The 72,089-nt window shown below is 43.1% G+C and overlaps 1 protein-coding gene across 3 annotated transcripts; it reads right to left on the reverse strand.

Annotated features, from left to right (window-relative positions):
* Positions 1–20,432: 20,432 nt before the first annotated feature.
* LOC133491736 (polypeptide N-acetylgalactosaminyltransferase 10-like) lies at positions 20,433–58,881 on the reverse strand. 3 transcript variants are annotated; one of them, XM_061803285.1, is made up of 14 exons: positions 58,601–58,881; positions 46,933–47,035; positions 45,549–45,687; positions 39,653–39,819; positions 30,110–30,295; positions 29,069–29,252; positions 26,771–26,888; positions 24,199–24,306; positions 23,912–24,133; positions 22,195–22,311; positions 21,968–22,117; positions 21,315–21,494; positions 20,973–21,118; positions 20,433–20,634 (listed from the first exon to the last, which is right to left on the reverse strand). In XM_061803285.1, exons 1-12 carry the CDS (start codon positions 58,760–58,762, stop codon positions 21,330–21,332), a joined length of 1,821 nt encoding a protein of 606 aa, XP_061659269.1. In that variant the 5' UTR covers positions 58,763–58,881; the 3' UTR covers positions 20,433–20,634; positions 20,973–21,118; positions 21,315–21,329. The 3 variants fall into 3 exon arrangements, with proteins under 3 accessions (XP_061659269.1, XP_061659270.1, XP_061659271.1); XM_061803286.1 differs by having other exon boundaries at positions 21,310–21,494; XM_061803287.1 differs by lacking the exon at positions 58,601–58,881 and adding an exon at positions 48,076–48,151.
* Positions 58,882–72,089: the final 13,208 nt, after the last annotated feature.

Here is a 72,089-nt window from a genome sequence, read left to right on the forward strand (position 1 = left end):
GGTGCAAAGGACGAGAACTTTGTGGGTTCCAAATGTCAGGTAGGTGTGTATACAGCTAATTAAACGTAATTATTAATTAACGTAATCCCCTCCTCAGAATGTAACAAAAGATCGGTGCACCTAAGTCAGGGGTGCTAAATGTGTACCCGTCGGCGCCGAGCACGGCTTCGTCCGCGGTGGCTCATTCTGGCGCCGAGCCGGAGCAGGGTGGCTCGTCGCGGCGGCGGCGTCGCTCGCGGGCGGGGTTGTTTTATCGCTGCTGCGCGGAGGTGGAACGGGCGGGGAGGTGGTTTGGCCGCGATCCGCACATCATCTAAATAGGGCTCGAAACGATAGGGTAACATTGCCCCGGTCACTTTTATTCTTAAAAAAGAGCGTCTGTGTCAGAAGGGGGGTGTTCGTCTCCCACAGTAGGTGGCGCAGCGTGTTGTCCAGCGTGACGTCACGGGCAGCCAATATGGCGACCACTTGGATGTCGTCGAATGAGACTTCCGCAAGTTTGCGCATGGATGACGCGCTCTCCGCTCATCTTGATTTTTTCATATAGACATTGAAGTGAATAATCTTATGTATTTTTCGTTAAAATATCTACTTTAGAATGTTTATAGGGATGACACTTGACTTTTAAAGTCAACCGACTCGCACGTGTCGATGGTACCGACTGCGGTCCATTCGGGCTAATCCCCTCGTATTTGGGCAAAATGGCCATCCTCTCTAGATTCCTCTTCAATTTTAGACTTGGGTCCTCGTGACTTTTCATGCATCCTGTCCCCAATTTCACGTCAGTCAATAAAACGAGGTTCAAGCGGTAATTTCTTTTTCCACTTGAGTAAACACCTCTAGTAATTCTAAAAAAAAATGTAAAAATTAATGCAAAAGTCAAAGTATTTCAGTGAGAAGAATATAATATCCCCTTCAAAAGGCTAATCATCCATTATTTTCACACGTGTTCCGAAAAGTATGAATATGACATGAGCGGTCCGCCTCGCAAACAGCCCCTGCATATAATCCATAAATTTGACTTCGGGAGTCGGAAAAAGTCCTCATTACCCGCCGCCGTTTTTCAAGGCGTCCGTGTAATGATCACACACGTGTGGCGGCCTTTAATTAAAAGCGCCTGTCGTCTGGAGGAACTCAAGGTTACTTTGACGAGCTTTTCAAAACACTTTGCAGGGGGGGGGGGGGGGGGGAAATCAATAGCGTCATACGTGCTTATGTTTTTTTTTTTTTTTACTTTACTTTAAAGGCTCATTAAAACGACTGGACTGCTCCCGTTTTCTTGCCACGAGCGCGTGCTCGTGTTGCTTGTTAGCTTTTTGTTTGAAAGGAGGAGGGCTAATAGGCAATCCATTCCGTCTCGCGCCACCCTCGGCTGACCGAAAGGCTGCGATAACAAGACTCTGGAGGTGGGGATGGGGAGAGAGAGAGCGAGACGGACCGGACCGACGCAAAGACAGTGGGACGCTTTAGGCCAGATATATATACACGAAAACACACACACACACACGGTGGGAACGCAATTGCTTCTCTGACAAGAAGTTCCAAAACCAAACAAAAGAAAAAGTTTGGGTTGAAATGGTTGAAATGGGAGGTTTTATTCATCTCACAGTGGAACGATGGATTTGTGGCCCAAACTAGGACGATCACCCGTTACGCAGTCCCCGGATCTCGCTTCGGAAACAAATTGGGACTGGCAATTGTTGGTTGTCTCCGATGAGATGAATGAGAAGAGATCTCAGTGGAGTTGCTTATACCGTACATGTCGTTTAATAAGGAAAGTGGTTAAGGTAGACGGGGTTGAAAATCCAATGCGTACACATCTCCTTGTTAGCCAATGGATCACATCTCTGACACCAAATTTGAAGTGATAATTCCTCATCCATCCATTTTCTACCACTTTTCCGGGTCAGATCGCGGGGGATGTAGGTTCAGCAGGGATACCCAGACTTCCCTTTCCCCAGCCACTTCTTCCAGCTCTTCCGGAGGGATCCCGTGGTGTTCCTGAGCCAGCCGAGAGACAGTCTCTCCAGGGTGTCCTGGGTCATCCCCCGGAGTCTCTTCCCAGTGGGACAAGACCGAAACACCTCACCAGGGAGGCGTCTGGGAGGCATCCGAATCAGATGCCCCATCCACCTCATCTGGCTCCTCTCAATCCAAAGGGGCAGCGGCTAGACTCTGAGCCCTTTCTGGGCGACCGAGCTTCTCACCTGTTCTCTAAGGGAGAGTCCGGACACCCTGCGGAGGAAACTCATTTCGGCCGCTTGTATACGGGATCTTGTTCTTTCGGTCATCTGCCACAGCTCGTGCCCGTAGGTGAGGGTGGGAACGTAGACCCACTCGTAAATTTAATAGCTTCGCCTTTGGAATTAGCTCCCGCTTCACCACGACGGACCGATACAAAGTCCGCATCACTGCAGACGCTGCACCGATCCGTCTGTCGATCTCCCGCTCCATTCTTCCGTCACTCGTGAACAAGACACCACGATACTTGAACTCCTCCACTTGGGGCAGGATCTCATCCCAGACCCAGAGAGGGCACGGCCACCCTTTTCCGACTATTCCACGATAAATTTTCTCTTAAGACAAGTGTCTTACTTTGCCCTGTAATTCTCATATTTATTTTAATTAGCATGACCAAAGTCCGGCATAAAATCCTCCCCGCCAATAGAGCTGGGCAGCTACTCCCAGATGTCAATATAGATATATAAACGTGTCGACTCGCAAGTATCTGTTTGGGAGATTGGTCACAGGAGTGCACCGTGGGAGATGAGCAGGGAGCGAGTGTGAAATGGGCTGTTTTCAATCTTTTATGCTCAAACCTTTGCGCTGTTGAGCTATTGAAAAAGCTCAGATCTGAAGTGATATTTACCTGGTCTGTTGAACTGGGCAAAGCCGAGAGGAATAGAAAAAGTAAACGTAGAATGTTATATAATGTGAAGAGAGTTATGTGAAGAAGTTAGTTTAAAAAAGTTCCATTTATCTGTACAACATGAAACATTGATTGCAACACACAAAAAAAAAAAAGGTTGGAATCCTGAACCTTTCTCCCAGTCTTAAAACTCTTCAATCAGGCTTGCAACCGTACTTTGAAATGCTGCCCATGTCTTGAAAATCTGATTTTAAACTCAAAACCTGGTTTCAATCCATAACCCAGGCTTGAAACCATGGTTTGATATCCAAACACAGCCTTAAAATTGAAATCTGATGCCCAAGACCTGGATTGAATCAGAAATTTCATTTAATAGACATATACTAGACTTGAAATGCTAAGTTGAAAGGCAAACCCTACTTTTAAACCCTAATTCAGGATTGAAACCCAAATTCAAAGCCAAGGAGCTTTTGAAATCTTAATCTATGCTTTACTCTAGCAATACCCCCCCGCTAGAAACACGAGACCGAACTCTGCACTTTGTTTTGAAACCAATAACCAGGCCTGCAACTGTAACTTGAAACCTCAACGTTAAATCTTAAAAATCTTAAAATGTACCTTAAATCCCTAACCCCAAATCTGGATCAAACCTAAACAAGGCTTTGAAACTCCATTGGAAACCCAAAAACCTGTCTTTGAACTTGTTGTTTTGACCAGGTGATACCTGTTAGCGGCCGCACAAGCGCGTAACAGAGCTACCGCGCCACCACACCAAAACAAGCGTCCCCCGTTAGCATCAATAGGCTAATTAATGTTATCGGAATAATGTTAATGGCTATTGTAATTCACTTAGCGTGACTGTCACAAGGCGCTACACCACACCGCCTCCCGTTTAATGCCGTGCTGCGGACTTCGCAGGCCCAGGGGGAATCAGAACTCCAGGTGGAGGTCAGTGGATTTATTCCCGGGTCTGATTGTTTTTTACACGCACACATACTAAAGCCTTGCCTTATGATGCCAAATTTCCATCTGGCTTTAAAGTGGATAAAAAAATACAAGGGAGGGGGGGGTGGGAGCCTCCCCTGGAGCTCAGCTTCTCATCTCTTTTGACTTTGTGCTGAGGCATTAACTTTTCTTCTTTTTCTTCCGAGACGATTCCTCGGGCTCTCAGACAATGCAAACATCAGTCTGAGCTGATTAATTATGCCCAGCAGGGGAGAAATGGCTTGTAATACTACGACTACTACAATTTTTTTCTTTAAAAAAGAGGCCAAGATCTAGAAGATATACAATATATCTCCTTGGCCCCAACTCTCACGTTGGTACCTGATGGTCTTTACGAGACGGGAGGAAGATGTATCAATATTTCACGTCCAGTAAAAAAAAAAAAGAGCTGGCATCTTTTATTCATCAAAGCTACAAGATATAAGGGGGATGCATCCTGCGGTCGGAACGGCGCCCACGGGGGTAAATGTACACGTACCCCGCACGTATACGGCGACACGTTTACAAGAATGAGTCATTAGCTAAGTACAAGGTGACGGCAAAGCCGCGATAAAAGGCTCATCGTTTTCATTTGACTGAACTAGCCGCGACGTTTCAATCCTCCGAACGATCGAGTCGGGACGCCACGCTCCGGCCCCATCAGATAAGCAAAGAACGCTTCGGAATTGCGATTTGGGGGTTCATTTGGATGAATTGTCCCTCGTAAGAATTTGTCAAAGCCTTGGAAACTAGCCAAAAACGGTCTCTTCAGACCTAAACGACTGGCATCCAGTTCCATTTCAGCATCGGGCCATTGAGACGATTGCTTGCCCCATTTCACTCAATTTTAAGTCCATCTGGGAAACCAGTATCTGGGGTTAATAAATTGCCAGCTTCCCAGAAGTGATCTTGAGGATGGTCTTTGCTACCCCGAAAAGATATTTTCACCAAGATCCAGTCGGTGAGTTACCAGGCACTTACAGATCCCCCAGAAAAGAGATTCTTTGAGCAGAAGGATAATATCTAGTACATCTTAACATACTTTTCAAGTCCTGTACAGGATCTAAACCCTTCGCTGTTGTTGGAGAAAATTTCCCCACAGCAAAGGCCGCGCCGCGACCTTCCTTATTCGTAGGTGCTGAAAAGTTGACGGGTTAAGGGTTATTCGCGGCGCTGACAGACAGCAGAATTGGATATTGATCCGGCGAGAGAGGCAATGGAGGACTGGGGGGGGGATATGAAATGAAAACTCAATTTCTGGAGAGTCGGAGGAGTCAACAGATGGCCCGAGATAATAGCTGGAGAAGAACGGCGAGACGGCGTAAAGGCCACGGACTCCGTGAACACAGATAACGGATCAGTTGAATGTCAGTCTTTACCTGACACGTGGAGAGAGCCCATCTCGAAGAAATTGTGCGCGCTAACAATATAATAAGAATGATAGCACATTGATTGGATGTTAGACTGTAATCAATCACAGGTGATCAGAAAGTGGAATGTCCCCATCTTGTGACATCACAGTGCGCCTACTTTGGATAGCACCGCCACCACACCTACAAAGTCGTTTCTCAGTTGTTGGTAGTAGTTGGTTAAAGATTTAATTGCAGTAACACCTACGCTAATATCCTTTAGCCCGTCTATGGAGTTCTGCATTACATGTTAGCATTAAGCTAATGGAATTTAATCGGAGGAAAAGATATGGTCGGTTGAACATTTTGGTGCTTAACTATGCAAAGTTCGGTTTTCTTTTGTCTTATGTGTAAATAACACCTCGACCTGTTGCGACTTGTTTGGAGAAATTGTGTCAGCAAGAAAATCCTTTTTGATTTTCATCACATTACATGATATGACGGTCCCGCATTTCTTGACAGGGAAGCGGGAACATGGGAAGCACGAGGGAAGAGTAAATATGTATATAAAGATAAAATATGCTCCATTACATTGTGGATTTTACACCCATCACAGATCGGTCTGGATCGTATCCTCTGCATTAAACGGGGGTTCACCGTTCTGCAATCTGATGCTCGTGACATCAGTTTATCCTCTGCTCTCCTGGTTTATTATTTCTTTTTCTTTCTATAAAAGATACGAAAGTCCTCAAGCGAGGCGGCGTGCGTCACTCTGGGGTTCAGCTGTGTCCGAGAGCACGGCGACCTAGCCTTTTATTACTTTCCGTCTACTGCCTCTGTGCTCCAAATCTCCTGCTTACAGGGAACCTTCTGGAAGCCTCTGAGAAAATGAAGGCGAAATAAAAAATTGCACAATCCCCCAGCCGCCCAAGTGTTGTTTGCAAAGGGGTTGTGGGTAGATACCGTATGTCTACGAAGAGACGAAGAGTGCGTTTCTTTGACGCAGCGCTGGGTACCTCGACACGGTCAGAAAGTCAATTTTTCGTGTCTGTCCCTTTTGAATAAACATAACTGCAAAACTAATTGCACAACCCCAAATGGTTCAATCCACACCAAAGTACCCAACGGAACAAAAAACAAGTGTCAAAGGTACAAAAGCGGAACCTTGCCACGTACCAACAAAACATGGTTTTGAAATCTTTATGAACGAAGAGAAGGCAGAAAATAGGAAGCGTTAATGAAAACTAATGCACGACAAAGCTCTGTTGAGTTTTCCCTCACGTCACAAACAGCTAGCTAGTTAGCAAACACCTGACAAACTTTTACCGCTTCGGAATGTACCGGGTAGTTTTTTGGTCCTGGAAAATGGGCAGTTTTCATTAGATCAACCCTAACCCTAGTACTTTTATTGTCTTCAAAAAAGGTCCATACTGTTGCTTAGCAAAACAATAATTAGTAATTGTCACTCCCTCCTGGCCGGGATTGCTTAATTAGCTAGCTCGAGTTAACCTAACAGCTAACGGATTAGCTTTGTCCCTTCACAGCACAAAACCCACAGATGAAAGCGCCTTCAAATGCGCGTACAAACTTCAAATGTCAGCTGCAAATTGAACGATGAAGTAAACTCGTCTCGTATTGTGTTAGCCGCCCACCCTCTCGGCAGCCTTCGGGCCAAACAAGAACAAACTTGGGTTTTAACCTTTTCCTGAAAACACGATGTGCATTTTTTTTTCCACTCCCCCCCTCCCGCCTCCATCTCCTGCAGCGTCGTCAAGCAGAGGGTGAGAGCGAGGTTAATGCCATCCAAACAAAAAGAGGCTTGTGAATATGTACGGAGGCGGTTCGGCGCAAGCCTGTGAAGCACGTCTCATTAGCAGGAACTGCAACCGACGCGAGCCCCGCCGCCCAGCAGGGGCCGCCATGATATAGTTCGAAAAATAAAAAATAAATAAAAATGCAAAAGGGGAAAGTTTGGGGAAGCTCGACGTGGGCGCCACTGCGACTCGCTTTTTAGTCATCGTCGTCGTCTGTCAGCATTTTTTTTTTTTGGGAGTAAGCGTGGGTTCAATGACTCTTTCAGCAGAGCGGAAAAAAAAATGACAGAAATATCACAGCTTCTCACTCGGGCAAGTTTTTTGTTTGTTTTTCGTGATCTTTTTTTTTTTTTTTTATAAGTTCCTGCAGCTTCCTTTGACTGTCGCCATGGACCACAGAGGCACAGTCTTTCATATATATATATATTTTTTTTGGGAGGGGTACACAGGAAGAAAAAAAATGCTTTATAGGTACGATAACTGGTGACTAAAGTTGCAATATTTTGAGGAGAACGGAGAATATTTTTTAAAAAACAAGTGAAAAAGTCCCATTTCAAAAATTACCCATTTAATTCTTTATTTATTAATTTATTCATTTATTTTTATAATTTAATTCCTATTCCTATTTATTTATTTACCTATTTTTTTCCTATTTTTTCCCAGTGTCATAAGCGACATTTACAAACTACCAAGCCAAGGAAGGGAATGGCTTGTGTTACCATGGCGACTGGGACAGAGCTGTTTGAAGGCATCCATTTTCTTAGCCGCTTATCCTCACAAGGGTCGCGAGGACTGCTGGAGCCTAACTGGGATAGGCTCCAGCACTCCCCTTGTGAGGATAAGTGGCTCAGAAACGTATCACTTTTGGTTGTTTCCCAGTATTCATTACTCCAGTATTTCTGAATCGTTATTTCCCCAAGTCACATAATTTAGATTACAAAATGACAGCAAAGCACTTCTTTTGTTCAAATGAAGCGCCTCAACTCATGCCAACATAGTTTCTTGGCACCAAGATGCCACGAGATGGTGCCAAAGCACTACCTTTCGCCAAATGAAGAGTCCCAAAGTACACCATTGCAACCACCAGATTGCACAAGTTTGGTTGGAATGAAGAAACTCAACTCACTTCAACATGTTCCTTGGCACTGAGATGTCAAGATGGTGGGAAAAACACTTCTTTTGTGTAGATGAAGCACCTCAGATCACTTCAACATAGTTTCTTGTCACCAAGATGTCACAAAATGATTTACTTTTGGGAATAACTGTACAATATGATCGTGATTAATATAGTTATCATGAGCCATCGTCTAAGTGTTACCCAAACAGTCTTTGGTAAACGAAGAGTATAAAAAAATAAATGGAAAAAATAAAAACAGTGCTACCTGCTAACTGACAGCGCTGCGCCGCTGCGACGTCGGCCGGCAAAATATATAAATAAGTCGATAAAATGTTGGCAAACAACAAATACAGCTGACAGCGTCGCTTCGGTGTTTACGTTTGTGTCGGCTGTCAGCTACCAATAGCTGCTGTGCCGTAATAAGAAAACTAAATATGTAAAAAAATGGGGGGGGGGGGGGAATCAACGGTGGTGGTGGTGGTGGTTAAGGGGGGTCCATCACCAGTCATTTGTGCAGCTGTCACTTCCTATGTGGGTGACTGCAGGTTTCTGGTAGCAGAATGGGGGGGGGGGGGGGGGGGTGGAGGATTTGTACGCCGCCGACATCTTTTCCGACGAGCCCGAGACTCGGAACGTCGCGCCAATGTTATCCGAGCAAACAGATGCTCTTCAGCCACGGGGCAGTGGGCTTTGGGTGGAGGAGAAGAAGGACATCGGGGGGCGGGGGGGGGGGGGGGCGCCTTCGACAGCAGGAACTTGCACGCAACAATTGTTTGTGTCGAGAGGTCGGACATCTTAGCACAACACAGCAGATGATAAGGCAAGCTAATGTTGCACTTTTCTAAAATGAATGAAATGCATATTGCTCTAAAATTAACACAAACTCCAGCGATGCCTCGGTTCTCGACCGCAATCCGTTCCAGAAAATGGTTCGAAAAATGAATTGTTTGAAAACCAAATCGATGTTTCCCATTATAATGAATGGAAAAAGAAACAATGCATTCCAAGCCCAACAAATTAGGCTTTTTAAAGCATTTTTAAAGCTTTTCCCGATGATAAACTGCATAGTAGAAATACATGTATAGTTTAAATACTTTATATAATAAAATAATTTAAGAAATATATTTTCTTTTTGCTTAAAATGTATGCTTTAGTAGTAGAGTACGCTAGGCTGGGAGTGCATTGCCGGCCACAAACCTTGTAAACTTTTTTTTTTTTTTTTATTAACAAAAGTGCAGAATAACTTTAAACAAGCAACTTGCCTTCTTTGGAGCCATGATTGATGGTAATCCTCCGTAAGAAGTCTGTGTATAGAGGCTGCGTTATATACAATAACAAAAGTGCGATGGTTGACCCGTGCGCGTGAAGTCATTTCCGTTTTTTTCTTCTTTTTTTTTCGGGCGGCGGCCGTTCGAATAGACAATAACAAAACGCGTCGTGGGTACGTCAGCTGGTCTGGTTGCATGCAATACGTTATTTCCGTTTTTTGTTGGGCGTATTTGAGTACTGATTTTCGTCTGAAAACAGAAGCAAAAAAAAAAAAAAAATCTCGAAATTTCCGTTCAAAAAACGATTTGTTCGAAAACGTGGACGTTCGAAAACAGAGGCTTTACTGTACTTACAATGCTCTTTCCTAAAAATAAGACAAACTATTCATGTTGAACTTTTTTTCAAGAAAAGACACTCAATGTTAGATTTGACCAAAAATGACAATATGACAAAATGAAAACAAACAAATGTTTCCCCTTCCCGAAAATGAGCCCACATGCTTGACATTGCTCTTTACTCAAAACGAGACAAGCCAATCATGTTGCACTGTCCCCAAAAGAAGACAAACTGGTTCACTTCCCTTAAAGTATTACACATTAATGTTCCACCATCACAATAAGATCAATAACGCACGTTCCAAAAAAGAACATTTGTTTTGTTGTCAACATATTTTATTTGAACATCTTTCCAGGTTATACATCATCGCACGAAATGTCACGCCGGAACGTATCCGTATCTGACTCGGGTTATGGATGCTACGGATGTTTTCATTTCAGCCTACTTTGCGAACCTGCGCCGATGTGCAACAAAGCTGAAAAGACAAAGCACGAATGCGGCCCCCCCTCACCCCCCCCCTTGCGGTTTCTCAAGAGTGCGTCTCCACGGAAAAGCAGGAAGAAGGAAGAAGACGTGTGATAAGTTTTGACAGCGAGCACACAGGTACGAATCAAACAAAACACACACACACACACACACACAAAAATGGAATATTTCCTCCCTGGCATGTTCATTTCTTTATATATATATATATATATATATAAAGAAGTGAATCCCTAATGAGTTTGTGGTGTTTGTTCTACACGAGAAGCTCTGCGCCTGCTTTGCATAGAAAATAGGTTCCCTGTAGGTGGAGTTATTATTGAATTGAATGTGTGCAACTTTAGTTGGATTTCATTTTTTTTTAAGTGCGCAACTTTCGATTATTTAGTGGTGATTTCATTTGATCAATATTTGGACTAATTTCATTTGAACTCACCCAACTTTCGGGGACTTTTTGGGGTGGTCTTGTTTTTATTTCCTTTTTTTTTTTTGTGCGTCATAGCTATGGCAATCCAATGATTATTGAGGGAGGGTTTACGAGCCGCTTATCCTCACAGGGGTTGCGGGAAAGCTGGAGCCTATCCCAGCTAGCCTCAGGCCGAAAGGCAGACAACACCCCGAACTGGTCGCCAGTCAGTCCCACGCAAGGCAGGCGTGTGTGCCACCACACCGTCAGTGACTTAATCTATGCAATTTTTCTTTTTTTTTTTTTTTTTACTATTTTTAGTTTTTATTTATTTATTTACTATTATTATACATTCATTTCAACATGCACAATTTCTTGTTTACGGTAAACTTAATTAAACTTGTGAAACTTTCGATAGAATTATCCATCATTATTAATATTATAATTATATATATATATATATATATATATATATATATATATATATTATAATTATCATCTAGCCATCCATTTTCTTTTGCCGCTGATCCTCACGAGGGTCGCGGGGAGTCCTGGAAGCCTATCCCAGCTGTCAATGGGCAGGAGGCGGAGGTACACCCTAGTTTTTTTTGTCCAAAAAAATTTTATTTTTTCTTTCATTATTGATATTTTACGACATAATTTTTGTAAAATCCCCAAATCTCTAGTAATATCACTGAACTGTAGTAAAATTGTCTTTGTGTCATATTTGGATAAAATATTTCTCCATCCATCCATCCATTTTTTAGCCACTTATCCTCACAAGGGTCGCGGGGAGTCCTGGGGCCTATCTCAGCTGTCAACGGGCAGGAGGCAGGGTACACCCTGAACTGGTCGCCAGCCAATCGCAGGGCACATGGAGACAAACAGCCGTGCTCACAATCACACCTAGGGCAATTTAGGATATCCAATTAATGTTGCATGTTTTTGGGATGTGGAAGGAAACCGGGGTGCCCGGAGAAAAGCCACGCAGGCACGGGGGAGAACATTCAAACTCCACACAAGCGGGGCCGGGATCGAACCCGGGTCCTTAGAACTGTGAGGCCCAACGCTTTTACTAGCAGATCCAGAGATTATTTGGGAGTGGCTGGCAATCCGTATACCCACATCTGCTCAGCGTCTCTCACCGTGGGCAACTCAAAACTGGAACAGAGTCCAAGACCTCTCAAGAAGAGCGGTACCAGAGCCCAAGCGATGCATAGAGGCAGAACTTCTCGACGTCACGCACCAACTCGGGCTCCTTCCCTGCCATTCCACGTGACATTCCACGTCGCACTCAACCCTACGGCCCCTCTCACAGGTGGTAAACCCGTGGGAAGGGGCACCCATGTTACCCTTTCGGGATGTGGTCCCAGGCGCTCGGCTTCGATCCCCGCCTCGAGGCCCGGCTCCAGATAGGGGGGCCCCGGTGACCCACGTCCAGGGCAAGAGAAACCGAGATCCAACATCTGCACTTGTCTGGCCCTTCACCAAGAACCTTTTTTCCCCACGGGTGACCCTACCGGGGGCGAGAAGCCCCAGACGACTTCGGTCCTCGGATCATCGGGACACAAAACCCCGTCCACCACGATAAGGTGACGGCTCGACGACTGCTCTAATTGTCAACCAAAGAACCAGCGGCTAAAGAAAGCTTTCAATCCTTTGCAGAGTCTTCTCACAAAGATTACACTGGAATATTTTTGTATCCAGATGAAGAAGTATGTTTTGTTTTGTTTTGTTTTTTGTCGGTAAACAAGTGATCGGGGGGGGAGGGGGTGTAATTTGAAAGCGAGCCTTTTGTGCTATCTCTTGACTGTGAGTGGAGATGACACCGCTGAATTGCGAAGCCACATTCGCTTATGCTAATTTCACAGTCTGGGGAATTGGCCGAGCTTGTTCTATTAGCTCGGGGCACACCGGACACGGCCGAGACGTATCGGCCGCCAGATGCCAGATATTCGATTCCTTTAACCCGTGTTCACCTGCCGACGCTAATAGAAGTGAACGGGGCTTCACTGTACTGCGATCTGATCCATCCATTGTTTTAGCCGCTTATCCTCACAAGGCTCGCGGGAGTGTGCACGACGTGTCGAGTAAAGTTATTTTCAGGTTCCAAGTGAAGAACTTTATTTGTGTTGTTGATGGCTGGAATATTATTGGGGGGCGGAAGGTAGACATAATATAATTTCATTTTCGTAAAAATTTGACACAGAACATGATCAAGTTACATTTTTTCCATGATCTGTAGAATTTTTTTTAATATTTTCTCTAATTTTGTCAATTTTCTCATAGAATTACAAATACTGTTATAACTAAGAATTTTTTTTTCACATTAAAATTTGGTTCTAATTAAAACAAGCCTGTTTTCTCATACTTCAAGATGTTTGCATTTGTGAGTATTTTTTTTTCTAACCGGATTATGACAAAATTGTTTTCCTTTATTGTTTTGATATTTTACGTCATTCTTGTAAAATCCCAAAATCTGTAGTAACATTCTCACTTAATTATAGTAAAATAATCTTTGTGTCCTATTTGGATAAAACATTTCCATCCATCCATTTTCTTGGCGGCTTATCCTCACGAGGGTCGCGGGGACTGCTGGAGCCTATCCCAGCTGTCAACGGGCAAGAGGCGGGGTACACCCTGAACTGGTTTTCATCCAATCGCAGGGCACATCCAGACAAACAGCCGCACCCCCAATCACACCTACGGGCAAATTAGAGGGTCCAATAATGTTGCGTGTTTTTGCAATGTGGGAGGAAATCAGAGTGCCCACCTGGAGAAAACCCACACAAGCACGGGGTGAACATGCAAACTCCACACAGGCGGGTCCGGGATCGAACCGGGGACCTCAGAACTGTGAGGCTAACATTTTCCAGCTGTGCCACCGTGCTGCCCTTAAATTTTTTATGACTTTTTTTTTTTTTTTTCCTTCTCAGGTTCCCCCCATTTTTTTTCCACAACAAGGAACAAAGCAACAAATTGATTGAAAAGAAGCGGAACTGTTCAGAGGCATGATTTCGCATTTGCCTAACAAGCGTTTTTCCCCATCCTGTCAAAGTACTGCAGTATCGAGCAGAAGCGGAGACGCCCGCACGTCACGACTGCGCGATCAATATATCGTATCGCGCTGGGGGGGCTGGCTGATAGCCCTCGGTGGGAGTTGATGCAAACTCACCCATTGGACACGTTGACTCTGAGTCCATCGGCGGAGTTTCTCCTCACGTGTTTGAGGAGATGCCAAGTTAGAAGGCTGCCAAGAGAACCTTTGAAAATTGTTTTGTCTAATCAGACAAATCAATCAATAGAATTGATACTTTGTTCGTCCTAAGAGGGAAATTGCTTCAAGCATCACTTACCAGTTTTTTTTTTTGACAAAGTTCTATACGAAATAAAACTACCATAAACACCCAACAAAAAAAAGTCAATCCTCAAACTTTCTAATTTTCCAAAACTAGCAAATTTGCCCATTGTTTAGAAAATAACCACCAAAAATCCCTGAAAAGTTGCAGAGGCTTTAAAAAAAAAAAAAAAAAAAAAGCACTCAAAGGTTTCGCAGATAAAAATAAAACAAAACTCCACCAAAATTTGTGAAAAGGTTCATAAACAGCACCAGATTTTTGGGTGTTATGAAAATTACAGAGAATCGGCCAAAAGTTGTGCAGGCTTCCGGACGACTTATCCAAATCTTCCAAGTAGTAAAATAAAAGCTATTGAAAAAAAAAAATACTAAAAAAATAAATGTTGTGTAGCTTAAAGTAAACGATCGTAAATCAATTCACAAGTTCCACGTTAAAACCGGAAAGTCCCCAAAAGTCGTGCGCGGCAGATTGAAACAAAAATAAACATATCTCAGCTAAAATTTGCACAGGCTAAAATAAAATGACCGTAAATATCCTAAAAGCGACGCATGAAGAGTTCAACGGCAAAAGCCTACAAGTACCATTGAACTACGCATTACCACCTATCCACTTTTCATATTTGTTAATTTGCGAAAGCCAGCAACTCCAAAGCAAATGTAATCTGAAAAAAGAGCTTTAGCGCAAAAAAAGACATTAGCCTAGCATCCACCTCGTTGCTTGCTTGAAGCGCGTTAAGGCAAGCTGACCCCCCCCCCCCCCCGCCCCCCAGTTGTCTGTTTTTGGTTAAAAATCATTCATCGGACTTGTATCAAAAACCTCATAATTGTCTCATTCAATAAAAATGTGATTTTATCCAAATTAACATGTCATTTACTATGTATGCCAGGGGTCTCAAACATGCGGCCCGCGAGATGATATTTTGCGGACCCCGCCTTAAAGGGAAATTCCGGTACTTTGGATTAACAATGCATCCGATAGATCATGTCATACGTACTATATCTTGAAAATGTAATGTTAATAATCTCTCATTTAATGGTGTTTTGAGAAGATTTTTATCGACAATTATACCGCCATTTTGGCGAGTCACATGACCTACGTGCGCAGATGTGACGTGTTACGTGCCGCAACAAATGCTCGATTACATGGGACACCGTTTATGCCCGGCGCTGATTTCTCGGATTTATCCTCATCGGATGAAGAAATAGCAGTATCGGTTGATCGGGAAGACGGAGGAATACTTCCATACAGATTTGAATTAATGTTGAATATTCGGATGGTTCTTCGGGCGGAATGACGGCGAGTCTGACGACCGAGCTCCGCTAACGCTAGCGCTCACGGCCCCGCTGTGAGACTCCGCTTCATAAATATTACATGACCTATTGGATACATTGGATACAACTAAAAAAAAATTTGACATTTTATTTTACTCAATTCAACTAAAATGAACTTGTCTTCGTTTGCATTTCAACTCTTCACACGGTAAAATAAGTCGACGGCATCGCGCGTGTGGCCCCAAAATGGCGCGGCGTACAACCAAATACGTCATCATGTGAGAAAAATGCCAAGTTAAACTCTCTCGGGTCCCCCCGATCGACTGCAATAAAAAAAATGACTCGTGAAGCCAAACGTTCACGTTTGCCATGCGAGTCAGGGAGGAAAAATCTCTTGAAAAACTTTTGCTTTTGTTCTGGTGCTACCCCCCCCCCCCCCATTTCTCTCCAGAGTTTGCTTTCTAGGGATTTCTTCCAGAATTTTTGGAGGGCGTTATTTTATTTTTTAAAGGGAAGTACAAAGCGGGGAAAAAAATACGCCGGCGGAATTGAATTTGAACCAAGCAACGCCGGCAGCTTCCGTAATGGACGTCCGATTTCCCGGTGGTGCGTCGGCGCTCCCTTTCCGAGCGGAATATGAAATACGAATCCCTCGTCACGAATTGTTAACCGGTTAGCTGGGAGGGAGCTCAGGTGGAGGGTGGAAAGCGACACGCCGGATATTGATGGGAATCATTTCGCTGATGTGATTTATTAAAATTGATGTAAAGTGGATATTTGGTCAGGCCCAGGGAAAAAAAAAGCGTCCGCCCCGTGTAATGGAAAATTACCGGTCCAAATCAAATAATGTCTCGGTGAAGCGTGTCGAGCAAAGTTACTTTTGGTTCCGAGTTAAGAACTCTGTTTGTGTTTGTTGATGGCTGGAATATTGTCAGGGGGAGAAATAATATGACCGTATTTTGACCACAAAAACTAACAAGTTACATTTTTTTTCCATTATATAGAATTTTTGTTTTTACTTTTTCTCTAATTTTGTCAATTTTCTCATAGAATTACAGACAGTGTTATTACCAAGAAAGTTCAATTTTTCTTCATTTTAAAATTCGGTTCTTGTTTTCTCATACTTCAAGATGTTTGCATTTGAGGGTTTTTTTTTGTAAAAAAAAAACAAAAACATTTTTTCTTTCGTAGAAATGTTTGGATATTTTATGTCATTTTTGTAAAATCCAAAAATCTCTATTAATATCACTTAATTGTACTAAAATTGTCTTTGTGTCGTATTTGGATAAAATCTTTCTCATTCCATCCATTTTTTCAGCCGCTTATCCTCACAAGGGTCACGGGGAGTGCTGGAGCCTATCCCAGCTGTCAACGGCCAGCCAATCACAGGGCACAAAGAGACAGACAAACAACCAATCACACCCACATTCACACCTCGGGACAATTTAGAGTGTCCAATCAATGTTGCGTGTTTTTGGGATGTGGGAGGAAACCGGAGTGCCCACCCGGAGGAAACCCACACAGGCACGGGGAGAACATGCAACCTCCACACAGGCGGGTTCGGGATTGACAACATTTTTTTTCTTCCCCATAACGTAATAACTTTATTCTTGAGCTAATTTTCGTATATTTTGACTTGAGTCTCATAAGAATTTTTTCTCGTGATACAGTGTCCTTTTTTCAAGTTTTATGATCTTATTACATTTCTTTTTTCAAATACATATTAAAAAAACCTACTTCCCCGTAAATGTTTGCTATTATAAGATTATGACTTTACTTTCAGGAAAAAATAACTTAATCCTTTTAAAATTCCCATTTTTCTCATCAGACTCATTCATTTATATTTATTATTTTCCCCTCCAATCTTTTTTTTTTTAATTGAAATTTTTTTTTTTTTTACATCAAATCCCTTTTTTATATCGTGCATTTAGTATGGTGGATGTCACGTATTTGAAAGCGGCCTGCGCTCGACTGCGAGTGTCACGTCGAATTTTCCTTGACGTACGCCGCCGCGAGCCGTGTCGCTCGTTAGCATGAATTAGCATTCATTAGCGCCCAATTGCGACGTTTCACTCACTGCGGTACTTCCTGTTACTGTATCCCAGGGTGGAAACTTGCTGATCATCGCTTTAGTATCATTTCAAGGAAAAATTAAAATGAAAACAAAGTTTTTTTCCTCACAATGTTACAACATTATCATATTAAAATTCATCATTTACTTCATTTCCCCTCATAAAAAAAAAAACATATTTGCTCCTATAAAATGAGGATTTCTTGTAATATCTTGTTCCGGGATGAAAACAAATCTAAATGTACAACTTTATACACAAAATAAAACTTAACTTTAGTTTGACTTAATTTATTAGCATTTTTTCCTCCGAACATTTCAACTATGTGATGGTAAAATTTTAACTTAAGGGTTAGAGAAAATCAAAAAATTATTTTCTGATAATGCTATGAATTTATTCTCATGCAACTCAATTTTTTTCTTTCTCATAAAATAATTGATTTCCTCATAAAATCCCAATTCTGTTACAATTGTTTTTCTTTTAATATTGCTACTACTTTGCTCTCAAATTAGGACTTTAATCTTGAAGTATTACATATTTTTCCTGCGTGTCATCTTAAACACACACAACGCAACCACATGCATGCACTCATTCGACTGTCTGGATGTGCAGACAAGTTGTTCTCGCAAATGTTAAAAAACTATACGAATAACTTTGATCGTATTTGAAAGAGATTTGCGAAAGAGGGCGCAAGAGCCGACTCCGAAACGGACCTTATGCTAATGTGTTCCGGTTAAAAGTGTTCCCGCGGCGCACCTCCAATCCGTCCCCGTTTGAACGCGGCAAGGCGCGTTAAAGGATTTGACCCGCACGCGTCCAAAGCGGGTCTCCGGCGAGCGGCGGCCGCGATTTCCCCGTCAGCGCGTGACGGCGGGCCGCCTACTGCCGGCGCGGCGCTAATTACTCAGACCGTCGCGCAGTTCGGGCTCCCTTTTGAATTCAAGGACGCTTCGACACGCTCTCAGGAACATTTTCCAGAATCGCGGTCACGTGACTTGGCGGTGAAGCGGCGGGAGGCTCGTTGCGCAATGATGTTGTCATGAGCTTCTAACACGGCGATTGCCAAATATTGTATTGTTTGTGTCAACAATTGTCCCTCGGGGTGAACAATTACATGAGTGAGTCAACAGTTTATGTGTAATCTTTTGCAGGCTCGAGTCAACAATTGTCTATGTTTACATAAACAATTGGATGTTTGGGGGAGAAAAATTGCGTGATTGTGTGAACATTTTTTGCTGAATTACCCGCACACCACTGCGCACCGCCATTTAACCTCTCTAACGCATATCCAGTGTGGAAGTCTACGGAATACTCTCGGTTACCCTTTCTGTTTTTTGTGTCTCAGGGGCGTCTCGGGACTCAAGTACACGAGAGAGGACTTGATAACCGTCAGAGACCCGCTTTCTGACTCGAGCCGGCGCACTCTTCGAAGCCTCGCGCACACAAGTCCGGCTGCGTAAGCGGGGACATCGTCTAACGCACAGGTGTCAAACTCAAGGCCCGGGGGACAGATCTGGCCCGCCGCGTGATTTTATGTGGCCCTCGATATCGCAAGGATTCGTGTTTTACCAAACATCATCAATAGTTGAAAAACCAATTACCCTTGATTTCTGATTCCCAAACTAGTTCATAGATTTCATGTGTAAATATGATGAGGCAAAGGATTTTTATGGTTTCACAGTCATAACGACCTGAATATGGCCCGCGAGAAAAAACGAGTTTGACACCCCTGGTCTAACGCTTCCGACGAAAGACTTTGGACGTTCTGCGGATTTGTGGACGATTGCCCGACGCTGCTATCACCCCGCCCGGCTTCAACCTCCATCGCGCTGATTGTGTCGCCAAGCTAAGCTAACAAGCTTAATGGATACTCTTTTCAGAAGCCCAACATTACAGTTATGATTGTTTTTTGTTAGTCACTTGAACGATTCGAGAAGTTTGTGAAATACTGGATTTGTTTATCCTTTTGTCTTTCGTCCATTGTCATCGCATTTTAAATAAATAATAAACATTTCGCTTTGCTTGTGGCCAACTAATATACAGGTTTTACTTTTTTGAAAAAAAAAAAGAAAAAAAATGGAATAAATGGCGTTTACCTTGATATTAACCCATTCATGGGCAGGGTGGCAATTTTTTGCTTTATTGATATAAAACTCTCCTAACAGGCCACAATCAGGGAACTAACACGTATTTGTCGTTTATGGTTCACTTATATGATAACTTTACTAATTTACAATCTCGTCCCAAAAATTTTACTGCTAACTTTGACCGACGAGTTATCCTCTCCTGATACCAAATTATGGCTTCAGGTTAAAGCGCTTAAATATTTTGATATACTGAAGGATGTAACGCGTGAAAATCATGATGTCCCAAAAATGTGACGCTGCCCACAAATGGGTTAAAAAAAAAAATATTCCACCGAATTTTGTTTTCCGTGTTAGCATACAGCTAAGCGCTCCCATAGAGTAATAGATCCAGGGCACAATACTGCGCCTTTATTACGCAGTCCTGATTCCCATGATGTGTGTATGCCAGGTAGCCTAGTCGGTCGCGTCTTCAATAAATGCGGTTAGAAACATAATGTCGTCCACCTTGCCTACGTATGAGTAACGGAGCTCAGGGATCGAAAATGGCCGCCGTCAGTTTGGAGACAGCAGCTGCTTTATTACCGAGAGGACCTCGTCTTTTGCATCATGGCATCTGCTCTTTGCAATTTCTCCTCTTCCGCGGATCCTCTAAAAGTAGTGCCAACGTTGTGGTGATGCATGCGGTCCCTTTATCTCTACGTGTAAAATCCAGCAGTTTTCTATATCTTTGTAAAAGGAATGGAGTTGGAACGCTACAGCTTCAAAGCTAGCATCAGAGCTATAACGAAGGCCGGTAAAATCCCCCATTTTCTCCCCAATTTACGGTTCACAACAAATGACGATCAACCAGGTAGGGAAGGACCAGGTCCAATGTGCACCCAAGCCTCTTTAAACTTACTAAGTTTTTGTTGTTGTTTTGTTTTTCCTTCATTATCCTCACACACGTGAGTCGTTTTTACATCCGAGTCGACACCTCCACAACAACATCTTTATTGGTTACAAAATACAAAGTCCTATCACCACGTGCGTTCTCTGCGAAAGGAGTCGGCGGCCTGTGCAAGAGCGTCCGGAGGCGGCGACTGAAGAAGACACGATGGCGCGTCCGTCCAAATCAGACTTTGACCAAGAGAGTTCTCCAAACATTTGAACTGACGCTTTAAAAAGAGAGCGAACTTCTTCGGAGGGTCTTCGGGGGACCGACCGCCCCCCCTCCAGGACCACCTGGGAACAGATGCCGCTGTTACTCCCCAGGGATTTTTTAGGGACTATTGCTCCTCCTCAGAAAATTCTTTCACAAGTTTGCATAAAAATCGTAAAGATTTGTGGTTTCTGTAAAAGCAGCGGTACCAACGGCTTCTTTGTCGGCACGAGAGTCCGACAATCGGTTGGACCGGACTGAGCCCAAAAATGGGCCCAGTAGACCATGAAAGTAGTTTCCAGTTATTTGAGGAAACAGGGTATTTATATACTCACGTTAATTTGAGTCGCGCATTTTTTTTTTCTTTTTGAGATCATACATTTAAAATTAATGTGTGCCCCATTCTGGCCAAGTTACATACCGCCTTCCTGGTCTCAAGCTCCCGTGGTCTGATTGGATTCTGGACATCGTCGTCGCCCTTTGGACCGGGCAGCGCACCTCACGATGGCTTTTCCTCGACTATTTGTCACAACGGCTCGTTATTCCCCCTCCGTTTTTTTTTTTCATCTGGGCACAACGAGGAAGAATTAGACGGGTGCTCTAACAATCCAGGGTACAGCATTCTGTTTTACACAGGGAGGGGAAGATATGTTCCAGATCCAGAACTTCTATATATGCTCCTGCTCAGTTTTACAGTAGCCTTTAACTTAGAGTAAAGAGGTGGGAACTGATTGTGACAATTGCAATGATGATTTTACCTCACCTTGCAGGGGCGGAGTCAATCTGTGCCCCGGTTGAAGCGCTCCAGAACAGTGGCGTTGGTCCTCTCGAAGAGCCACTGCTGGCTAAGGGAAGTCGGGTCACATGCGTTCATGAAAACGCGCCGCTCGCCGGGATTGCTGTCCACGCAGCTGTTGCTCACCGGGTGGTACAAGCTCTTATCCTGAGGTTTCATCAAAAAAAAGAATGTACTAGTTCACTCTTTGTCATCTGGAGCAAGCCTATACTCACCACATCAGTTAGAACAACACACAAGAAAACTCATTTGTTGCACTAGTAACATGACTCGTCTTAACAAGCAGGCTTGTGCCACACCCTAGTCGCGTCTTGAACCCCGTTAGTAGCATCACTATTAGTTTGGCTAGTATCAGTAGCCTTTACGAGTACCCGATACTTTGAAATAAGGCTGCTAACGACCCAATATCTGATAAATGGTATTGATATTTGCCCATTCCTACAAGTGACAGAGTGTACAATTCTAAAAATTAACATCTAGCGCGAGTTGTATAAATAGCACACAATCATTCTAGTAGTGCCCTGAATTGTGTTACTAGTGAGGCCGAAGAGCGTTCTAGCACATGGAACTTGAGCTCGATATCAAGGATCTAAAATAAGCGCTTAAAACGTTTTTCATACCTTTCGGTAGCGCCACAGTTGGTTTCCCTTCATGCCGTGACAGTCGTAGAGGGTGACGAGGCTTCTGTGGGAGACGGCGTCCAGGCAAACCTTCCTGGTGTGCACCGGGTCCCCCACGCGGATGTCCTCTCGCCAACCCAGCGTCAACACCTACGCGCCAAAACCCATTTTAGCGGCGAGTCCCAAAGCGAGACCCCGACGCAGGCGGGTGGACTTGAGCGGCCCACCTGTCCGTGACTCCAGGCCACGTCGCCGCGGCTTTTGGCGCAGTTCTCTAGGCGCACGGGGCTGCCCGATACGAAGTGTTTGACCTCCATGCACATGCCGCTGCCCGCGTTGCGGATCTGTGGAGGAACGCGGGGAGGAAACGGAGACATCAGTCGGGAGAGGGCCGACGGGGAGAGACTACTGCCGGCAACGTGGCTGTTTCAGCGTTGCTAAGAGGAGGACAGAAATGCTACCCACCTACATTTCAGTATCTGCAGCTAGTAACTACAACCTCGCTGACTACTAACAACCTCTACGTGCCACCAACGTCTACTTCCCCAAGTAGCTACCAAACCAACCAGCTAAACTTATGTACACTAACGTCCACCTAAGTGCCTATCCACTGTCACGAGCAGCCGGTATGGACCCATCTGTTTTTTCACCACAAAACATGATTTTGACATATATGGATTTTTGTAACCCCCGCCATGAAAATCCTCTCGAGGGATTTGCTTTCCAGAAGAAACAGGAAGTGAGGTACGGGGCAGTAGCGCACTGAAGCGGTCTCGTATGTTTATACTAGTTTTACCTGCTGAAAGGTAGCTCGTTGTTCCTTTGTGTTAGCCAAAATGCCGGCTCGTTGCATTGCTGGATATTGCTCGAACATTCGGGAGGATGGATTCATTCTGCATACTTTTCAAAAAGACCCGGTTCGTCGTGAAAAATGGATTGCGAGAACTTTGTTGGTTCCAAATGACAGGTAGGTGTGTATAGAGCTACTAAAAAAAATTATAGTTTGGGGGGGGACCATGTAAGCCGTCTCTCATAACATAACAAAAGATCCGCCTACGTAAGTCGGGTGCTAAATGTGTCGATGTGCCACCCTGGCTGAACCCGTGATCGGCAGATGCGGCGCCGCCGGGGTGGCTCATCGTGGCGCTGGGCCGCGGTGGCTCATCTCCGCCACGGAGGTCGATTGGACGGGGGAGGCGGTTTGGCCGCGGTGTCGGCGTTGCTTGCGGGCGGCTTTGTTTTTATCACCGCCGCAGAGGTGGATCGGACGAGGAGGCGGTTTGACCGCGGTGTCGGGGTTGCTCGCGGGCGCCGTTGTTCATCGCCGCAGCGGCGGTGGTTTGGCCGTGATCCGCATATCATCTAAATATGGCTCGAAACGATAGGGTAAGATTACCCCGGTCACTTCACTCGGTTGCGAGACGTTCTCTTCTTCGAAAAGAGCTTCCGTGTCAAAAGGGGCGTGTTCGTCTCCCATAATTTGTGGCGCAGCGTGTTTTCAATGGCGAATGTCCCAGTGTGACGTCACGGACAGAAGATGCAGCCATTATGGCGACCACTTGAACGTCGAATGAGACTTCCCAAACTTTGCGCACGGATCACCCACTCTCTGCTCATGTTTATTTTTTCGTATAGACATTGAAGTGAATAATGTTTATGTATTTTTCATTACAATATTTTAGAACGTTTATAGGCATGACACTTGAAAACTAGAACTAGTACTAGAACTAAAACTGCTTACCTACTTCAGACTCTGCCTACCTACAGTACCTCTGTACCTAAAATTGAAACAATCCGGTCAGTCCAGAGTCACATTTCCCATGTGGTGTCTGTTTTTATTGCAAACACGTTTCATCACTCGTTCTTTCCTGTTCTGCTATTTCCGCCACGGTTTTGTTTCCCCAACTCCCACGGGTGCACCCAACCAGAACTCCCGACATTTACCTTGCCCCAGGCCGCAGCGGGGGGCTCCACGGGCGGGTAGTGATCAGGCAGATCCCAGGCCACCTCGCTCATGAACCACTTGAAATTCTTGCACGCCAGGCGGCTCCTCAGCCCTTTCTGGGCTGTCATGTCGCCCGCCGACAGGTGACGATACTCGGGTCGCCGCTGGTACACGTACTCGGCGTACTCGTCCATCCATACCTCGGCCACGCGCTTCAGGTTCTAGAAAGAGTGGGATACGGGTGATCGTGTGGCTTGGGACGTTGGCGTGCAGTGTGACGCGTTACCTTCGCTAAGCTGATCCCTCCGGGGACTTTATAGGGGACATACTTCCTGTAGATGTGTCCCACCCTGGAGCACGGGATGTCCTCCATGCGACCGCCGCACATCCACAACTGCGGAGAGACACGCTTGCGTTATCATCGAGGTTTTTAACAGAAGAAGTCAAGTTTAACCTTTCAAATGAAAGGAATTTCAAACCTAGTTTATGGCCTCAAAGAGAAATTAGTGTTCAGGGTTGTTTGTGCAATAACAGGGAAGTTTGAAATACTTCCTCTGCCTGTTTTTATTTTTTTCAAAATTATTCAGATGTTTATTGAAAATGTAGCTGGACAGAAAAGGGATTGAGGTGACAGAAAATAGAACGAACACGGGGAATGGAGTTGCGGACCACAACAATATCAAGTACGTTTAAATATTTGGCCCCAAATAATGTTGCAACAACCAAATTGTGTTTTTATTTGTTGACGGGGTGTGTTTGGGTTTTAAATTTGGGTTTTAGGACAGAGTTTGAATTTTAAAAGAGTGTTTCAAGACAGATTTGGGGTTTAAATTTAGGGTTTCAAGCCTGGGTTACCAAGTTTGGTCCTGGTTTTCAGTTCAAGGTTTTTGTTCCAAATTAGGTTCTGGTTTTCACTACAAAGTTTGAGTTTCAAGTTGGGGTTTGGATTTCAAACCATGCTTTCAAAGTGAGGGTTTGGGTTTGAAGGCGGGCTGAGGATCGGATTTTAGTTTAAGCAGTAGCAGCATGGCTGTGTTAACATTAGCGCTGCATTACACACACACACGCACACACATGCATGAATAAAAGATGTCGCTGGAAGACAAACTCTGGGCTCAGAAAGCAGACTGGGTCTCTAGTCTCTAGTTGCGTTTCCGTCAATACATAAAAGATTAAGCATGTGCGATGTCCAATCACTTCTTGTGCTGTGTGAATAACAATAAAAAAAAACAGTAAATCGGGATTGCGCGGTGGCTGGCGGCAGGTCTCGAACGACCGTCAGTGGCCCCCAGCTGTCGCCCTCCCACGCGCGCTCGCCCTCCCGCAGTTTGGTTCGTCGTCGTCACCTGTTCTGATGGCGTGGCGTCACCCGCCGCCTTCAATGTGGCAATCAACAACAACAGAAATCCACAAAGTCGACAATGTCATGAACTGTTTCTTGGCTTACAGATGACTATTTCATCAGGTTGCCATGGAAACGAGCCTCAGAGGGCATAGCATTTAGAAAAGTTTTAAACCAGGACCCCGACTGACAAGGTTTTTAAAATGCGAGCAGTTACCATCAGTACATTTTTTTATCCATCTAATCATCCATTATCTGCTCATCCTCACGAGGGTCACGGGAGTGCTGGATCCTATCCCAGCTATTTTCGGGCAAGAGGCGGCGTACACCCTGAAGTGGTTGCCGCCCAATCGCAGGGCACATAGAAACAAGCAACCATCAATTACACCGGGGCACGGGGAGAACATGGCGGGGCAGGGATTTGAACCCCGGTCCTCAGAACTGTGAGGCCAATGCTCGAACCAGTCGCCCACCGTGCCTTTTTGGAATAAAAAAAATTTTTCAATTGCAATTTTCAAGTCATTCAATGCAAAAATTGTAACCATACAAAAAAAATATCTACTTATTATAAGTCGGCATCGTACCCACTGACTATTAGCGGATGTATGCTATTATCAGCGGCTAACTAACAGAGTATTACGAACGTCTATCCAGCCGCTTTCAAGTAACGACATTATCTGGGGGTGTGAGCGGTTGAGGCGCCGCGTTCCCATCACCGGAGTGCCGACAAAAAAAAAATCTCTGAATGGAGCCCGTTGTCTTTGGAGCCAGCGACTGTGTCTCGGGTTTTGTAGGGATTAGCATGAGCGCCCGCTAATCTCCTCACCTCAGGAGAATGCTAGTGAGAAGCCTATCAGCTAATGGGGATCTTCATATAAAAAAAAAAAAAAAAAAGCGAGCCAAATTGAATATCGCTTGGCTAAGTAGACTTAAGAGCTACGCAGTTGCTGCTAGCTAAATGTTAGCGCTTGATGAAATTTAGGATGGGGTGGGGGCGGGGGGGGGCAGAGATACTGTATCAACTCAAAAGAGCTTTTAACACAGGAGGTCATAATTTTTTGTGACTACTTGAAAACTCCAATAGGTTTGTAGTGGTACAATTTTTTTATTTTTCCTGGGTAAAACAGGACTAGAAGACAGGGTTTGACTTTCAAATTAGTTTTACAAGACAGGGTTAATGTTTAAAACCGGGGTATTGGTTTCAAACCAATACCAAAACCAAACAGTTGTCCGACAGAAGGGCTAGCTAGCTAGGTTAGCCAGCTAGCAGCACTGATCGTAACTAGGCCTCAGGTTAGTCGCACGCGCCTAAGATTTTGGCTAAAAAAAAAAAAAACGTGTAGCATTATTTTATGGGTAATCCCTCATAAATTAGCCTTTTTTTGCATACATTGAAAATCGGTTTGGCTTTTAAGGCTCGGTTTTCAAGACAATATTTCCCATTTAAATTTCAACTCTTAACTCTAAAAAAAAAGCTCCTTGACTTGTAAATTAAAGTACAACAGTATCTCGTTACCTTGAAGGAGAGCTCGTACTGCTCTCCTCCCCAGATCTCCAGACCCGTGTCGTACCCTCCCAGTTCCCAGAACCACTTCCTGTCAATGGCGAACAACCCGCCTGCCATCACCGGAGACCTGCAACATATACATATACACACACAAACACAAATTATACAGCATATATTACAGACAAGTATTACACTTATATACATTACACACACACACAAATATTACACACCCATCCACTCACCTGCACACAAACACACCCACACATATTACACAAACACGTTACGTACATATCCTCTGACACCGCAAAGTGTTTAGTCGTGATCCTGTTGAGTGGGTTCACCATGTACAGTACAAAACCACACACTGCGGCAAAATACTTTAAAATAGTGGTTGAGGGCAAGAGATGGAGTGTAGTGTTTATGGCGGAGCTGTTCCCTCCAGATAGGAAGACGCTTTGAAGAGTGCAGGAACCAATTAACCCGACGCGGCTTTCGCGGGCCGCAAGCTTGTTAGCTAGCGCTCGCGCGAGGCGCGCTATTGTTCTCGCCTGCCGCTACACCTGAGACGCACAGATGAGAGAAGCAGGCGCGCCCACAACTACACTTTTAAGTCCTTTCAACTGCCTCGACTAGTCGCTCAAGCGCAACCTGTCATTTTGCGGTTCAACCCTGCAGGACGCGCCCCGTTAGCGTTTAGCATTAGCTTCTTCTTCTTCTTCTTTTCCTTTCGGCTTGTCCCGTTAGGGGTCGCCACAGCGTGTCATCTTAGGGCTGCATTAGCGTTTAGCATTAGCAATGGGTGAGAAATGTTAGCGAAAATGTAATTTAAATGAATCCCCTTTGTTGGTAAAACATGTTTTAGTTTCAGATTAGGGATTCCAATCTGGGTAGAGCTTCAAACCAAGAATTGGGGTTTCAAATGAGGATTTCAAGAAGCGTTTGGTTGTCAAACCTGACATAGGCTTGGAAATTAGTGTTTTAAAGAAAGTTTGGGTTTTCAATTAGGTGTCGGGGTTTTTAGGGTTTTTAAATTCGGGTTGCAAGTTACGCTGGGCGAGGGTTTGGAACCAGGGGTCGGGTTTCTAATTCAGCTTCCAAGATTGTGTATATACACAACTGGAGAAAAAAATGCCAAGTTTCTCAATTATTGTCTCACTGTTTTTCATGGTTGTTTTTTTTTGTGTGTAGATCCCCAATAAACACACACAGGCAAAGCATCCCTGATAGCAAACATAGCCAGTTACCATGGTTACACACGATTCATCACTTGGCTATCTTCGCCATCCGGTAGATCCTCTCTCTGCTCTGGCCAAAGGGCTACTTGAGAAAAACAAATTGAAGGGACAATTGTCCGACAGAAGGGCTCCACTTGAACCCGTCTTGGTCCCCACGATGATCCGACAAGGCGGTGCTCCCATTGGTTGTCGGTGACAGAGCTAGCTAGGTTAGCTTGGTTAGCTGCAGTGATCGTAACTAGGCCTCATGTTAGTCGCACATGCCTAACATTTTGGCTAAAAAAAACATGTAGCATTATTTTATGGGTAATCCCTCATAAAGTAGCCTTTTTTTTTGCATACATTGACAATTTTTTTCAAGATTGGTTTGAAATTAAGGTTGGGCTGGCCAATTATGGTTTTGAGTTAGGTTAGGGTTGGGGTTAAGGGTTACCCCAACCCAAACCTGGGGTAAATGAATTTCAAGCCTGGGTTTGGTTTTCAAGGCTAGGTTTGTGTTTCAAATTAGGTATGAATTTCATATCCATCCTGGTTTAAGGTGTGAGACCAGGATTAGGCTTTCAAAATAGAGTTTCAAGTCAGGGTTTGGGTTTCAAATTAGGTTGGGTTTGTGTTTAAATTAAGGTTCAAGACTGGCTCGAGGATCGCAACCAGTGACCGTTACAAGGATGTTGAACTGTTACTGAAGGGAAACTTTTTGCATTATGATGGGGAAAAACTGCATACGAGTCAGATTTGTTTTTCTGTTTTAATACTAACAGTGGCTCCACTCACTGACGGCTGCAATGTCACCCATGCTCCCCCTCGAGCCCGCGTCCCAGTATCAGGAGACCTATTTCCCGGGCGTCAATAGGACAGAAAATGCGACTGTTTTTATGAGAGTGACCTTGTCTCGTTGTCAGCGAGCATGCGCTGTTTGCGCCGGGGCGATGAAAGCTGTCAAACGGTCTGCTTTTTGGCTTCAGATAATCATTTAAAAGAAAAACCAAAAGAAAAGAAGCCTCAAAAGTGAACATTTGAAATGTTATTGTGTGCACTTTCAATTCACAGGAAGGTCTTTTGAATCACTCACTCAAAGGGTTCACTGGGGTCGTCCTTCTGCAGTCGGGCGGGGATGGGGATGCGCTTGTAGTACATTTCCCAGTCGAAGGCTCCCCGCATGGCGTCGCCCGCCTGCGCGTCGTAGCCAAAGTGGTCGTGGTCGATTACGTCGATCATCGGGCAAACCACCGTTTTCCGATTCTGGGCGATTCGGTCTGAGGAGACAATAATCCATCCATCCATTTATTTATTGAGACACTTATCCTCACAAGGGTCATTAGAGTGTCGGAGCCTATCCCGGTTATCATCGGGCAGGAGGCGAGCTACGCTCTGAACTGTTTGGCAGCCAATCGCAAGGCACATGGAGACACATAACAGTCGCACTCGCAACCACACCTAGGGGCAATTTAAAGTCTCCAATCAATACATGTTTTTGGGAGGTGGAAGGAAACCGTGCAAATACCACACATGCAGGGCTGGGATTTGAACCCCCAGTCTTAGAACTGCCCAACCCTCTAACCAGTTACCCCACCCCGAAGACAATTAGACTTTCAAATCTACTTGCCAGGTCAGGGTGGGGAAAAAAGGGGTTAATATGCTTTTATGTACTGCTGCTTTGTGTACATAATAAGATCTTAATTAATATTATGCATTTTTTCCCTCAATGAGAATGAATGAAGTACTATTTTAAAAAAAAGATAAATTTAAGAAAAAAAATTCTTACTAAAAAAAGAACTATTACCACATTTTTTTTAAACTCGTAAAATTCTAATTTTACAAGAAAATAAAAGCATAAACCCATCTATTTCTATGAATATAGTTGAATAAATAGTTTTTTTTGTGGTCCCTCTGTATTGTGCCTTTTCACCTCACCCGGGTGGATCTGGAATGTAGCATCCGAAATAAATTGGGGTTCATAGAAACTACACTGTCAAGAGTCTCTTGGAATACTAATTATAACATATTCATATGCGACATATTCAGTACATGACTAAACCACAGGGACCTCGTTCGTTTTAAATTTGCTTTCATGCTGCTGTTTTCGTTCAAATGTTTACATTTCGTTCCTCACCGAGTAGCGGCGGCAACCAGTTGATGTTGGCCTCGCAGTGAGAGTCCAGGAACGTGATGACCTGGGCCTTTGCGGCGGCGGCGCCCAAGAGGCGGGTCCGGATCAGGCCTTCCCTCTTCTTGGTCCTCAGGATGCGCACTTTGGGCAAGCGGTCCATGTACTCCTCCAGCGCCACCTTCAGGTGCTCTGAGGAAAGGAAAAAAAGGTTACAGTTGAAGGGACATTGATGAGGTCATTGGTGCTATTTTAGCTCATTCTGTGCTTGAGAACTGTTGGAAGGAAGACGTGGCCGCACTTGAACTTGTATTTTCGAAATATGCTAACAACCCAATTTGAAATATGTAAAGCCATTAAACACACTGGTTAACACAAGACACGGTCAGAGTTTTTAGGAATAAATTAATAAATACGCCCTGAATTGGTTGCCAGCCAATCGCGGGGCACATGGAGACAGACAACAGTCGCACTCACAAATCGCACCTACGGGCAATTCAGAGTGTCCAGTGAATGTTGCGTGTTTTTGGGATGTGGGAGGAAACCGTCGTCCCCGGAGAAAACCCCACGCAGACACGGGGAGAACATGCAAACTCCACACAAGCGGAGTCGGGATTAAACCCGGGTCCTCAGAACTGTGAGGCCAATGCGTTACCAGTTTATCCACATTTCCGCCTCTAATTCTTCATAAGATATAATATCAAGGGCTCCCAGGTGTTATTGTGAGTACAACCGTTTGTCTCTATGTGCCCTGCTATTGGCTGGCGACCAGTTCAGGGTGTACCCCGCCTCCTGCCCGTTGACAGCTGGGATAGGCTCCAGCACGCTCCGCAACCCTCGTGAGGATAAGGGGCAAAGTCAATGGATGGATGTATATAAAAATCAAAGCTTTGTCGTGCAAACTGAATAGGATCTAGATCTGAACCTTGTGGCACTCCACCGTGAAGACTTCAAACTTCTGCATTTACTATATTCTGTAGTCTAGTAGTATCTACTTAAATAGTGAAATATGTTTTTTTTTTCCAGAAAAAGATGCACTGAAATATAACCGTATTTACAATCTTAAAAAAAAAATCTTTGGTTGTGGCCCTTGTTTAAGTTCATGATTAGAATATGCAGTTGGTCATTAAAAAAAAAAAAAAAAAAAAAAAAGTGCATCGGACCACAAATGTCTCCAGACCAGACGTTGGACACTTTTGTACGACAGTATTATAAAAAGTGACACTGCTGCCCAAGACAGGAGAGCTCGACAGGGAAAAAGCTGTAAGGACAAAAATCCTCCCTCACTATAAATCAAGGCAGAAAAAAAACGGAGTGTCTAAGTCTGAGCGGAAAACCAATTCCCTCGTGAGACGAGACCGTGGAAAGTGGGCGGGTGAGGTGGGGTTGTGACATCGGCGTTTAATTGTGATTAGTTCATTCTCCCTCCGCCTGAATAAATTGCAATACGGCTCAAAGTGTTTACCCAACACAAGGCGGTCATTAATCACGCAAATGAGCGCACGGAAAACGGCGGAAAACAAATTAGTCTCTATTAGGACGCCGGGCGGCCGACGCGTCGGTCACTTCGGACGACGGCGGCGAGTCAGGATTCAAACCACCAACCCTTCAGTCACCGGATGATCTGCTCTACCGGCACTGACCAAAGCAGCAGCACCTTCCGAGGGATGTAAACAGTCGACAAAATAAATCCTCCGTCCTTAATTTATCAGTCGCCTCGTAAAAAAGACCAGACGTTTTTTTCCCCCCCGACTGCAAACGGATGCGTCTCCTCAAAGGGATTAACACGGGACACCCACCGTGGGAACATTGAGCTCAGAATTCATCTGCAGGGCGCTGGCGTTAAACCAAGAACAAAAATAAATAAAAGGCCGCAAATGCCTCATTTATTTACTTGCTAAAAAAAAAAACATATCCCTCCAATAGTGCTGAGTGTGTGGGTCTTCGTGCCCTGACTTTTGTCTTCAGTCAATAAAATAGCATGCTCTATTGGGGTGGAGTCGGGTGATCGACTTGACCAGGCAAGCTTCAATGCCTTCGTCTCATGAGAAAGAAATGAATACTTTGTGTATGTCACACAATCGAGATGCATGTGTGTCTCCTGAACTGTCAAAATTATGTAAATCAACACATCAGAAGCAACCGAGCATGGAGTCAACAAGGAAATCCTGCGATCCTCCTATCTTCACACGTTCATGCGTTTGTGCCGTTCAATTCCATAATTCACTTGGCAATATTTGCTACATTTTCTTTTTGCTTTGGTTGAGGGGAAGGGGGCGTATCCGTAACTCACGCATAGGCCAAATTTTGGCCCACAACACAAACCCAAAAAATTTGACCAAGCGATGAGGTCAGTGTTAGCATGTGCTCCATGCTCCTTGGCAGTGTTTTTATTTTGTAATGCAATGTAATTTGTGCTGTTCAATATATGGCTGAACATCCATCCATCCATCCATCCATCCATCCATCATCCATCCATCCATCCATCCATCCATCCATCCGCTTTTCCGGGTCGGGTCGCGGGGGACGTAGCTTCAACAGGGATACCCAGACTTCCCTTTCCCCAGCCACTTCTTCCAGCTCTTCCGGAGGGATCCCGAGGCGTTCCCGAGCCAGTCGAAAGACATAGTCTCTCCGGCGTGTCCTGGGTCGTCCCCCGGGGTCTCTTCCCGGTGGGACAAGACCGGAACACCTCACGAGTGAGGCGTCCGAATCGGATACCCCAGCCACTTCTTCCAGCTCTTCCGGAGGGGTCCCGAGGCGTTCCCGAGCCAGTCGAAAGACATAGTCTCTCCGGCGTGTCCTGGGTTGTCCCCTGGGGTCTCTTCCCGGTGGGACAAGATCGGAACACCTCACGAGTGAGGCGTCCGGGAGGCATCCGAATCAGATACCCCAGCCACTTCATCTGGCTCCTCTCAATGCGGCGGAGTAGTGGCTCGACACTGAGTCCCTCCTGGATGACCGAGTTTCTCACCCTATCTCTAAGGGAGAGCCCGGACACCCTGCGGAGGAAACTCATTTCGGCCGCTTGTATCCAGGATCTTGTTCTTTCGGTCAATGACCAAAAGTGAGGGTTGGAACGTAGATCGACTGGTAAATTGAGGGCTTCACCTCTCGACTTAGCTCTCTCTTTACCACAACGGACTGATACAAAGTCCGGATCACTGCAGACACTGCACCGATCCGTCTGTTGATCTCCCGCTCCGTTCTTCCCTCACTCGTGAACAAGAGCCCAAGATACTTGAACTCCTCCACTTGGGGAAGGTATCTCTTCCCCGACCTGGAGAGGGCACGGCACCCTTTTCCGACCGAGGACCATACACCCGGATTTGGAGGTGCTGATTCTCGCCCCAGCCGCTTCACACTCGGCTGCGAATCGCTCCAGCGAGAGCTGGAGATCACGGATTGGTGAAGCCAACAGAACCACATCACGGCTGAACATTTTGTTTTGTTTTTTGTCGGCATATCTGATGCTTGTTAAAAAAAAAAAAAAAAAACCCAGGTACTGCTTTTTCGGATATCTAGTTTCAAACGTAGAGTTATAAAAAACTCAAATAAAGTATAGATAAGTGTAAAAAAACTACTTTAAATACAGTGTTTGTACTTTCCACTGATTATTTGTAGCAAAACAATACCAATTTTGGAACTAATTAAGGCACACAGTTTCGGAATTACTTCTCTAATTTAATGCGGAGGTGGGTAGGAGAACGTGTCATCAAGGGCTACGCGGAGGGTGTTGTTTACCACGCGTGTAAAGCACCTCGCCCCTCCACAAAGACATTACCATCGATCGGCACCCGCTAACATCGCCTCGGCATCTCCCTGAAGCGCTGTAGCTCAATTATCTGCGTATGTCACGTAGCGTCGCATCCCGCCCTCCCGCCGTTGCCGTCACACTGCGCCGGCCGCCATTACCTCATTATCTCAGCCATGCACACGCACACTGCGTTCTCGCACACACACACACACACACACACACACACACACACACTGATGAATAAACATGCAAGGCGTATGTTTTTTTTTTTATTTTTGGAGTTTTGTTTTTTTTCCCCCTAATGATCGTCTTCCGTCGCCACGGACGGTGCGGCTGAGTGTCGGTCCGAGTGGCTCTTGACACCGGCTTCCATTCCACCATTTAAGCCGTTACCCAAAAACACAAATGAAACCATCTTGGAAGTGAAAATCAGTTCATCAACTGTTGATTGGTCTTTTACCGCGCTAGAGGGACGGTGTGCTCGGTACGCCGACTGGTTCATTATCTCTTAATACATAATCATCGTAATTAGCGGTTTCCGCTGTCAGTTCAGAAGGTTTCAAATGCCTGTAAACAACTCAACCCGCGGGATGTATTAAAGTCTTCCGGATATGCTGAAGTCCCGCAGTTATGTTGAAGTCTTACAGTTATGCTGAAATGTTGTGAGATGAGATTATGTCTAGCTTTACACCCTGCAACGTCACCATACCTCACCAGACGTCATCTTATTTCCTCCGACTTTGACATATCCGCAAATGCAACATATCCCGTGAGAAGACTTTTAAGATACCTTAAGTACATCCCACGAGACATCAACATTTCTCACGACACGTCGTCATATCCACCTAACTTCAGCAAACTTTGTGAGAAGGCTTATCTATGTTGTTTTCTTTTCTTCGGGAAACAGGCTAATGGCTAGCGTCGCCATGAAGCTAACACAGGGGTGTCAAACTCATTTTTCTCGCAGGCCCGCATCGTAGTTCCGGCCTCCCTCAGAGGGCCGTTTTGACTGTGAAACAATGAAAATATTTAATCGTATCATAATATTTACATCATCAATTTACAAACTAGTTTTGGAATCAAAAATCAAGGGCAATGTGTTTTTCAACTGGTAACGCTTCATCATTTACGATAATGACATTTTGCAATTTTGGTGCAGATTTTGCGAGAATCATGAAAATTGACGCTCTAGATTGGGCGCCGCGGGCCACATAAAATCACGTGGCGGGCTGAATCCGGCCCCCGGGCCTTGGGTTTGACACCAGTGAGCTAACCAGTTAAACCAAAAAGAATGATGAAATGATAATAAGCTTGGAAAATACGTTTCCATTTTAGACAATTCTTCAAATTTTAGGGACTATTTTTACATATCAAGTCACTTCAACGCTACAGATTTTGAAGGCTTTGCCGTAAAAAACGGCCGACGTGATGCTGCCCCACATTTTCGACCAGTCTTCAGCCTTTCAGTGTCGATTCATCTTCGTCGAGTCTAAATATAATTCAGCTTCGAAAAGTTTTGACTGTGAAGGATGGCAGAGGTTGAAGATCAAATAAGCACGTTGTCAACCTTTCAATCTTTTGAACGCTTTGGTTTTAATTCATCAAAGCAGGAGCTTTATTGCTTTTTGGACGCTATCAGATCAAAGATAATAGAGGAAGATGAGGTCACGCAGACGTTCCCTAATCGAACCATCTACGTCTTCGCCGGTGCTTTTGGGGGTTAATTTTGGACACCTTTCGCGCGTCGTTCATCAGCGCCAGCAGCCGAGTGTATATTTATTCAGCTGTGGCAAGCTTCACACACGAGCTGCCCAATGATGGAGGCCTGCCAAGGGCAGATTGATGGCCCAATTGCTCCCCCCCGCCGCTCTCGCCCGCCCCGACGAGCTCACAACGATGTTGCGCGTCTGCTTCGTTCTTGCTTTAATCCCCGGCCTTACAAAACAAGCAGCACCAGATGCACACGGGAGGAGCGCTTTCAAATTGAACGTCACACGCTCGTCCATGTGTCAAAACGTCCGATGCAGACGGCGACTACTTTGTCGTCTTCGCCGAGCTGGGCGCAGGAGGAGGATGACGCTAATTGAGGCTGAGCGCTGAGATGTGTTTGTCAGACGCCTGCCAGGCCTCAAACTGCGACTTCTCTCTAATGTCTCTCTACTTTCTGATGACGTGCAAACGTTATTCGTGCCGATCGGCTTTTTATTCTGTGATCAATCCTAGCAGGAAGACAAGTACTTTGTTCCTCTACTTTGGGCCAATTCAACTCAATGAACACTTTTTTTTTTCAAATGCCATTTGTGGAAAATTGATTTTCCATTTGTGGACAAAGTAACACGACATTTAAAGTCTTGTAGACAAAGTAGCAAGAAGGTTAATTCTTGTAAGGCAGGGGTGTCAAACTCATTTCTATCCGCATTGTAGTTACGGTTTCTGTCAGAGGGCCATTATGACTGAAACCATGGAAATCTTTAATTAATCCATCGTATTTACACATTAATTTTATCAACTAGTTTCAGAATCAGAAATCAAGGGTAATGGGTTTTTCAACTGTTGTTCATGTTTGGTAACACAAAAATGCTTGCAATATCTCAACGTCATCATTGTCATGATATGACAATTTGAAATTTTGTCCAGATTTTAACAATAATTTTGTAGTTGACGTGATTTGTCTTCGTGGGCCACATAAAATCACGTGGGGGGCCACATCTGGCCCACGTGCCTTGAGTTTGACACATGTGTTGTTAGCTATACTGACATTCCTCGTCATGTGGCAAAGTCTCATGACATATTGTTAGATTTATTATTTTATCGTGCATTTGTTTATATCACCCTTGCCCGAATCATTCTCCTTCGGAGCGGCTGTGTGACCCGGAGTGTGACCCGGCGACACCTTCAGGAGTGACGCACCCCTTTGCTGATTCCAAAGCAGATACTCCTCAACAGCATAAACATACTGTAAATCAGATGCCCGGCTGATCTCGAGCAGGTTTATCGGGACAATGCTGCAGCTTTGAGGAAATGTTTATTGTTTTGAGAAACTAATAAAAAAGTAAGGCTGACTCAGAATGGGTGTTGGAGTTGAAGCTGGTCAGCCAAACCCATGTCTACCCGGGGATAAATTGAAGACCTCTCTTGTCCCTTCATTTGCATAATTCATCCAGCGGTTGGGTTTAAACCTCACACATACACTGGGGTCTTGTGAAATAATGAAAAATACTATTTTTTGTTATTTTTACACAGAGGTGCAACGATTAACTGACAACTAATCGATTAAAAACCAAATAGCCGACTATTTTGATCATCCATCCATTGTTTAGCGAGTGTGGTTAAAAACTGAATTAATTAAATTGTACAAGTACGCTGGATTTTTGCCTCTCAAATCTAGATATTGTCATATTTTTGTCGCCTGGAAAATTTCAACTCATTTCCTCTACACAACATATGTGCAAATATGGGAGAATATGCCAGTCTCAATAGGCCGTGGGAACTCGAGGTTAACCAAAAATGCCCCCCCCCCAAAAAAAAAAATAATATATATATATTATTTATTCTTTTTTTTCCCAGGAAAAAACACCTCACCAATTGCTAAGGTTAGCATATGTATTATTGCATCTGCTCAACAACTCAATTAAACAGAAACAGTGCTCGGTTGCAGAGGATGTCACCATGGCAACAGGGCAGAAACCCATCAAAACCGCTGTCCACAAAGTTGAAAAAGCCGACTAATTTGTACCTTTTGTCTGACACTTTTGCGGAATTATTGAAGGTTTACTATTCCGCAGCATAATGGTTAAAAAAAAAGTACGATGGAGAAAATGTCAACCAACATAAGACGAGCAAAACATATTGTCGCCGTCCTCCTCCGTGTTCGTTCTTTCAAAATTACGGTGACTGTGTTTTGCGCACCGCAGCCCATCGCAGATTCCGGCTCCATCATGAAAACACTCCGTCACTCCATAACGCAGCACTTGTCTATTTATACAGGAAGCCTTTCACGAGAATGGAGCATTGATTTGCGGGGCACTTCACCATCACCCTCCTCCTCCTCCTCTTCCTTTTTCCCACAACATCCCTCCATCCTACCACTGACGTTCCTCAGGCAGTCTCTCATCCGGAGAGAAGCATCGATTGAAGCTCACGTTCTGCTTGGGTGTCTGAGGCTTAATTACAGTTGGAATGAGATCTAATCAAAGGGCAGTGGCCCTGAGAGGGAACATCACAGCCGACAGCTCGGGGGGTTTAAACCACGACAATGTAGCGCGGTAAGGTTCTCGCGTTCCCACCCAACCGGAATCTTTTTCTGTGTCAAGAATGAAAAGGAAGTATCTTGATCTTTTTTTTTTCCCCCACAAAATACAATAAAATTTAATTGCCTGGGTTTTTTAAATTTAAAAAAAATAATAAATAAATTAGAAATACATTATTTCGTCTTGTCTGCAACTCTAGTTTTCCAATAAAAAAGAATGTCACCGACGTGAATAAAACCAAATTTCTTCATTTCAGTTAAAAGAAAACTGAAAAAATGGGAAGCCATATTCGTTCATCGATGCCAAATGAAAGGTCTACCTTGTCAAAGTTTTTTTTGTTTGTTTGTTTTTGTCCTTTTTATCAAAAAAAAGAATAATAATAATGTTTTGCCTATAAAGAAATCAAATCACATTTGGAGATGCATGCTATGTAAAAACAATTTGACGCTGCCGAGTGAAAGCAGGCATGTGGCGATGATGATTGCGACCATTTTTTTCAAAAAACATGACAAAAAGAAAATTGTCTTTTTGTTTTTCTTTTGAAAAGAAAAAAACATACAGTTAAATGACTTTTTATGGACAACAATGGTGTGGATATCATTTTGTATCAGGTATCATCACATCAAGGAAAAAAACAAAACAAAACTGTCCCAAATGTCGACGTTGATGTCTTTCGTAATTGAAAAAAGCTCACAAAATGTAGACAGCAGCAACACGTACTTCAAATTATAAGATAAATTAAAAATTCTTGCAGGACCGTGCTTTTTATTGATATGTAAATGACACTTGTCTAATGACGGGAGGATGGGCCACGCGCGTTTCATTTATTGTATTGCTCAGATTAGCACCGGCCTAATGGAGTGCGTTTTAATCGAATGTTTGCTTTATCTGAATCAACCGTGTCACATTTAGTGTCGGGAGTTCGATCGAGGGCTAACAAAATGAGACTTTTGACACGTATTGTGTATGAATGTAGCAGGACTTAAGTTGTTGTCGTTTTGTCAAAGCGTATATCGTATTTTCTGCAACATAAGGCGCACCTCCAATGAATGGCATATTTTAAAACTTTCTTTCCATATATAAGGCGCACCGCATTATAAGGCGGATAGAATAGACGCTACAGTAGAGGCTGGGGTTACGTTATGCATCCATTAGATGGTGCTGCACTAAAGGCTCAATAATGATCCATATATAAGGCGCACCGGATTATAAGGCGCAGCGTCGGCTTTTGAGAAAATTAAAGGCTTTTAGGTGTGCATATTATATATTGTATATTCTGGAAAATATGGTATGCGCTACTCCCTTGGATGCAGCCTCTGCTGTACAGTTGCAGTACGCTTGGCTCTTTCTGGGAGCAGCAGGAGGGTTTCATTTCAGCCTCTGATGTGCGTTAAATGAGTCTGAGGCGGCGGAACATCTCATTACCGTGGAGATAGGAGGTAAACACATCCATCCGTGAAGAATCGTGACAGAAATCGTTAATCGACGAAGGATGTATCGGGAATGTGAGAGGGTTTGGCGGTGGGATGATACGTGACGTACCTTTGTCGCTGAAGTCGTCCACCAGAATGACCTCGGCGATGAGCTGCGGAGGCGAGCGGTTCAGGACGCTGTGGACGGTTCTCAGGAGCGACGACCAGCCCTCGTTGTGGAACGGGATGATGACGCTGGTGTTGGGGAGCTTCTCGGCATACAGCTTCTGTTTACAACTACACACAAGGTTGTAAACCTGATTAGAATTGAGGACTGGCAAAGTCGTAGATCCTAGTTTGGTCGAGTGACTGCCGAAGAGCGCTTATCCTTCTACGATACATTTTCTTAACTGATTGAAACCATTCAACATCCAACTCCCAAACTCTTCTGGTTCAACAGAAATTTGCTCCATATCCGGCACATCTGAAGAGTTGATTTTAACTTTGGAATTTTGAGTCATTTAACGACTGACGCATCTTGTTCTTGATTTACACTTTTTTTTTTAATTTGAAATGCACACTACTGACACCTGCTGGAGTTTAAGTGGAACAGTCGTGGATCAACATCGGTGTAGAGACAGCCGATGTCACGCTTATTGAACAAAGAAAATGTCCATCCCTCCACTTTCGATACTGTTCATCCTTTTTAGGGTGGCATCGAAACAATTTAATCTTCAAAAACCTAACAATGTTTTGAGGGGAGCCAGTGCATTGAAAAAAAAGGTGCAAGAACACAGTAAATTACACAAAATAAATCTGAAGCTGTAGGGTGGGTCTTAAAGAGGGTTTGGAGTTTGAAGTTAGAGAGAAAGGGTTAAGAATTGGGAGTTTGAGATGTGGGCACTAGGGTTGCTAACATTGCGGACTGGGGTTTGTAATGTAGTCTTAGTAAGGTTAAGGTAAGAGGTGGGTTCTGGGTTATGATTAGGGAAAGGGTTGTGAGTTAGGGTAGAGGTCATGTCATTAATTCTGATAGACAGCAATCCCAATGACGGGTCACAGTCATAGCGATCAACTGCTGCGTGACGGCGGCAAGCTGCTAATCGAGGGGATGAGCGATTGCTTCCTGCTTGTGGACTGCATTTCAATAATTTGACACAGGACGGAGGCGTGACAGACAGGCGACAGTTTGTCCCGCTGAATCCCGACAACAGGTCGTACTACAGGAGTCACCGGCGGCAGATCTGTTGACATTCAGTATGTCTCTACAGTTCAATTAAACCTCGGCCAACGTTTCGGTCACAAGGTTGCATCAACAACACGCCAATCAAACTGACACATCATGGGGTGGAGTTTGGGGGAGCGGGGGATGCCAGCCGGTCGGTGTCAGGCGTGTCCGAGTCGTGGCTGTAATTTATGCAGATCACCAAAAGAGCTAGATGACGGTCGTTTCAATTCCAGTTATTCCGTCTTTTTCTAAGCGACGGTATCATCGCACTTTGATAGAAGGTGGAGGCAAGGAAAAATGGAGTCTAATTTTCAGGGAATTGTTAAGAGTCCATGGGTCCATGTTTTTAAGATTGAGAGAGGAATGTTTAGGATTGATTAGCAAGGATCCAGAGGGGACACAGTAGCCTTGTCTCGGCATTTATGGCACCTTGAAAGGGGCTAATAACACCAGATTCTGCAAAAAGGGGGAGTGATTTAATTGTAAAATGATTCTTTGGAATCATTTTTATTTGAGTGACTCAATTCCTTCCATACCAATTCCAGCAGTGAATTCCAAGACTCGTACTCCTACGAGTGAACCTCAAACGCATCAATTTTTTGTAAGTATCGCATGTATCCGAATGAGAATGGCAAGTGTATGTACTTTAGGGCAGGGTACCCAACCGTTTTTTGTGCTTGGGAGCAATCTCATACATGAAAAATGTTGAAGTTGATTGTTGATCATAATCATATGCAACCTCTGTTCTTCAAGTAGAGATAGTGTAGGTTTGGTTTACCTGGGCTGTTCACAGACAGTTTATGAATCAATTTTTTTCCCAGCCCTGAGACTTTTGTGATTGAGAAGTAATAATAATGCTTTTGAAAGCTGTGACAGGAGGTCACGCATCAGCAGGGGAGAATGAAAGTCTGACTTTGGTCTCGTTCCTATAATCCCTGCTATTCTGTGAAATGTCAAAAATCTTTTTACCCACCGTCTGATGAACTCCAAATTTGGCTTTGAAAAGCACCAATTTTATTTGACTTGAAAAAAAGTCCTTTTCTTCCTTGAAAGTGAGGGAATGACTTTGTTGACCAAGTAAAAAATGTTACACAGTCAAGTAAGTACCATTATTTCCGGCCTACAGAGCGCACCGGATTATAAAACTCACCTAGTACATTTGTAAAGGAAATACCATTTGGTACATACATAAGGCGCACCTGTGTAAAAGTTGCAAGTGCCCAGGGCCAGTTAAAAAAAAAAAAACACATACCGGTGAAAATCCCTAGGCAGTAAAACAGCAGCAACACGCTATCACAGAGCAAACAGGGTCGTTTAAAAAAAATAAAAATACCGGTAAAAATCACTGAGACATGGCAGTAAAAGAGCAGCAACATGGTAGCAAAGTGCTAAGGCTAGCGCTGCGCTAACACGGCCGGTTAAAAAAAAAATACTGGTAAAAGTCACTTCCTCGGCGCATATATTCCACTGGTCTCACGGTTACCTTTTCCGCTCGAGTGCCCCCTGGTGGCCGTTAGAAAAAAAAAAAGCACAAATTAGCCGCAGCCGCAGGGTTGAAAGCGTGTGAAAAAAGTCGCAGCTTGCAGGCCGGAAATTACGGTAAATTTCAAGAGTGTTGGGGAAAACATCTGCCAGCGACAACTGTTTTTTGTTTTCGTTTTTTTAATAAACAAAATCTCCTGAGAGAGTCTTGTAACTCAAAAACTCTCACCAGCGATTGGCCTCCGGAAAGCCATCTAACTTCTGTGTGAATTGAATTAAGTATGAAAGTATATGACAAATTCAGAGTGCGCCTCAAATGACTTGGAGGCCACTTGAAGTTCGGACTTTTCGGTTGGCCTCCAAATGACCAGAGCATGTTACGACATTACTGACATTTTTTTCGGCCAAGATTTCCCTGCGGATGACGCAGTGTGTACATTCGCTCACATTTAAAAAAAACTACTTCGTGTTTTCACACCCGAAGGCCGTCCAATCGTCGAAGGCGCTCTACACGCGCGTACGGAGACAGAAAACGACCAATTAAGCTGACGCGATATCCCATTGTTCAAGGACTTAAATAGTTTGGCGACGGTGGTGCTGGTTGGAAAAAAAAAAATAGTACACGTAACAAATCCTCATGCCCAGTCTCTTTAAAAAGTCACACAAAAATGAGCAGGATCGTCGTCGGTAGATTCATCTGCATCGTGTTCCGCGGTGACTCACTTGTTCTCAATAATTGCACCCTCACATCTGCTGCTATTGTGCCAATTCTTCTCATGTTGCTTGCTGAAAGAGGAACATTGGGTGCCTTTTTTTTTCTCAGCAGCTTCGCCAAAATGTTCACTCCAAATGCACTCTGTCGCAGGCAGAATTTATTCTACCCCAATTGGAAAAGGCTCATTTGGTTAACAAGTAAAAAAAAAAAAAAAAAAAAATAGTGCCTTTAGTTAAGTCAAATTTGTGGTTTGCTTGCTTTTATCCTTTATGTTCACAATTTTTAAAAAAATATTTCATATGCTTATCTTTTAACAAAGGTTATTTTGTCTGACTGGACCAAAGCAGTTTTGAAGGTTTCCTGGCTTTATTCGCTCCTTGGCCACTACAAATTATGCATATCTGAAGCAATGCTTGGGTGTCACCTGTTGCAATAAAGCTGGATTTAGCTGGAAATCTCAATGTCTTTTCAACGCAGCTTTCTTTTCACAAGCCATCTGTGACAATTCGGCAGCCCCATTGAACCAAACCAAAAGCCTGTTTCTTTCTGAAAACGCTTTACAGTGAAATGTGTATTGGATCATTTAGTTTGTGGCCAAAATGACTGAAATGGCACACCAGAATCAATAGAACTCGTGCAAGTGACGTCACCGTTTTCACGGCGCAATATTGCCGGTCAAAAAGAGCTGCTCGACAGTGTGGGGGATATTGAACCGGAGGAGAATATTCACAATGCCCGAGACTTGTTGTGCTGTTGGTTGTTACAACAGACAAGGTAGAAATTCAAAGAGATCATTATATGGAATACCAGCTGAAAAGACCAGAAAATATCGATGGATTTCGGCAATTATACGTAATGGATGGTCCCCAACCAAATACGCACGACTGTGTAGCGATCGCTTCATTTCAGGTAGGAATTATTCTTCTCAATCTCAAATTCCCAGGAAGTATTTATAATGCCAAGTTGGCTCATTTGAGAACAATGCGTTTAAAAAAAACAAACAGACAAAGAAAGAAAATGGCGGAGTCGTCTCCAACGTACACGGAAGCGTGTTGCAGCCACATGTTAAACATCTCCCCGACAGACAGTTTTTCATTTTTTTTAAAATATGCGTTGTTCTCAAATGAGTCCAATGCGTGTTTAAAAAAAAGAAAAAAAGTAGGTTAACGTGTGGCCGCAACACGCTTCTGCGTACGGGGGCTGAAGCCTATCCCAGCGGTTTATATTCTTTTTTTTTTTTTTTTTTAAATATGCATTGGACTCATTTGAGTACAACGCATGTTTAAAAAGAAAAAAACCATCTGTCGGGGAGAGGTTTACCGAAGTTTAACGTGTAGCCGCAACTCGCTTCCGTGTACGTTGGAGACGACTCAATCTTATTTATTTATTTTTTTTAATGCATTGTTCTCAAATGAGCCAACTTGGCATTATAAATACTTCTTGGGAAATGTTACGGAGGAGCCGACTCGCTTGTCCTCTTTAGTTAATGAATGCGAGTTCCTGTAAAACCAGGGGTCATTTATTGAAATATTGGTATTTGTATTGAATACTAGCTGAAAAGATCAATGGATTTCAGCAAAGGTTAACGTGTAGCCGAACACACTTCCGCGTTCACGAGCAGTTTCCCCCTTGAGAACAGATGCAGCAACCAAGTATTTGTATGCGTCCAGACTTTTCTACGCTTTCAAACTTTTCCTTGTAAATCTCGACGACTTAACTCACCAGATACATGTGTAGATGCAGTTGTCCAAGACAAGCGGAAGTGCAATTTCTTATCGGCGAAAACTCCGACTTCGGCATTAAATATGGGCCAAGTTTATTATCACCTTCGACATGTTTAACAGTATCAGACAAAACTCTGGGCGTCGTGCTATAAGACATATTTTCGTGTCGTCTCCAACCGACTTAGCATTGAACAATGCTCTGTTTGACCGGCAATATGGCCAGTCATGTGATTTCGGTGACGTAAGTGCACGAGCTCTATAGCGGATGCGAGGCTAAGGCAGATTTTTTTTTTTTTTTCAAAATAATACTCCTACCTGACTAATAGGGAAAAGTTTCTCTATTAACCACTTTTTTTTTTTTTTGCAGACCAATACCAAATGGTCAGAAGGTCCACCCCCACAAAAATCACTCAATAGCGACCTCTCGAAAAAATTTCCCCCTAACGGCAGTTTCATAAATTGAAATAAAATCTGATCGATATGCTAATTATCACAACAAGTCTCAAGGACCCAGGACCAAAACTGAACAGGAGGTTGGTCATATTGGGGAAAAGTGCTACTCATGAACCTTCCCAAATGAGACTATTATTAGATGCGGAATACTAAATAGCAAATATTTTTTGCCTGTGCAGCATAATGTGGGTTGAGGATAGTGTCAAAGCTTGATAATCAATTTGATGATTTTCCATTTTAAAGGGCTCTATGAATGCTGCCTAGCAACAAGTGACCACTCAAACTGAATCCAAACAACTATGTTGCCGACACTGTTAACAGGCAAAAATTCATTTCCAAAATGACGTTTAGTAATGTCTCCCGTTATAAATGACTTGTTGCATGCATTTCTTTGAATATTCATTCGGGTACCGACACGACTCACTTTGTGTGGCGGATGTCCGGTACGGAGCGGTTGAGTGAGATGCGGTCGCTGACGTAGATGTTGAAGCCGTTCTCCCTGTAGGCCAGGTCCACGCGGTCGGCCTCGGAGATGGGAAAAGGTTTTCCCTGTTCGCCATTTCCTACGGGAGAACATCAAAAAGAATGCACAAGCTCTCGTTAAATTCCTCGTAACGGCGGCACAAAAAAGGAAGATGACACCTCTACAAAATAGGCCTAACGTCCCCGTCTTTATGCGCTCGTTTCAAGTGGCGTGTCAAAGTAGAGGTGTACCATTTGGCTCTCATCAAGGCGCGCAAAAAGCAGCGAGGCCCGATCCACAGAAGGAGTTCATCAAATTACACAGAGCCGCCGTGTTCCATTAAGTGGAAACGATCTGTCGGTAGCCGAAGCGAGCGAGGCCCTCGTCTTAATAGCTCATTTCAGAGATCAACTCCTCTAATTAACACTTTGCTTTTGCGCCGTGTGGACGGATCACATTTATCTCAAGGCTAAGTCGAAGCGCGAGAAAGACGTCGCTGGAATTCGCCCCAAAATGGCTCCTCCGTACCAATACGGTCAACTTCCTGTTCAATTTCAGCCATGGCTCCCTGAGACTTTCTTAAGTGAAATTTCATGTGAATCTGTCACAGTGGCGCCAAGAGCGAATTTCTTTCCAATGTTCAAATGGGTGCTAATGCGTGAGTTTTCAGGGAGATCATATATGAATAAACATAACCCACCCAAATGGGCCCGATTCTCCACGACAATTACTTAAGCATCGCTATTTATCCATCCTCCTGGTCCCCGTGGTGACGTTAGTTTCCCGTTTAACACGACTGCAGGAGCTCAATTACGTCCTCGCTCGCCGGGCTGCTAAACATTCTTAAACATTTTTTCATCTTACACCAAAGCAACTGCCCGTTTCATTTGGAAGGAAGGATGAAGAAAAAAGTTGCACTTCTTTGACATCACCGGAGTAATTGTTTTGTTTTAAATCATCACCTCCCACGGGCGACCTGTGCCACGTGCTCTCGTGATAATTTAGTCGGATATGAAACTAAAATGAGAGTACTGTATGACACTCATGAGGAGACTTATGCAAATCTAAATGTTTTAGCATTTTAGTGTCATCCATCTGCGTACCGTACGTGGATTTAACTTGGTAGTAAACTCTGGGTACAAATTCTTGTCTTTGAAGGAACCTTGGAAACGGTAGAAAAAGAACAACCAGAGATTTTTTTTTCTTTTTTTTTTTTGTGCTGCCCGATTGGTGCCAATTTCTGTCTGACCTTGAAAAATTTGTTAAAAAACAGTAAATTACTTGACAAGCAATATTGCATTTTTTTTCCAACTCTCTCAGAGACACAGATTTGATTTTTCCTCACCGACTCTCGAGGCGTCTCTCTTTATGGCGTTGTAGTCGTGCCAGTCCATGCGCCGCACGCCGTCTTGCCCAACCTGAGCGACCTTCCTCATCTGGTTTAGCCGCTGCGGTGAACGACATCCCAAAGGTTTAATTCAACACGTTCAACATAATCGACATTCGCAATCGACACGACTGGATCTCCTCATTAGGGACTGGACCTTTCCGACCTGTCAATCACGCGTACAAAAATAGCCAATCAGATAGCTGCATTGTCTTGAGCCCTGGTTTGACACGCCCCTGCCGCCATATTGTCCCACAAGAAATGCTGGTTGTCAATAGTGTGCGCTTGGAAAAGTTAATGTTACGAAGAAAATGGTCCTCAGATGCAATTCTGATGAAAGATATCCTGCTAGGCTACAAGGGGTTGATTGATTGATTGATTCATTTTCCAAAGCCTAAATTGCAGTTGAAGAAGTGTCTACGATGGATCAAAGCTTGCGGAAGACCTCACGTACAACTAAATGTGGACAATATCAACAAACACAAGGCTGTATGTTCGAAAGTAAGCGAGGGAGAAGTATTTTCTCTCAGTTTGATTTCATTATTATCCGTCTAGGAGAATAACTTTCACTTTTTGACCTGCCGAATGATGTGTGAGTCGGGTTAGTGATATGTAAATGCGCCGCATCATGCAAGACAAATGTCTATTTGTCCGTTTGTATCACATCAGACTTTTAAGACAGAGCACTAGATTCGATTACGAGCCAAGTCAAACTTTTTCATCTGGTCACTACGGTACTGACCGAGTTAATCGCCATTGTTTGAATATAGAAAATCGAACCTAACTCACTTCTAAAGTAAAAAAGTGCTCACCTTGCTTTACGTGTGCAGTACGATTCCGCTATTTTATCCTGCTGGATTTCAATATGACGTTTGTGAGGCGTCAAACTTTTTTTGCATCGATCGCCAACGTTTCGCCCTAACGCTGACATTGCGTCCTGCTCTGTCCAAAATCTTAATTCCGTGCACGTATCCTTGCGTGAATTAATTGAGGCCTCTCTGTAGAACTCTCTTGGACAAGTCTGACGCATTTGGCAAAAAAAAAAAAAAAAAACATACCGCAATATTATCTGGAATACGTGACAGAGAATCGACTTCAAACCTGTGCTGTTCAGTCGCCATTTTGGAAGCTTGTGGGACATGGCTGAGGGGGCTGAGCTTATGATCGCCATTGGAAAGGTCCATTGTCGTGGCCAGTGTGGCTTCTTTTCCTCATTTGTTCGCTGCAGGAAATTATGATTTTACTAATATTAAACTTTGATTGAGTGCATTTATGATTCAATGCATCCGTACGTACGACAACTTTGAAGGAGATTTGGAAATGGACAATTAAGTATAAAAAAAATAGTTGCTCCAAACCAGAATGCCGGACTTCCTGTTTTTTTTCCAGCCAAGGTTGCTTGTGACTCTTTTTATTTTTTGATCTGACCATTGATCTGAACAAATTTCATGTTAATATGTAAACCTAGCTCGGTAATTTTTGGTGCGTTTACTCATGTTAGACTACCAAATATCATGTTGGGTCGCGGTTAGAAGAAACACGACGACAAAGCTGCGAAGCAATTTCCAAGAGGACCCTAAAAATATTTGCCCGGGAAACAGATGGGAAATGCGGAATGCGGGGGATGGGATGTGAGAAACTGGCAGAGGGGCACACGAGGATATGGAGCATGAATTTGTCTTCAACCCCACTGGGGCAGGCTGCCAGACACACACAAAAACACACACATCCTCAAATGCAGGCAACAATTATAAATCTGTGTTTTAAAAAAAAAAAAAAAAAAAAAGTCACTTAGCACTAATGCACAGCTAACAGAAGCGGACATAATAATCTGGCATTCAACTGATTTCAATTCAATTTGTATTTTCTCCTCTTTTTCCGCATCATATCATTGCACAACGAAACAACTCGGACAAACATCTTCACCGAATAACGAGGAAATACAATAAAAAGCCGAGATGGTATGAATATTCTTTTTTTTTTTTTTCTTCACAGAACTGACAGATTGTTGAGAAAACGCCGATTTCATTCACTTTCGCGTTGTTTGCCGCGAAGGTGCCAGAGGTCATTTGTGCAGCCGCACTGCAGGTCAACGGACCAGAATGCATTGCAGCAATAGGAACGACACAATGCATTAAATGCAACACCGGAGTGCGATTTTGGGTTCTGAAACCCACAAATATGTACGAGAAACAAGGCCTTGTAGTTTGTTATACAACTGACCCTAGAGCGGCTAATCAGAACTGCTTATCCAATTAAATCGTCATTTTCAAGGATTTATTTTTGTAATTCTCCATTTTTCCTTGGAATATGACCGCATTTCTCGCCTAATACTTTCAAGAATAATGCTACAACTTTTGTTCAATCACAGTGCAACTTTTTTTGTAGGTTTTTTTTTTGTACTACAGTAGTCCACTGCTGAGTCAAGTATTTATTAAATTTTATTTAATTTCTAATTGTCTATCATGAACATCCTTGCAATAATTCTGAAATCTATCATGGCTTTTTTTCTGGTCATAACATTACTCAAATAAAGTTAAAAATACGACAACTTTTTTTTTTGGACTTGACTTTTGTCACCTGGCATTACAAAATTTTTGAAATTGTAATATTCCAACTTCATTCCCCTCACTTTTTGCAAAGTCTCTTACTGCAGTACTTCACATCAATGTTGCAGATTTTTCTGTTATCAAAATCCTTGCAATTTTGCTGAAAGCATTTTTTTGGGGCGAGTTTTTGTATTTCTTCCCCTCCGACTGGATTTTAGTAAAATTGCAACTTTAATTTGATCCTTTTGCGTTTGACAAATTAAACTCCAGGTGACTGTTTAGTGAGTTTCTAAGGATGATGCACGGCGGGGCATCTGTTCATATCGTTGGCTTCACAGTTCTGAGGACCGTGGTTCAAATCCCCTGGTGTGGAGTTCGCACGTTCTCCTCGGGACTGCGCGGGTTTTCTCCGAACACTCCAGTTTCCTCCCGCATTGCAAATACATGTATTAATTGGACACTCTAAATCAGGGGCGTCAAACTCATTTTTCGCATGGGCCACATTGTTGTTCCGGGTTCGCCTCAGAGGGCCGTTATGACTGTGGAACAAAAATATGTAATCATCTCATCATATTTACTGTACATCATCAATACGTGAACTGGTTTTGGAATCAGAAATCAAGGGTAATGTGTCAAATATTCCCGTTTGGTGACACAAAAATGCTTGTAATATCTCAACTTTATCATTCAATTTTGATTCAGATTTTTACAAGATTCATGGAAATTGAGCATTGGTTTGGTAAACTAGGGGATGTGGGTCCGTATCCCACTGGGGCCACCACTCCCTGAGAAGGGTTGCGTCAGGAATTGCATACGGCGTAAAAATTGTGCCAAACAAATATGTGCGTTCACCTGAGATGACACACTCTGGCGACCCCTTAACGGGACAAGCCAAAAGAAACTATGGAAATTGACACTCTAGATTTGGCTTTGCAGGCCACGTAAAATCCTGTGGCAGGCCAGATCTGGCCCCCTGGGCCTCGAGTTTGACACCTGTGCTCTAAATTGCTCCTAGGTGTGATTGAGTGTTAATGGTTGTTTATTTCTATGCGCCCTGCAATTGTCTTGCAACCACTTCAGGGTGTACGCCGCCTCCTGCCCGATAGCTGGGATAAGCTTCAGCACTCCCTTGACCCTTGTGAGGATAAGTGGCTCAGAAAGCGGTTGGACGGATGGATGTATTTTTTATTGTAGCACATGGAGCAAAATAAATAAATAAATCTACAATCTGACCCCTTTAGTGGAACCGTTGTAAGGAAAACGTTCACCTCCCGTGGTCTTCTTTTGATTGAGCAGCGATGAGCTCATTTAAAATGACGAGGCGGGTTGTCCTCGACAAAGAAAGCAGCCGACCATTTCCAGGAAAGGACATCACGCATCTTTTCACTCACGCCGGCTCCGACCTTGCAAACCAACGTCGGCAGGATGCGCCTCTCAGACAATTGCAGATATAGTATGGGAGGGAAGAGTATCGGGGAGGGGGGGGTGCCGTTTCAAATACGATAACGAGTTGCTGCGCTGAGTAGAACACAGAAGAAGAAGAAAAAAAAATAACACCCTGTCTTCACACTGTTGCAATCAAAAGCGCAATCTCGAGAGCTCACAGCCGCCTTTTGATGCGACCCTTTATGCCAAATAACAAAACACGGTCTTGACTAGCAAGGAAAAAAAAAATTGCTTTTTAATGATGGCTCATAAAAATGCTGCACATAGAATAGCAAAGTCAAAATGGACAACAAAATTCTAAATTTGACTTTACTTTCATAGCAGCACGTTGTTGGTAATTTTATGACTTTAGTTACATACTTTATGTCATATTCCCGCTTCATTATCTATAATGTTTTTTTGTAATATTTTGGCTTTTTTCATATGTTTGTATGTTTTTATTTTTATGGTAATATTAAGCTTTTATTTATTATTATTATATATTATTACTTTTCTCCAAATATTACAGTTTTATTCTCACACCAGTCTGTCTTTTTCGGGTAGTTTAACAAAAACAAATTTTCATACTACTATGATGTACTTCTCATAATATTAAAGCTTTATGTCACACTTTTTTTCAGGTGTTTTTCTTCCCACAATATGATATATTTATCTAAATATTTATTATCACAACAATATGACATTTGCATTCGGTAATATGAGTTCATTCTTGTAATATTTACTATTTTTCTTGTCATATCACAGCTGTTATTGTGATAGCCGTATGGCTTTTCTGTGGTAATATTACCCTTTTTTTAAAAAAAAATACATTTACGGTTTTTCCCTCATACTTTTACAAAACACAATTATGCATTTATTTTCATGTCTATGTGATTGTATTTTCATATTTGATATTTTGTAATCAATATTACACCTTTATTCTCACAATAGCATCACGTTATAACGGTTACACGATGACACTTTTCCCCTAACATTACGGCTTTATCCCGGGAACGTTCCGCCTCCATTTGAGCCAGGAAAAAACCTTGATCTCACATCGCAGGCTTCCTGTGAATCTCGCGTTTACCTCGCAGCCGCCTCTCGCCTTTTTGGATCTGTCGCCGCGGACAAAAGAGGCGGCGCAAACAAAGCCATTTGTCTCGGGACGGCGCCAAATCCTACGGTTAGAGCGATAAGACCGCCGCATCTCCTTCATTCTCTCTACGCGCCGACGTGGTCGATGCTCTGCTTCCTCCCTGCCACCAACTGAGAGAAATCGGTCACTCTTTGGTTCTACAAGGACTCTCACTGCTTCATCTGCTGCTAATTCCACGCTGGACCCCCAACGCCTCCCCCCCACCCCTAGGATGCAATTACCTTCCCACTTCCCACCACTGCTGGCTTGGGTTCGGCTACTTCTCGCACAAGGGAGTCAATAAGGGCTGAAAACTTGTTTGGAGCCCTTTTGAGGGCATCCAGAGCGAAATTAGGGCCAAGGACATTGAGTAGTTTTAGAAATGAGTGCAGCATCCGTTTAGATTGTTGGCTTCACAGTTCTGAGGACCGGGGTTTGCATGTTCTCCCCGTGCTTGTGTGGGTTTCCTCCGGGAACTCCGGTTTCCTCCCACATTCCAAAAACATGCATTAATTGGACACTCTCAATTGCCCGTAGGTGTGATTGTGAGTCCGGCTGGTTGTCTCTATGAGCCCTGCGATTGGCTGGTAACCAGTTCACGGTGTACCCAGCCTCCTGCCATTTGATGAGGATAAGCGGCTAAGAAAATGGATGGATGGATCATACTATCGATTAATCGAGTAAAAAAACGTTTTGTTTTTAAACAAAATAACATGCGGATTTTAAATGCCGGTATTATTTTTGCCCACTTGCTTGCCATTCTCACATTCTATAATAATAGCGAACATCTTTTTAGTTTGTTTGTGATGAAATTAATAGTTATTCGATGAATCGTTGCAGCTCTAACATAAATTACAACATATAGTGTTGCCTTAAACTTTGAAGAACGACCCAAAAGGTTGCATAATCTGAATTTAAAAGTGATGGGGTGAAAACGTTTGTAATAACTTTAAACCATTAAAAAGGTAAGAAAGTATTCACACTCCTGATCACTAAAATTATAATGTCCAGTAGAAACTCAAAATTCAACATCTCAAAAGGTTGACAAATTTGGGGTAAGTTCATCACTAAAAATGTGAACATTTCAAAAGTGTATAATTCGAGGTGAACATTTCAGACAATCACAAAAAATATATATTAAAAAAACAAAAGTCTTGAATGAAAACATTCTGAGAAAGTTTGCCTCGCGAAAACAAAGGTCCAAATGTTGTCAATTTTGGAAACCAACCAACATTTTCTGATAAAATTTAAGATATGTAAGAAAGTGTTGTTTGTTACCATGCCCTTAAAATTTGGAACGGAAACTTCCATCCATCAATTTTCTTCACCACTTGTCCTCACGAGAGTCGCGGGGAGTGCTGGAGCCAATCCCAGCCGTCAACGGGCAGGAGGCGGGGTACACCCTGAATTGGTCGCTGGCCAATCGCAGGGCACATTGAGACAAACGCGTATCATACTCACAATCACACCTACGGGCAATTTAGAGTGTCCAGTTAATGTTGCATGTTTTTGGAATGTGGGAGGAAACCAGAGTCCCCGGCGAAAAACCTCACGCAGGCACGGGGAGAACATGCAAACTCCAGCCAGGCGAGGCCGAGATCGAACCCTGGACCTCAGAACTGTGAGGCCAACGCTTGTTGGGCTTTGCTATTGCACATAAAATATACATTGCTAACTCAATATTTAAACATCCCCCAAACACTGTACTAAGAGGAACATTTTTTTTGCATATATATGGGAAACCGAACAACTAATCAATTAATTTGCAGGAAACATTTTACCTGAATAAAAGTGTCATGTTGAAATTTCCCCGCTTAGCTACTTGTAAACAGCTAATACCCAAGGCAACATGCCGCCATTCATCTTTTGTTTTGCTTGACGTTCTGGAAACAACACCACAATAGACAAATTATGAACAAAAGGCGCGTCCCCGCCTTGTGTTTGGCTCATCCCGGTGGGCTGGTACGACTTCATCGGAGTAGCTAGTAAAAAAAAAAATATAATAATAAATAAAAAAAAATAAAACATCCGCTAATCCCATTCAGCCTTTTCCCCACATAAGTCTTGTTAGAGCCGTTTGTAGAGCACATTTGCTTCCCCTTGTTGGTTTGCGTCTGCTTCACTCGAAGATGACACGGCGAGCGCGAGAAAGCAACCGAGCGAGATCAGAGCGGATTAAATGCGACGAGACACGGCCTGATATGCCAGATGAAATAGAACGCCGCGGAACTACGTTCATACGCTGCGTCGCCCCCGGGGGAGTGAGATGAAGGGGGGGCTTTCTCCCAGAAGAGTCCAAATTGGGATTTTTATTACTGTTGTTTAAAAAAAATGTCTTCAACATTTTAGCAGCAAGCTCGAAAATGCTCGAAGAGGGTGTTGATGTTGGCCAAACCAAAAATGCAACACCCTTCACTACCATTAAAAACTGTAACGAAACAAGAACCCCTCCAACTTTTCTCCAGAACCGACAACGCAACATTTTTAAAATGCCTCAAACATTGCTGGGAACAAATTTGAATCACAAAAAAAAAAAAAAAAAAAGGATATCGGCATTTTCCGGCGCCGTCCGCTGTGCGTTGACGTTGCGTCATGGACTTAGCGTATGTTGCCCGTTATCTGCACCACCGGCGCCCAAAGCGTTTTCACAGGTTCATCCAGATTTGCACGCATTCATCCGATAATAGGCAGTTGCTGCCATGCTGGGCGCTGCCAGGCGCACTGGCATCAACTCAGGCTTCGGTGACTTGCCCAAAGATACTTCGACAGCGATTATTCACGATATATTGCGAATTTTGTGTTATACTGTTGCGTTACGCCTTTGTACTATGTTATTGATTTAAGCCGTTGTTCCGGCAGTGATGCCATTCCTTCCCACCTTATGTTATTACCTTGCACCATAACATTACCATATGTTACGTCTTTACATTACGCCATTACTTTACACTCTTTCATTATGTCGTTAAATATTATTACACAATATTACATGGCTACTTTGTGCTACTATATTATGGCATTATGTTGTTATTACTATACAGTTACGACTATATTGTTACTTCAGCTTGTTCAGCTGGGCTGTTACGTTAAATCACGGTTGTCAAACTCAAGGCCCGGGGGCCAGCTCCGGCCCGCCGCATGATTTTATGTGGCCCGTGAAGACAAATCCGACATCTCAATTTCCATGAGTTTTCTGAGAATCTCTAAAATTATAAAGGTGATCTATTGCAAGTATTTTCGTGTTACCAAACATGAACAACCCATTACGCTTGATTTCTGATTCCAAAACTAGTTCATAAATTTCATGTGTAAATATGATGCAAAAGATTTTCATGGTTTCACAGTCATAACGGCCCTCTGTAACTACAATGTCGCCCCTGACAAAAATGAGTTTGAGACCCTTGCTTTAGACTGTTATATTACACTATTACATGCAGCTGTTGCGTCAAACTGTTACACCAAATTCCCACGTTGTGATGTCACGTTACGCTGTTACATTGCATTATGTCATTACATTGTTACGATACCTTGTGTTACACCAGGGGTATCAAACTCATTTTTGTTGCAGGCCACACTAGTTACACTTTACCTCAGAGGGCCGTTATAACTTTGAAACCATAAAAATTGTGTACAGCCTCATCATATTTACACATGAAATGTATGAACAAGTTTTGGAATATGAAATCAAGGGAAACAGGGTTTTTCAACTATTGTTGTTTGGTAACAAAATGCTTGCAACATCATAATGTTATCATTTATGATATGACAATTTGACATTTTGGTACAGATTTGAGTAAAAATCACGGAAGTTGATTTGCCTTGGTGGGGCGGATCAGGACCCTGGGCCTTGAGTTTGACACCTGGATTGTAGGCTATTACGTTACGCTCTTATATTACATTTCTACATTGCAGTGCTATGTTATGCTGCTATAATGCACTACCACATTCCAGTGACGATGTTAAATTACCCCATAACATTATGCTGTTATGTTGTGCTAACGTCATACTGTTATGTTCCATTTTTATCGTACACTCTTATGTTACGCTGTTACATTACAGTGTTACACTACATTGGGCCGTCACATCGTTACAATGCTACGTTACCTTGTTGCATTACCTTGTTACGTTACGTTGTTAGTCCACACTGCTAAATTGGACTGTTACATTGTTAGCGAAATAGCTTATGTGACGGTGTTACATTACAATAATACATTGGGCTTTGCATTACATTTTTGCGTCAGCATATTGGTATACTTAGTATAGGTGTCAACCTCGATGCCTGAGGGCCAGATCCGGCCTGGCGCATAATTTCATGTGGCCCGCGAAGCCAAATCATGTGCATCAACTTCTATTATTTTTGTCAAAATATGTGCCAACAATTCAAATTGTCCTATCATAAATGATAATGTTGAGATAATGCAGGCATTTTTGTGTGACCAAACATCAACATAGTTGAAGAACGCCTTCCCATTGATTTCTGATTCCAAAACTAGTTAATAAATTTCACGTGTAAATATGATGAGGCGGTTAAAGCATTTGATGGTTTCACAGTCATAACAGCCCTCTGAGGGGAATCATAACGACAATGTGGCCCACGACAAAAATGAGTTTGACACCTCTGGTGTACTAAATTAGGCTGTTAAGTTACGATGCTACATTACACTTGCATTACATTGTTATAGATTGCAACGTTGCATTACGTTCTTCAACTATGATGTCACCTAGTTACGTTGACATGTTACATTACACGTTTATGTCAAGCTGTTATGTAATCTAACATTGCTAAACCAAATTACACAGATGTGACTTTTCATTTAGTATGTTCAAATCATCAATATGTGTTTAGTGTATTTTTATGTATTTTCTCAGGGACTTTGTTACACCAGATTGCAGCATTACATAACACTACATTGTCATTGCAAACAAAATAGTCCAGTCCAGTCCAATATTTTTCCAGACAATTTAATTATCGCCTTTTCCAAAGTAATCCAGTCAAACTATCATTGTCTGACTTTAAATGACAATGGAGACGTTTCTGTGAAGTTAAAAAAAAAAAAAAAGTTCGAGCAGGATCCAAAGTAAAGTACTGCATGCCATTGTACTGAAATAATTAAAAAGCCCAGAATTAATTTAAATGTGAGAATCTCTGAGAGTTCCTTAAAAAAAAAAAAGCTCATTTATGAATAGCTCCCAATTGATAAATGGATCAATTCTGCTGTGATGGCATATCACGTAATTAGTTATCAAGGCGGTTAAAAATCGCCGGGGACCACAGAGGCAATCTATAGCGGGAAAGGGGAAAAAAAAAAATCTTTTTCAGGGAATGAAATTGGTTCCACACTTTCAATAAAAATGAGATGTGCGGCATTAAAAGAGTAATTAGGGATAAGGTCACGGCCGACACCCATTTGCAAAGACATTCATGAACTGCACTTTTTTCGTGGAGCATTTTCATTATTAGCCATGAAACACATACAGTTGACCGTAAACGGCTCAATAATGAACGCTACGGGGTGTTCAAGGCGAGTCAGTAATTGACTATAGAAATTATTGCTTTTCTGTATTAGGGGAAAAAAAATGAACAATCTGCTCATATTTTGTCCTAAGGTGGATTCCACTTCCATTGCCCACTTTAAGGATAGGATAAGGGCTCCAGTTATTGAAAATGGATGGAAATGATCCGGTACACTGATTCTACTGCCAAAAGTCAACTGAAAAAAAAAATGGAGAAGTCTTCCAGGATAGACTCCAGTCATCGAAAAAGGAAGGAATTTGTATGAACTGCTTACCCCCCCCCCCCCAAGTCAGCTGGAATAGGCTCGTGTTCACCCGACAGCCTTATGGGTACCTGCACTACAGAAAATGGATGGACGAGCCAGCTTCTCTTGCCAAAAGTAAACTGTGATGGGCTTCAGTTATTGAAAATTGAAACGATCCGATATTGAATTTCTCTTGCAAAAAAAAAAAAAAAAGTCAAAATGGGTGAAAATTATTCAATCTTGCACTTCTCTCGCCAAAGTCATCAGGCTTACGTGCTACCCTACTGAGTACAGAATGGATGGTAAGATGACAATCCAGGGTGGAACCCGGTTATCGTGCCAAACTTTTGCTGGAATAAGATCCAGATATCAGAACTGGAAAGATAATAATTTCAGACCCTGCTTCTCTCCCTTAAAGTAAGATGGGAAAATTCATTGATGACTAGCACCCTCGGGTGGACCTCGCTTTCCTTGTCAAAACTGAAATTCCATGTATATTCCAGTTATTTGGTACCCAACTTCTCTTGCCAGAAGTCAACTAGAATAGGTGCCAGTTGTGGGAAAAAAAAATGTAAAATTATACCACCAATTTCATTTCTTTCAAAAAATTTCTTCATGAATTGCGTATTGAGTCACGTTTAAGGTGTACTTAATATTGTGGCCAGGAGTAAAAGTGTTCCTTGGGTCACGAACCACACACAAAAAAAAAAAAAAAAAAATGTGACACCTACCGACCACCCCACTTCCGGCTCCGTTCTCACCTGTGTCTGCGGGCCGCCCCCCGCCCCGTCCGCCGCGGTGACCGCCGGTCTGTCGAACACCCGGTCCCGGTACAAGGACCACAGACCGACGTTAGGGAGGAAGAGGAGAGCCGCGATGAGCAGCCCGGCGAACTGCAGCAGCCGCTTCTCCTTCCGTCTCATCGCTCGGAGGAGGGAACTGCAAGCCGGGGGAACGTCGCGGCGGTGGCCGCGAGGAAGTGAGCGATCCCCGGCTGACTGTCTCGCTGCTTCTCGCCTCCTCCTCTCCTTTCTCCTCCGTGGACAACTTTCACTCTGAGACCCGACGCGCAGCGCTTTCAAAGTAATAGGCGCTCGGAAGCCGACGTCACTTCCGGTTGATTTTTTCACAATACTACACTTATCGGGAAAATGTTCCAATACCTCTCAAAAACCGAAAGCAATATACCGTTCTCTCCTTACTGATTATTTATCGGTATTATCACAACAGTGGTCGCCAACTTATACGTGAGACGTAAAAATGCTGTATTCATATTTGTCCATCCGTTATCCAAGCCGCTTCTCCTCACAAGGGTCACGGGAAACCCGGAGCATCTGCCGGCTAGCTTCGGGCGAAAGGCGGACTACAACCCTGAACCGGTCGCCGCTCAGTCACAAGGCAGGTATCGACACCATCACTGAGCGGGAACCGATCCAAAGGTAGGCGTGGGTAGCATTGCACCATCAGTGAAAGTCGTGTATTAATAATGTTTTCAAAAAATGAAGTATACGAACACAGACACATATCCATCCATTTTCTTAGCCGCTTATCCTCACAAGGATGGCAGGAGTGCTGGATCCTATCCCAGCTGTCAATAGGCAGGAGGCGGGGTACACCCCGAACTGGTTGCCGGCCAATCGCAGAGGACATAGAGACAAACAACATTCGCACACAGTCACCTACTGGCAATTCAGAGTATTCAATAAATGCGTGTTTTTGGGATGTGGGAGGTGCAGTCCCTGGAGAAAACCCACGCAGACATGGCGAGAACATCCAAACTCCACACAGGCGGGAACCCTGGTCCTCACCCTAACCAGTTGCAGCACCAGGCCGCCTATTTAAAATATATCCATCCACCTATTTTCTTAACTGCTTATCCTCACAAGTGTCACAGGGGTGCTGGAGCCCACCCCGGCTGTCAAGGGCTAGCCCTCAACTGGTTGCCAGCCAATCGCAGGGCACCTAGAGACAAACAACCGCACTCACAATCACACCTAGGGGCAATTTAGAGTGTCCAATTAATGTTGGATCTTTTTGGGATGTGGGAGGAAACCGGAGTGCCCGGAGAGAACCCACACAGGCACGGGGAGAATGCGCAAACTCCACACAGGCGGGTCTGGAATTGAACCCGGGACCTCAGAACTGTGAGGCCAACGCTTTCCAGCTGTAGCGTTGTTGATTATTTGTTATTGTATTGTAGTTATATCCAATATCAAGGCAATCGTTATTTTTTTTCCTGTATGAGGAAGGTTCAAACTATGTAGGCATAAACGGCTCAAAATGTTAAATAAAGAATGTAGTTGTATTAATTGTGTTTTCCAAAAAAAAAAAAAAAAAAGTACCAGGTTTAGAGGGGCATTTTCTCTCTTCTGTCGCTCACACGTCGGTGCTTTGTCATGAATCTTTTACTGCGAAAGACCCCTCTCAGCTTTTTCCGCCAGTTTCCTGCTGCTCAGTCAGTGCTTGACGCCTTTCATTTCAAATAGCGCGAGGCATTTATGCAAGGCAAAGACAGCCATTCAATCAATCAGTCATTTTCCCATCAAGTCAATCACGGTCAGGCTTTCCGCATTTTTTTTTTTCATGATTTCCTTCCGCAGCCCGCGGTCATAAATCCCAGAGCCATGTTCCCAGACTTATCCATAATTCATGTCAGTGGAGACACTGAACCGATTGAATTGTCACAACCGGGAGGTTCCAGCAATAAACCTTTTTTTTTTTTTTTGTCCTCTCTGCTGGGCGGCCAGAGGTCCGGATTAAACTGGGCAAGGCGTTGGCTCGGGTGCAGTGGGAATTGGGGGGGGGGGGGGAACCTCGATTATAAATGGGGATTTGTTAAGCGTGTCAGAGTGGGGGGCAAACGGCCTGCAGTATGAGACGATGGATCATCAAAGGGCATTTAGTGGGGGCCGTGGATCAAGTTTTCATCTTTGCCATACAATCTAGAGAGGGCACAACCCCAATTATTTAACATCAAATTAACGCATAAACCTCTTTGAGTGTTTGCATTCCACAAGTTTCGAAGAAATACAGTAATTTTTCATCGACTCAATGATAAAACTTTGGCATTAACACGTAAAAAGAAATCAGTTTTTGGCTTAAGCCCCCTAAAATAAGGGTGGTGTTGCCACCGGGGTAAGGCAAAGGGTTTTTGACCCTCATCCAAAACCCTGCCACTAATCTGAGCAACAGAAAACTCACTACCCAGTCCCTCAACGATCATATTAACCAGTCACTCGCGCGATGGCGAGCACGAAAAATCACGTCTGTAAAATTTGCTACGACTAGCAAAAAATAGACATTGAAAGACGTCGCCTATTTTGTGTCGTCTTGACATTAAGTTACAAGTTTATTTCATATACGTTGTTAGCTAAACAAGCCTGCTCCTAAACAATAAGTATTCACCCGGAAAACAGGAAACGCAAGTTAACCGTACTGAGCATGTTGGAAAGTGATGCTAAAAGCGCATGTTCGGAGCTGCTTCACGTACTGCGAGCGCATTTGCGTCGAAAGTCATCAACACCATGAGCCGTGTCAAAGGAAATTCAGTTACACTGAAAACATTTCTGATATATAACACAGGTAATGTTTCAGTAACTACTGTATAATAAGTATGAGATAGTGATTTATTTTGACTTGATCTAAATTCTAATGTTAGACTACAGTCATTTTCTCCCGTGGTACGCGTTATCTTGAAATTGAAAAGTTTTCCCCTCTACATGCTTTAGGAAAATATGGATCATCTACTGCTATCTTTCATCAATGGATTGACAATAGATACCGCCGTAAATTACGCTAGATTATAACAATACATCACGATTGCCGACAGGAGTGTTTGTCACAATGCATCGCTAGCTTGTTGCCACCAACTCCGATTATGTTGAACTAAACTTTCGGCATTTTCAAAACATTGCTAGTATAGACCGTTCGTGTTTATTCCTTGACAGGCCATTGAATTCTAACTTTTATTCAGATAAAGTTTTTCAGATGAAGAATTTTTATTGATGAAAATGTTTAAATACCGTTTTATACAGTATCATGTTCTACTAAGAACAGTTGAAATTGGAAATTTTCATTTCTGAGTTAGAATTTTTTTTTTCTATTTTAGTTATGTATTTATTTTCTTTTTAATGTACAGTTATGTTATATTAATCCGGTAAGTTATTTTAAGGTCTTGAGAGTCCATCCCTTATCACACCCGCAACTTTATATCTGCGAGCATGACTGGTGGAGGACAGCCGTAACTTTATATCTGTGAGCATGACTGACCACACCCATCCATTTTTCAAATGCGAGTGATTGTATTAACTATATCTGAGTCTCCACCCCCTCTGAATCAATTTACCTGTTTGAAATTTTTTACCTTACGTCACACCTTCAAACTACCGCGCTAGTACAGTACGTGCCATCATGGTGAAAAGTTGTATCGAACTATAAAACGCCTTCCAAAACAAACACGGCCCACCGCTGTTCGGGAAACAACTGTGTGTTTTCTAATTAAGCCCGATGGCCCTTCAGCAACGCATTACCGCTGGCTCTGTTCCGCCACAGCTAAAGTAGAAAAATGAGGGCCAATTAAACGTTACCCCCACGATGAGCCGGTGACGAAAACACCTTCCTGGCACTGGACGCCAATACTGTATTTTTTCCCCCTCCAGCTTCCGACTCATTACATGCTAAATTGGGACCTGAGCAGCAACCGCTACACGGGCTTTTATTATCATCATTATAATCATCACTTTTAGCCCTAAACACTTTAAATAATCATGTTTTTTTGCGCGTGTAACCACGCTCGGAAAATGAACTGAATGTTTGGCGCATTCCACAAGTGGAAGACATCGACTCCCCGCAGTATAAAATTTCAAATCATCCTTTTACAGAATATGGACAAAAAAAAAAACATGTCTTGTGTAAATTACAGTAAGCAAACATTTTTCTTAAATATTATTTCAAATCACAAAGAACTGTCCCATATTCTCCTAAAATGGTGTTTTTTCCTTATCCCATAACAGATCAAACAAGTTGAAATTTGGCTTTTTTTGGTATTTTTTTAGTTTTTGTTGCTTGTTTGTAGTTGTTACGGTAATTTATTATATCAGGGACACATTTTAAAATAGTACCAATTGTGATTTGAAGTTCTCTTTACATACAGAATTGTGTTATTTTTTTGGGGGGGAGGGGTGCGACATGACTTAGCAAGAATGACGTCGTCAAGGCATGCCTAGACCTTTAAAAATGTTAAAAATATATTCATATGTAATGGAGTGTGTCACTCAAAACATTGCAAACGTACACATTATCACAAAAAGACATTGATTTCAAAGTTATTCCTTTGTTCCTTTTTTATGATTCTATAGCTGAGTATGTTCATGACCAGTTAAGCAGTGCAACTAGCTAACATAGATAGATAGATAGATAGATAGATAGATAGATAGATAGATAGATAGATAGATAGATAGATAGATAGATAGATAGATAGATAGATAGATAGATAGATAGATAGATAGATAGATACATAGATAGATAGATAGATAGATAGATAGATAGATAGATAGATAGATAGATAGATAGATAGATAGATAGATAGATAGATAGATAGATAGATAGATAGATAGATCATTTTCTTAATCCCATGAGAAATAATACTAGCTAGCATGAAAAAAACATTAGCATTACAAGCAAATTTACCATTCATTCAATACTAAAATACTAAAATGTAATTATTAAAATGCAAATTTGCTTTTTTATTTATAAAGTATTTATTCAGCAACATTTCAAAGCACATGACAAATGAGGATTTTTTTGTTAAGAGTGTATTGTTTGATGGTTGAGCTGCACGAATCCAATTATTTGATGGTTTATTACCAGTTTTGCTGGAAACCGTAACAAAAACAGTCTAAATTAAATGGCCCGTTCTTCAAAAATGCCGCTTAAATTGTCCTTTAGTTATGGAACGCACCATATAACCACATAAATGACACCGTTAATCAACAGGTTTCGCAACAATAGTGCATTTATTACGGCTTATACGGACTGAAAGGAAACACCAGCGGTGATTCAGCATCCATTCCGGCGGGGATAAAGAAGCTCGGCCGCCGCTCCGTGGGAAATTTATGCGTGAAAGTGCCCTTTAGTAATGCCGCGAAAGGTCGAGGAGTGCTAATTCACCAGAGGAATTACACTTTCGCACGGCAAATCGGCCATGACTGGTGTGCTGAGCGGAAGGAGAATTTGTTTTATGGCTCCGCGCTCACCCGACACTTGCTATCTAATCTCCCCCTCCCCACCTTCTTCCTATCTGGTTGAATATGCAGAAATCTTTCACACCCGAGGACAATGGGGGCAACCATTCAGTCGAGAGCGGAACTCCACCAAGGCCAAATGAAAAAAAAAGTGTCAAAGTGTTTTGATTCCAATTCGTTCTGTACTATTGACTGAAATGGTAGAAAGTGAAGATTAATCGACGGCATAACTTTCACGGTGTGCCACTCCTCTCCAAAGTTTCGTGGAACTCGGTGATGTAGCTTTTGTGTAATGCAGTAAGATAGCTCCACTACTAACTAATTGATGTAACTAAACACCAAACTATGATCAAACCGAGTTGCCAACTGATGATCAATCCATTTCTTTGCCTTTATATTGTGGGTGGAGTGTTTTACAGTCTTTGCTTTTGTCTTCAGTTAATGGAAATCATTCTCTATTGGGTTGAGGTCAGGTGACCGACTTGGTTTTTGACAAAAACTCCATTTGCCTTTGAATATCCTAGAATTTGTGGGGCGTACTCTCTGAATTTTCGTCTTTTGTCAATTAAAATCCTGCTTGACTGCAGTGATTCTCAAAGTGTGGTAGGTGGGCTTCCATTCGAGGTACGTGATGAATCATTCGATCAGATGTTGACACTTGTCAATATTACTCTGATTTTTTTTTTAATCCAGTGCAGTACATTTCACAAGTAAAGTTCAGTTGTATTCCACTTTAAAGTACAATACTGGTATATTGACACTGAAAAAGAAAAATCACTCTCTTCTGGGGTTATTTCAGGTCTTGGCCAGAAAAAATAAGAGTTTTCGTGTCGCTAAACAAGTGTATATACACAAGAACACACTATGATTCTCGTGAATATTGATGGATAACCCATGCAGGAGGCATTGTGGAGCCAAAATCTCTTCTCTCCGAGTATATCACCCTTGAATGTAAAATGCATACAAGCATCATTTTGGCCTATTCACTAGCCCCCCCTGCCCCATTTGCATGAAAGCCGCCGAGACCGCGAGGATCCTCCTCTATCTATCAGTATGGAAACGATCGCGTTGCTGGTTTTCTGGGCTTTTGTGGCCAAAAGAAAACCGCCGGGGAAATAAATGCATAAAAAAAGAAGATGAAGTATGGAAGGGGGTGGGGGATCCCGAATTCACTAACTCGTTTGTACCATATCGTCCTGCGCACGAGTGGCTTGTATCTCCGCCTAATGGGCTTCCATACAGCCTCAGTCAAAGTGACGTGAAGACTGCGGAGGTGTAAGATGCTCTAAATCATTACACCACTCTAGTAAAAATAATGCTTTCCCAGAAGAAATCATGCTCTATTAAAAATAAAGTACTTGCGTAAAAAAAAAAAAAAAACAACATTAAAAGCAGGCATGAATTGATCCTAAATGTTATTTGCAGTAAGATTGAACATGTCCCTATTTGTCGACCAATGAATAACTTAAATCAGCTAAAAACGAAAGCATCAAGAAAAATGGATTGATCCCGAAACCATTATTTTGTGAAGGTGCTATGTAGATATTGTAGACTTATGTTCTGGTTATGCCAAATGAAAATGTCAAAGGGAAAGAAAGGGAATATTCTTCAATGGCTAAGTCAGTCACCTGATGCCAACCCAATCGAGCATGCGATTCATTTCCTCGGGACAAAAGTGAAGGAAAAAGCAACAACCAATTTAAAATATTTTCAGGGCAAAGAAATTGAATATCATTTAATGGCCTAGATGCGCACCTGGCCTTAATCAATGGAGTATGGTTTTAATTTTGTTAAAATAAAAGAGAATGCGGTAAACTTCAGAAACTTGGGACTTCAAAAAAATCAAACGTCCATCCAGTTTCCAAGCAACTTAGCCTCACAAGGGTAAAAGGAGTGCTGGAGCCTGTCCCAGACAACTTCAGGCAAAAGCCAGACTACACCCTGAACGAACTAGTCACTAGTCAGTTGGAGGACACACATCGACCCCATCAATGAGCAGGAATTGAACCCATCCTGCCCACACCAAAAATCAGGAGTGTGTAGACCATCAGTGACTTGGGTGAAATCTAACAAAATGGACTATTCTACTTTGGCAAAATTGGTCCCCTGATCTCAACCCAATCAAGCATGCTGTTCACTTGAGGCAAAACGCACAAACTCAAGACTTTCTGAAAGCAAACCATTGGAATGTTCTACAACAGCCACGTCTGTCCCCTGATTTCAATCCAATCAAGCATGCTGTTCACTTACTACGGATGAAAGCGAAAGCAGCGAAAAAAAGCACAAACTCAAGACTTTTTCAAGACAAACAAATTGAACATTATTTAAAGGCCAAGTCAGTCATCTAAACTGAACCCAATAGAGCACACTTCGCTTCACACATCATTTTCCATGCATCAAAAAGCGTCCCTTAAACACAAATATACAAACAAGTATACATACGAGTTTCGATGGAACTTTTACACCCTCCTTACCAGAGAATAAAAATGGCACCGTCACATCCGCTTAAATTGAGTATTCCCATGAACACGGTGATTGCACGCATGAGTGTGAGTACCCCCCCGTTTGAAAATGTGGAAACAGGTCATTTTGGAGGCAGCCCACGTCCAATTTGAACTCTGTGTTCTTTCGCTCCGCTGGCATTCTTTAGGCAGGTTCTTGACGGGTTGCCAGGTATGTGCTGCGCTGTCCTACATTGCATGTGTATAACCTGGCCACTTTGGACATTGTGGGGAAAGGGCCAGCTGCTCTCCCCAACGAACCCCCGGCCCCGGGCCATATGGAGGCGGACCAAGGCTACGCCTGGATGGAGAGATTACAGAATAAATGAGTGATAAATGGAAGCCGGAGGGAATCTGGGAGCGCGAAAAGCGGAAGACGTGAAAACTACAGGCAGCAGGGGCACCGCGTAAATATCACCACAAACGAGCAATGCCATGCAAAAAGATGGGAACGTAATTGAATGTAAATCAAATGATTTCACATCACAATATGTCAGATAGCTTAAAGCATATAATACAAATATTAGCTGCAAAAAACGTCATCAAGTGGGATAAAAAAGTTGTAATGTTACTAAAATAATATTGGAATAGTATCTAAGATAGTAACATAATTTAATGTAAATTTAATTTCACGTCACAAAAGTCAGCTATCTTAATGCATATAATACAAATATTAGCTACAAAAAATGTCATCAAGTGGGAAAAAAGTTCACATGTTACTAAAATAAAATTGTAATAGTATCTAAGATAGTAACATAATTTAATGTAAATTCAATTATTTTACGTCCAGCTATCCTAATGCATATAATACAAATATCAGCTGCAAAAAATGTCAAGTGGGGAAAAAAAAGTTGTAATGTTTCTAAAAAAAAAATTGTAATAGTATCTAAAAAAATGTGAAAAATATACTGTTGTGGATTATTAGGCTAAACACCATTGACAGGCAAATGGAAGTTAGCATGGATGTTACGGTTATTATAAATGTTTGAAAAAATGCTATTTTAACTCACATGGAGCAGCTACAACTTCAAAGAGAGCAAATAACAACTCTAAATTAAGATTTACCTCCCTAAGACTCGTAAAAAAAATTGGGGAAAATTATCACAAAAAAATGTGTACAAAAATGTCAAAAGGGGAATGGAATGGAATAAAATTGTAATGTTGCAAGAATAAAAACCGTAATTACACAAGAATAAAATCATTCCAGTACAATAAAAGTTGTGTCAACACTCCTGGTTTCGATAGCATTGGAACTCTAAGCAGATGCTCGTCCTGCACAATTTCATCCTACGTTTCTCCCCCAACAAACAAATAAAGTGGCACGGATGGGTCATTAGTGCACCGGCGAAGGGGCGGGAAACATGTTGACTCTTGTTGCCATGGATACGGCTGTTCACTGCCCCTGTTGGAGCCTCCCCGCTCGTCGTCTCAGCGGTATTCATTTATTTCCACTGTGCAGCAGAATCTTCATTTGCCGGCTTTCCAGCCACCGTCGGGTGGTCTTCAAGTCAATCACAGGGCAGCATTGCGCGCATGTTTTCGACAGATAGGCTGTCATTTTGACAGCCGGCGTGCATTGTTCGCTTGTGTTTTGTTTTGACGAACCGCTTCCACGATTTGCTGGGCTTTACAATCACCGTTTGTACCACCTTGGGCGTCGTGCGTGTCAATTATTGTATTGTATACGTATCGACGCGTTTGCCTATTCGCCGAGCTGCTTCCTCTCTTGTTAGCGGGCTATTTTGCCTCGAGAAGACGTAACCCCGCGTTGAACCCCGACAATCGCAGCTGCGTAAACACACCAAACGCATCACTTTGCATTACTGAAGATGAAACGCAAAAATGAATGTTCTGCTTCAATATGGAAAAGAAAAACCTTCAGAGAATCTGAAATCTTATTTATCGCCTCTTTTTATCTCAACCGGCAAGCTTTTTCCTGAGTATTAGCATATTGATGTGCGTGTGTTTTAATGCTTCAAATTTTCACGTAGGAAATATTGGAAAACGTCCTGCCGGCGGTGGCGGAAAAAAGCAAGCTCGGCATCTTGGGTCCAAATCTAATCCCGGTGATTATTTTGAAAGCCCATCAACACGACGCCGTTATTTACCCAGTAAATAGACCGTGGCGCCGACAACAAGGAGGAATGTGTCCAAGTAACACCTTTTATTGCCAATGGGGCACGGCGTGAAATATGCATTCGCTTGAGCTCTCAAGGTCATCCATTATTGACACTCCACCATAGCTACTATAGATATAACATAAACAATACATATTATTATACGCACGAGGCTATTCTGTCATTTTCAAATAGACATTGAGATAAGTGTAAATGGGAGCGACACAAACCATGACAGGAATGAAACGGGAATTAGTTGTCCACCCGCCTTTCAGTTGGATTGTTTATGACAAATATGTAAGAATATAAAGTTCATGAATGCCCCGTCTCGATTCGCCTGGCCGTCACCAGCGATTACCTGTCACTCGGGCTAGCCTAGGGGGCTGCTAAGAGTGGCATCTGTAAAGCTGACATCTTTACAGCAGAAACTGCAGATAGTTGTGCAGACACCTTTTTTTTTTTTTTTAAGCAATTTGAGGTCATAGTATAGAACACAGGTGTCAAACTCAAGGCCCGGGGGCCAGATCCGCCCCGCTACATGATTTTATGTGGCCCGCAAAGGCGAATCATGTGTGTCAACTCCTACGATTCTTGTTAAAATCTGTACAAAAAAAATCAAATTGTCATATAAATGATAACATGGAGATATTGCAAGCATTTTTGGCTTACCAGAGTAGTAGTAGTACTAGTTCATACATTTCATGTGTAAATATGATGAGGCGAAGGTTTTTATGGTTTCGGTCATAACGGCCCTCTGTGGGCAAACTTAACTACAAAGTGGCCCACGACAAAAATGAGTTTGTTACCCCTGGTAAAGAAGAATACATATTTTATTTTAATCTATGTATCGATAATTTCATTCAAGTAGCCTTATGTATATTTTTACACGTCATTTTATTTTCATCCACTACATATATAATGATGCATTTCAACAAATAAACAAGTCACCCCGCGTACGCGGATACCTCCAATTTGCGCTCATAGATAACTAGCCACTATTCGCGATAACATCTACTGCATTTTAAAATACAGGCTGATATTCATAACAAAGGCCGACCCGCCACCTGAATTCATTTAATGGAAGCCCGGCACGCCGCACTTGACTGAATACATTTGACACTGTCATTACTCCAACAGCACATTTAGAATTGCGGGTTATGACGACAAATGGATCTAAACAATGACATGACAGCAAACAACGGGTTATATTTGGATGCACGGCAACGATACACCTGTTCTATTATGATACACACCCGCACACACAACTGGCCGAGATGGACAAATTGAAGTAATACACACCGGCGCACACTCAATGGCAAAAATAAAACTATAAGAGGGGAATAATGCCCATCACTGGTAAACAAATGTCTATGTTGCTTCGTACTTTACTTTATTTATTAATAACAACGCCCGCCCTGCACTGCACTGCTAACCTGCAAGGGCGTCGGTGGAAATTCAGCTACTGTGGGTCGAAGACAAAGAAGAGGAGGAAACCGGATCCGTCGTCAGAAGAAAAAGAGGAATGCACAGAGCCTACAACTGAGTGTAGGGACTTTGAATGTTGGGACTATGACGGGAAACGCTCAGGGGTTGGTTGACATGATGATTAGGAGAAAGGTTGATATACTGCGCATCCAAGAGAGCAGGTGGAAAGGTAGTAAGGCTAGAAGTTTTGGAGCAGGGTTTAAATTGTTCTACCACAGAGTAGATGGGACGAGAAATGGAGCCACGAGGCCACATTAAGTGGTAGAAAACGAGAAATGTTATTAAGTGAGGAAAGTTAGGCCTTTTTGCCTTGGGTTGAAACCTGGATTTGAAACCCTTTTTTTAAAAAAAAATGTAAGCCCGGTTTGAAACCTTAACCTTAAGCCGAACTCGCGATCCTAACTTACTGAGCGAGATGTTACGTTTCCGCCTCTGAGAGCTTCATGCATTGTAGCTCAGGAATATTTGACGTTAATAAAGCAAAGATGGAAAAAACACAGAACGTGGAAACATGAATCAAAACTGGATTTGGCAGCTGCGAGAAAGAGAGGACCACATCTGCTCACATTGCAACGATCGCGTTTGGAAGCTAACAACGTGTCGCGCCGTATACTCGCGCGAGTCAATCACGTTCCCATTTTTAGCACTTTTCTTTATTAGAATTTCAGAGAATAACAAATTGCCATTGGTGCCGCCTTTTCCGCCAGTGCACATGTTTTTTTTTTCTCCATTTGAGCGGCAGATTTCAACAGGTTTGATATGACTCCACCCCCACCGGCAAATAATTGTCTTTGTGCACCTGCGTGCGTCACGCCGCCGACCGCCGCCGCCAACCGTCTGATTTATTCCAGTGAATTTGGCTTGATTAGCTCGCCCGGATTAGTCACTCGCACTTCCCGTTAAATGCTTGAGTGTGCACTGATTTGCCTTTTGTATATATTCTATTCAGCGTATAGCGTAGAATTTAATAGCGAGCGAGTTATAGAAAAAGTGTATTTGAAAGACGCTGGGAAAGGGACCGTTAAATGGGCGCTTCAAACCAAAATGGAAGACTTCCTGTCAGTTTTTCCAGGCATGGCTTCTTGAGACTTTTTGTGTGGCTTCCATCGTTATCTACATTCCGAACAAATTCCATGTACCGATGGAAAAGTGGCTTCAGAAGCTGATTTTTTATTTAAATTTTTTTTTTAAAGTGCCACGTGAACCTACTGATGTAAAAATGGCGGTAAAATGGCAACTGTGAACCAAAATATCAGGCTTCCTGGTTTTTTTTTTGAGCCATGGATTTTCAAGATTTTTTTTATGATAGATGGCAGCATGGTAGAGCAACTGTTTAGAGTGTTGGCCTCACAGTTCTGAGGTCCTGGATTCAATCCTAGACACACTTGTGTGTGCGCATGTTCTCCCCGTGCCTGCGTGGGTTTTCTCCAGGCACTGCGGTTTCCACACACCCCCCAAAAAAAAAAATCCATCCATCCATTTTCCTCCTACTTATCCTCACGAGGGTCACAGGGGTGCTGGCGTCTATCCCAGCTGTCAATGGGCAGGAGGCGGGGTACACCCTGAACTGCTTGCCAGCCAATCACAGGGGGCACATCGAGACAAACACCTGCACTCACAATCACACCTTGGGACAATTTAGTGTCCAATTCATGTTGCATGTTTTTGGGAAGTGGGAGGAAACCGGAGTGCCCGGAGGAAATCCACACAGGCAGGAGGAATAGCAGCATACAGATCCATTTTCTTTGCCGCTTATCCTCATGAGGGTAGCAGGGAGCGCTGGAGCCTATCCCAGCTGTCAATGGGCTGGAGGCAGGGAACGCCCTGAACTGGTTGCCAGTCAATCGCAGGGCACACATAGACACACAGAGAGACAACAGTCACATTCACAATCACACCAAGGGG

This window comes from Syngnathoides biaculeatus, chromosome 18, assembly GCF_019802595.1.
Source record: "Syngnathoides biaculeatus isolate LvHL_M chromosome 18, ASM1980259v1, whole genome shotgun sequence".
NCBI classification, from domain to species: domain Eukaryota; kingdom Metazoa; phylum Chordata; class Actinopteri; order Syngnathiformes; family Syngnathidae; genus Syngnathoides; species Syngnathoides biaculeatus.

Coding starts and splice junctions, on each gene's coding strand:
- LOC133491736 (XM_061803285.1), bottom strand. CDS start 58,762: ATGAGACGGAAGGAGAAGCGGCTGCTGCAGTTCGCCGGGCTGCTCATC. Junction 47,036..58,600: donor GGGGCGGCCCGCAGACACAG/GTGAGAACGGAG, acceptor CGTTCACCGCAG/CGGCTAAACCAGATGAGGAA. Junction 39,820..45,548: donor CCGGACATCCGCCACACAAA/GTGAGTCGTGTC, acceptor CCTTGTGTGTAG/TTGTAAACAGAAGCTGTATG.